This window comes from Lactuca serriola, chromosome 1 (assembly GCF_051521515.1).
Source record: "Lactuca serriola cultivar US96UC23 chromosome 1, Lser_US96UC23_V15, whole genome shotgun sequence".
In the NCBI taxonomy this organism is placed as follows: domain Eukaryota; kingdom Viridiplantae; phylum Streptophyta; class Magnoliopsida; order Asterales; family Asteraceae; genus Lactuca; species Lactuca serriola.
In genome coordinates this window covers 31,552,455-31,624,543 of record NC_136408.1, presented here as the reverse complement: position 1 = coordinate 31,624,543, position 72,089 = coordinate 31,552,455, and the positions used below count along the sequence as shown (strand labels likewise).

Sequence of the window (72,089 nt, the reverse complement as noted above, 5' to 3'; positions counted from 1 at the left end):
GAGGGTCGTATTGAGTTAGCCGCGAGTGGCTAATGTGATGTGTGTCAGTGTGTGGTATTTTGGAGAATTCACTAAGCTTGGTGTTTACCGTATTATGTGTTATGTGTTTCAGATACTTCTCAAGATCACGGGAAGACACTAGCTTGATTGTACACACATCGAAATTATAGTTATGTTTGGGAAGATCCTGGATTTGTGATATATATAGTTTTGGACATGTGTTTTGATGTTTTGATATTTATGGCACGTTTGTGAATTTTGAAATGAGATAAATGTGTTTTAAATTGAAAATTTTGGTTTGAAAATTTACGGTGTTACAATAAACTAAACATCGCAATTAGACATAAACGTCTTTGGCAACTTAACAATCTCTAAAAATATAAACAAGCAACTTAACTTGCATAAAAGTCCTCAAGCATGGCACAAATGAGTCATCAACTCTCTAATCCTCATTGATGAGGTCATCAAGACTTGTACTCCTTATTTGTAAATTTATACCCTTTGTAAACCACTTGAATAGTGGCCTATCGGTGAAACAGTTTAGGGATGTGGATGATATTTCATCTACCCGAGTTTTAATCCGGTTGTTGCTATTTGCTCATGTGGCCATGGAGATTCATTTGGTGTGACTCCATGACATGATGTATATCTTTATGTTCGCATGTGAGATTAGTCGTGGAGTGTGTAAAGCTAATTCGAACACACTCATTAAGGAAACCCTTTTTTCTTAAAAAAAAATTATACCCTTAGTATCAAAACTACTTTTGGGCTTCAATTACTATGATTTTTACCTATTTTGATTGTTAGAGATAAACATATAAGCCAATTCGAATTCTTCATGTGTGGTTCGAAATTGTCACCTTTAGTTAGTACATAATTGCAGATGGGTTAAAGTCGGTTCGTACATTTAAAGTTAACTAACTAAATTAGAATGTTTCGGGGTATTCTAATTTTTCAATTCTTTGTTTGATTATTAGTTGTTGGTGACTTTAATGTCACCTGACATTTAGTGTTATTGGAAGTGACATATGAGCTAATGAGCTTATTATTTGTATACTATATTACATGCTCGGTGAATGTGGAGTACATGCATGTATAAAATCGAATTATAAGCCGATACGATAGAATAGCGGGGGTTAAGGGGGTCATGCCCCCTTGCAAGGTCCTAGGGGCATACCCTTTGGTGGGGTTTGGGGCAGCGCCTCAAAAGATCTTCAGAAATTTGAATTAGTTTCTTTATAGAAAAATCGAATTCAGGTGAGCAATTATGATAAAATTGACAAATCTCATCAATTTGAAAACCATTGATTATGTCATTAAATTCAAGATTCTTTTAACTAATTTAGAAGATTAAATCCTAATCTGTCATGCATATATACGTTCTTTTTTGAGCCATATACATAACCTTCTTCTTAGCTCTTATTTTTCTAAACGAACACAAAACTCTCTGATAATTGGCTTGTGTTTCTGTGTCTAGGGGCAGACGCATGAATACATACTAGGTGTTGCCGAGTTTGAAGTAGATGTTTCCGTTGCAAGAAAAATAGGTAAAAAAATTCGAAATTTTTTCCACCGTACATGAAAAGTAGGTGTTGCCGATGCAACACCAGATACCCTACAAGAACCGCCATTGTTTGTGCCTAGATACACATGTCTCCTTTCGAATTATCTTAGACTGGATTTCCTGTGACCCAGACATTGGGTGAAAATATCAGTTCAAAAAGTTAACTTACACGATCCATAAGAAATCCGGTTTCCACCATCACCATTATATTTCCCCAACATTAATTATTAATAAAAAAATCTAAAACTTGTTTAGCAAGCTGATAAAATTTAGAACGCTTGTAAATTAAAATCGTTGTCATTGGTTCTTGGAACGATTACTGATTACATTTTTTATCTAGACATGTGATGCGTAATCACTTGTTCATTCCATAAGCAGAAACTCCTCAAAGTAAATATATATGTAGAATCTTTGTTCACATAAATTATCTCTGTCACTTTATGTGGATGCTTCCTAGACATTAGTAAATTGACCTTGGTATAGTTTCTTCCTTTTGTTTATCAGAAAGGTTATATATTAGTTTGATATATTCTCATCTACGTATATTTTAATATACTATAAGAAATGAAATTACAATGGGCTTTGGATGCAAGATGTAACATCTAAAATTTCAAAATAAATAAATAAATAATATATATATATATATATATATATATATATATATATATATATATATATATATATATATATATATATATATATAAAAGTATTGAATTTGCTGAATCATAGCAAAATCCAATTGATAAATAATCAATTTGGTAAAAATATAGTCCAAGTGTCTAATGTTGGTGATTTTAGTGTCATCATGTCATTTTAAGTACTCAAACTAACATGTGAGCTAAAGAGTTTCATAATTTGTACTCTGATATATGTACGGGGTTGTGCAGAGTGCACAAATATATAAGATCGAATTAGAAGCCGGTTCGACGACTAGTCAGGGTCCGGGGTTTCCAAAGGGGCAGCGCCCCTAGCAAGGTCCAAGGGGCACCGAATTTTACATATGGGTACATAGAAGTAATTCAAATTCTTGAGGGTAATTATGGTAAACTAACGAAACTCGTTAGTTTTGTTAACCCTAAATCCTCATTAAAATCCGAATTACCTTAACTTGCTACCAAAGGAACTTATAACGGCCCAACCCTAATGAAACCCTAATATTGTTTATTATATAAACGACTCTTCTTTTCATAAGAGAGACACGAATTTTAGCTCTCGTTTTCATCATACTCTTACAGAATCTCTCTAGCAAATTGGCTTACGATTTCTGTGCCTAGAATCGTAAGTGTCCACTTGGATTATTCTAGCCTGAATTTCTTGCAACCCAGGCATAGGGTAGAAATATTAGTTCGGAAAATATACTCACGATCCAAGTTGGTATCCAGATCTTCACCACAAACCCTAGTTTTTCTAACATGTAAAAATTATGTGGTTTGGTTGTGGGACTTGGGAGTGTGCAAACATTGTCATAAGTTGTAGGTACAAAGGGTGAATATATGAGTCAAGTGGAAAATGCTTATTTATTTTATGTGTATTTGTTTTTATGTTGCAAAATAGATTTGTTACTGTTTTGTGCAACCATATTTAATTATATTACTAATTTCTATATGCATAAATTGGTAACGTTTTTTGTAACACCTTCAAACATTTGTAGATAATCATGTCAAAAGCGAACTTGATATATATAAATTGATCAAAAAAAATAAACAAGATTTTATGTTTTATAGAAAACATAACGAACATATTAAGCTAACTGAAAATACGGTTTACAATAATTTAATAACGTGATAAATCGTATCCCAATTTTACAGCTCCAATAAACTTATAAAAACAAGGCATATGATTTTCAGCGCATGGCCCGGACCATGATTAGCAACAATTATATTGAATATGAATCTGAAAATTATATTAATATAATTATAATATTTTTTTAATAAAAAAATACTGTTTAAATGTTTATAAATCTTTTAAAATATAACTGAACCAGTATTTGGAGTGTCGTAGGAAATAGACATTTTTCCGTGCTTAAATTGTCATTCACTCGTTCTCACTCCTCCCTTCACTTTCTACAATCCCGAACAAACCGCGTTTGCATAGTCACACACCTCCACACATACACGCACAAACACCATGAAACCAGCACTTCCATGGCGGATTCCCTCCTCGCTCTCTTCTCTCTAGCCTTCTTTCTTTTTCTCAATTTCCCTTCCATCTCCTCACTTCCAACTGTATCAATTTCCCACATCAATTCCAACCAAACCCTCATTTGTGCGTTAACTAAATCCCCTACCCAACAACGAACCCGCCTCAATTGCACCACTACTAGCTCCCCCGACGGATTTCAACTTCCGATCAACGAAGGAAACAGGTATCCCTTCGTTGGAATCGTGGGTGGAGCTGGATTCCTCTGTGCATTAAGCTCGCCGTTCTCGAATCCATCGACAACACCCACTTCGTTTCTAGTTTGCTGGAGGTTTCTCAACAATGGAAGTACGGTGTATAAGAGGGTTTACCTTGGCCCATCTCTCCAAGACATTGATTCCGGTGACTCTCATGTTTGCGGGATTGTTAGTGCCACCAATCAGCTCCTGTGTTGGCAATGGGATCAATTCAATGACGATTCCAACGTCAATCGATCTCAATTCCGATCCAGTGTTACAGTTGGGGAGAATTACGTTTGTGGGTTCTCTGAATTTGGAGAAATAAGGTGCGTAGGAAGTAGCAGTAATACTTTCAACATCACTAACAGTTCTCCGGTGGGTAATTACAGTGTGATTTCCGCCGGATATAATCGTGTTTGTGCCGTTAATTCCACTGGTGGTTTAGATTGTTGGGGAGACGCTATGATTTCGAAACCAAATGGTGTGTTCAAATCAGTTTCCATGGGAGATAATCGATTTTGTGCAATCAGGGATAATGGAACAGTGATTTGTTGGGGCGGAAATGGTTTCAGTTTGCCGGAAAATCTACGACAGGTTTCTTTCGAAGCATTGCAGGCAAATCGCGGTATTTTTTGTGGGATTTTGACTTCGAATTATTCGCTCTACTGTTGGGGGAATGAATCTTTGAACTCAAATTCTATTATTTTCACAGACGTGATTCCAGGTTTATGCACAACCACATGCAATTGTGGTACAATTCCAAACTACGGATCATTTTGCAGCAGAACATTGATGATTTGCAAGCCGTGTGTTTACAATCAAGACCCGCCGGAATCAGTCCCACCACCTGTCCCGCCACCACTTCCACCACCGCGCAAAAGTGGTTGGAGTACCAAAATGGTTGCCTTCTTGGTGGTTGGAATCATCGGTTGCTCATCAATCCTCGCTGTTCTTATCTTTCTCATCTTCAGGTTCTGCAAATCAAACGAAGGAAGCCGGGTCCACGATTCCGGACCAATGGAAGACATCCAAATCGCATCACAACTTCAAACTTCAAACCGAATTCTCGTAAAGAAATTGTCACATTTAATTAGTACAGGAAACGCAAATCACTTGGAAGAATTCACTTTACAAACAATCATCAATGCAACGGACAATTTCTCCGATGAAAACCGAATCGGGATCGGAAGTTTCGGTTCGGTCTACCGCGCCATATTACCCAACGGTCAAAAAGTTGCCGTCAAACGGGCCGAGTCAACGTCCTCCTCCTCCCTTCCTGGGGGGACAAAAAAGCGCCAAGAAGATACAGACAACGCGTTTGTAAACGAGCTCGAGTTTCTCTCGCGTGTTAACCACAAAAACCTAGTCCAATTACTAGGATTTTGTGAAGAAAACAACGAACTGGTGTTAGTATACGAATTCATGGAAAAAGGTAGCCTTCACGAACATTTACACGAGTTTTTTAGCTCGGATATAATGTCATGGCCCGCCCGGATCAAATTGGCATTAGACGCGGCCCGCGGAGTAGAGTATCTTCATGTTTACGCGGAACCACCGATCATACATCGTGACATTAAGTCCTCCAACATCTTGCTTGATGGTGATTGGACCGGAAAAGTATCGGATTTCGGACTGTCGCTAATGGGCCCACCAGATGACGGGTCGCACCTATCGTTACGGGCAGCGGGTACGGTTGGGTACATGGACCCGGAGTATTATAAGTTTGAGCAGTTGAATGCTAAGAGTGATGTTTATAGTTTTGGAGTTGTTTTGTTGGAACTGTTATCTGGGCTTCGTGCGATTCACAAGAATGAGGCGGGAGAGAGGAGGAATGTAGTTGATGTGGTGGTACCGTATATTGTGCATGAGGAGATGCATCGAATTTTGGATCATAAAGTTCCCCCGCCTACGCCTTTTGAAATTGAGGCGGTGAAATATGTTGGATATTTAGCAGTTGATTGTGTGACTTTGGAGGGTAGAGATCGACCGTGTATGAGTGAAGTTGTTTCGTGTTTGGAGAGGGCGTTAACGGCTTGTTTGACGGTACCGTCTTTTTCTCATAGCTCAAATAGCTCTTCTGCGTGAATTACAGTCCGTTTAATGACATAATTACAGTCCGTCTTTTTCGAATCTTATAATATTTACAATTTAAAGAGGAAAAAAGATAGCAATGGGAATGTGATAAATTGGAGTTGGTTTTCATAAACTTTTAGATAATATTTTTCAAACTTTTTTTTTGTAGCATTTTGTTAAGTTTTTATAGATTCAATTATTGATTGAATTATTTATATGGTTGTATTGATTGATTATTCAACTTCCTATTTTCTTTATTAAAAATTGATTATTTTGATTATTCAACTTCCTATTTTCTTTATTAAAAACTGATTATTGTTACATTATAAATTAGGGTCACAATTAAATTTTATAAATATTACAAACTAAAATTTATTATTGTTACTTTAAGTGAGGACGATGACCATTCTTCTTGTGTTGGAATGTCAAATTCTTAGTGTTGGCATTTTGAGAATTGGAGTGTGAGATAATATATTAAAAGCTCTGAAAATAGCGATGGCTTATATTTTTTTACATCAACAAATTACATGTTATAAACTTATAATAGAAAATATTAATCATAAAAAAAATGAAGACAGTTATATAAAAGGGTGCTGTGACATCCCATCCCATACACATCTTTAGTAAAATAGGGGTGTTTTTTTAACCTAAACATATATAAAAATATGTTATTATGTCCAAGGTTTTACCCACAAACGACTCGAAGTATGATGTGGCGTAGGTTGTATTGGATGTATCGCCCGGATTTGCATGGCAGGTCAAAGATATCAACGTGGATTGAAAAAGAAGATCACCCTCGATCGACTCTTGAGGTCAATGAAATCGAGAAAGTCTAATAATTTGAAATCAAGGGTTGACTTCTCGACGCTCCCCCTCCATTATCACATGCTTTCTAGAACATGGGTTTTGCACAACTATTTGCGTATTATTAGTGCATAATTTATTTATTCTTGATTATATTAAAATTATAATACACGTAGATGCAATTACTTGTGGTATATATACTATATTTCACGCTAATTAGTTATTTTATAATATTAATTCAAATTTTGTTTTATAATAATAGATTCTGCATCGGCAGATATCCAACCAAATTTCATAAAACTCATACCAAAATCAAACCAGTTAGTTTTTAGAATATTGGATAGAACTCGTTGGACCAACAACAATGTTTTTTATTCTTTAAGTTTTAGAACATCCATTAAACCGAATATGCCTTGACTATTCGGTTTAATATGCCTTTAGTAAAACATTGGAAAGAAACTTAAGAAAGTATTCTTTAATATGCCTTGAGAATGTAGAAAAATCTTTGAGATTTGTTTTTCCATTAGGTAATGTAAACAGTTTTCCGTTCTCTTTTTTCTATTCAAAAGAATGAAGTTGTGATTTTTAATAAATAAGACATAAAGTTTCAATACTTTACAAAAAGTCTTTTTTTTAAACAACGACACATTGATTATGAAATTGTTGATCATCTCAAGGATTTTGTTTAGAATTGAGAAATTTTATAATTTTCAGATTTGTAATGCTTTGAATAGACGGATAAATATATTTTGCACGTTTGTTTGTATATATATTTTTGTTTGTTAAGCTAAACTTACTTCGTTTGGTTTGTTTTACAAATATGTAGCCCAAAACACAACTTTGAGATAAAACTCCAAACTTGATATTCAAACTAAATGCAATCTTTCATTCCCGGATAGAAGTGAAACAGAATCTAAATAAAAGTCCAACAAAATTCCACCAAGAAAAACTCAACATTCCCATGGGGTTAAAGCAAATTTAAGGAGGGGCACAATCGTCATAAAATATCTATTGCTGGGTTTCAACTTTCTTCTTCTGCCACAGCCTATCAAGTGCACTATCAGCATCTCCCTACACAAACAAAACAATTAAAAAATGTCAATAAAACATGTTCGCAGAGATTAAGTCATTTGCTATAAAGCCTAAAAGACGAAACTAACCTGGGCACGGACAAAACCACAGAGGGCAAATGTGGAAAACTGACCAGTATATCGGCCACTTTCATCCAAATGCCCTACGTTGATTTGGACTGAAGCATGATCTTTTGAGGTAATTAGCCTGTTTGTAGCAGAGCTGGAAAAGAAAAAAAGAAATTGAGCTGATTTTTCATAATTTGTTACTTTTCTAATGCAAAATATACATGTTAAAAAACATACCATTTCCTTGGGATATAAAGATCCATGTTCTGACCCTCTTCGTTCTGCATCTTTGCAAGTTCTTATGACAACTGTAAAATCAAGAAACAAAAATAAATGACAAAAATAAGAGGCCACAATTAGCTAAAAAGTTAAGGATTATCCCTATATAATTCAGTATAATGACCAAACTCTTGTTATTAACTTTTAAGTTCAAAGTTTATGAAGTAAGTTCACACAACAAACATACAAAAAATCAAACTTTTACAAAGAATAGCAAGCAAAATAAGTTAATGATCCAAGCTAGCTGAACGAAAAACAGATCAAATTTGATATAAAAAAGCTTGCAATTATATGTAATGTGTGAGGCAAAAACCTAGAAATATTGCACAAATAATCCAACAGGATAACATGTACACCGTATGAACTCCATACAAGGAGACTCCGGCATTGCTAAGGAATACGATCTATTAAACAAGAACAATTTTATAATTCCAAACCTATTTCTTAAAAAATAGAAAATCGATGAAACCTATACATTTCTAGTCGGTATTATCAGCAAATTTTTTTCGCTAGCTAAATCAATCATATCAATTATGAACTGAAAATTACAAATCACTTTACACATATTATTGAGAGTGAGGGTCTAATCGGAAAGAAGCCAGTGCTAGAGCGCATTTCGGAAACATAGGTTTTACAAGAAAAATAACAGTTTCGAACGGAATTCAATTGAACAATGTAAAATGGAGAATAACAACAGTATAGTTTTATGATATACATTAGAGGACGATGGAGGAATACAACACAAACCTACGATGAAGATGGTTTAGTCCGGCTGTGAGCTGCGTAACGATGAGGCGTCTGGCTTAAAGGATATGAAAACCCTAATTGCGTTCCTTTATATAGTTGTATGCGGAGGCTAAAATTATCATATCCCTAATCAGTTTGGTCCTTACACTATTTCTTATATTCAATTGGACCCCTTCAAGGATTCTTTTTTGACATTTAAATTCACCAAATATATTTGGAAAAAAAAATGCATGGGTTATTTTTGTAGAATAACAACCATCTTATATGATCTTTAAAGTCATGACTCATGAAGAAACTTTTTATACACAATAGATATTATATCATCAACATTCCACAAACATTTGTTGAATATCAAATCATTGTCAAAAATCGCATCATCAGCAAACATTATATAATCATTAATAATATATCATAATAATATGAACCTTACGTCAATGAATATGCATGTGATATTCTTCCACCCCAAGTTAACCTCACAACTCTACTAATTGCTATCCAAACTCATCAATTACTGCATTAGAGAATAGACATACATACACGTCCATGAGGGATGAATAAACATTAATTGAAACCCAAATGATAAAAATATCGCATGTAATGGTCATGGAAATCTATGATCCTTAAACTTTGACTTGGTATAAAAAGTAGTTAATAAGCTAGCTTTTTAAAAAACTAATTAAATTATCTTTTCAGAAGCCTTTTTAAAAATTTCAAAATATATCCTTAACTAATTATAAAAAATATATTTTCTAAATGTCTTTTTATGTCATTTTATATCTTTCAGTTAGTTTATCAGCTAATTTTTACTAAACGTTATTTTTTGTCAGCTAGCTTATAAGCTAGTAGCTAACTTTTCAGCTATCGGCTACTTTTTCAGCTACTAGCTAGCTTTTCAACTAGTCTGTCAAATATAGCCTAATATTGAGAAGAAGCCCAGTGAAAACTGGTTAAAAATGGCATATTAATAATCACAATCATGTCAGTAAAAAAAATTTACGTAAATGGTGTCGAAGTAAACATAATATGCCACTTATAACTAGTTTCGTCGATTCTCTTGGTTTCGATCTTAAGATTATGATTATTAATATATAAATTTTTGAAAATTAAAGCTAGAAGCAATGCTTGGTTCGCTAACGAAAAAATCAATTGGACTTTGAAATTAGGATTATGTTTTAGTTAAGGTTTTTTTGATCATGTTTTATTTTTACTTTTGTGTTTTTCATTAAAGTTTAACAAAAGAAAAGTAATTTATTAATACAAAACATATATTTATGTTCATAATTTAATTTTTAGTCTCCATGGTTGAAGTACAAATTTTAATACCGAGGATCCAAGGTTTCATGTCTAAAAATATTATTAGTGATCCGTGATTTACTACCATTTTGATGGACAAAGGTGTGTTTGACAGGTACCACTAAAAAAAACTGTATATTAATTACTTTAAATTTTAACAAAATTAATAAAACTTATACATAAAACATTATGCTTTTAGTTGTTCGATTTGGGTTTCAGTTTTTATGTAAAGAACAATGACACCAAACCTCTTGACTTTTGTAACAACCAAAAACCAAATAATGGTTTTTGGTTCCGAATCTTCAATTTTGTTTTTACTCGCACTAAACAAACTTTCCCCCAAATTTGTTATCCCCAATTTACGACCCCCAAAAGCCAGCCACTATAGAATCACAATTATCCCTCATATGGATTTTATGGGACATTAAGGGATTCTCTTTGTAGTAATATTTATTGTTAAAATCAACCTCATACACTTTGGGAATTAAAAAGGGATGCTATATTGATGTTCTTTATAACTGGGCACCTATGAACAAATTAACAACTTAAACTCTAAAACATTTGATAACAATATGAATTATAATAAATACACATAAAAACAAAACATCTCAGTTTCTTTCTATCATATCCCCCACTCGACCCTTATGCAATTTGAGCTATCTCCAGCAAAATTTTGTGCAGTGACTGTGGTTTAGAGAAGAAAGGGCAATGATCACTACCCTTGATCTTGAAAACACCTTCTGGTGGATTTTCTCTTACAAGCTTTTCTTGAATATCTGGTGAAAGGGCATGATCATCAAGTGTTTGAACATAAAACCTACGCCCCTTTCCATATTTCTCTTTTGATAGTGACAGGTTCTGCATTATGGGTCCCAGTGGGATCGGTCTCACTGAAACCATAGCCAGAGCTATATCCTGCAATCACTCATAATCCATCAATTTATAATTCTTATATCAGGTTTCATGAATCATCAAGAATGCATAAATGGGAGTGGAAGATTACTTTTGCAGGTGACTGATTGAAATACAATCCACGCATTTGTTGCTTCTCAAACATGAATCCAGTTGCTGGATTGTCTTTCCCATTTCCATGTATCAAGAACTTGGATTCCTTCATAAACAGCTCTGCAGATCCAAGCTGCGAAAAGAGAATTTATATACTACATGACTTAATCCAATAAGCTGTTTTTAAGTGAATGCATACCTCTTCAGCAAAAACATCAAAGGGTTTTTGTCCATCAGCTACCATTGTCCCACATAAAAAGATTGCTTTAGAAATCTTATCTTGAAAATGCTCTAACGCATACGAAACACAAGCACCTCCACTACTATGTCCCACTAAAATTACCTACATATGTTAACAAATAAACAAACGTATATAAAAAACAATCATGTAATGTAATGATGTTAAAAGTAAAAGAGGTAGAATAGAAATATGTTTTACCTTTTCATCTTCGGGTAAATTTTGCAAATAATCAGTTAGTGGTTTTGAATAGTCCTCAAGTGTAGTGACATTGTTTGTGTCCTTCAAATCAATACCGGATCCAGTAAGATCTAATGCAGTAGGAAGCATTCCAGATTCTTCTAGAAGAGCAATGGTTTTATACCAACACCATGCTCCAAATCCTTCTCCATGTATCAAAACAATTTTTTTCGTTTCAAGATTCTCCAAGAATTCTGGTGACTGAATATAAAAAAGTGTTAATTTCAAGAAATAGCTACATACTTTCACTTATTACACCATTGTAGTTTGAAAGATCTACCTAATTATAGAAATGTAGTTTGGAGAATATTTAAAATACAAATGTCCTGATAAGACACTAAATGAAAGTACAATGTTGTAATTGGGTAGAGTTTTTCAAGTACAATGTTATGGATCATTTACAAACTGATTTCACCATTAGTGCAGAAAATGTACTTAAACAGAAATTTAAGAGCCGATTTACAGTTTTCCTTTTGGAGATATAAATTATTTCATTTATGATTTTGCACCAAAAACTAAAAGGTTATATCAATGCTCATAAACATCAAGCAGTGTCCCATACTTCCAAATCACAAACAACAACAACAGAGAACATATACAATAGATGGAAATTGAATGGTAAATTCAATGAAGTTATGAGCTTATGGTACTAACAAGTCCTATTGTAATCATGTATCTCAGATTCTACTCATCCCTTCTCAACACATCATAAATTTAGCCATTATCTTGAAACAAAATTGTTAGATATATAGAAGTTTCCCTTTGAGAAAAAACACAAAAAGCTTAAAAGTTGCTTCGAAGGCAAAACCGGTATGAATGCATAGCTAAAAGAACAAAGGAGCAACCCAATAGAAATAGTCAACGCTGCAGAAAGGCTATATGATTATCAAGATACTACTAAAGAAAAAGAAAAAGCTCTTTTTTAGGCTATTGAATTCTTCAAACAAATCAAATTAACTTTTTCCCTCACGCCTTTTCAGAAAAATTAAACATATTAAATAAGCAAAGTAAACCCACTAAAGAAAAAAAGCAAAAGGATATAAATGAAGTGACCTGTTTTTGCTGTTTGGGGTTAGTCAAGGTCGGATCCGAGATGGGGTTATTGCGGCGGCGAGAACTGGTGGATCCAATTCGTCTAGACAAAGAACCATCGAATCGCTGAGACGATTGATGGTGTTGAATTGCAAGAGACAAAGCTTGCATGTGTAATAACTCCTCATCTGATTGCAATTTCCTCTGTGATCGATTCCCCCCACCGAATCTCCTACTACCCTTTGACCCGTTACTATTGTTCTTCGTCTTGCAACTAAATCGATTACCCATTTCTTGCCAGTGGAAAATAGGGGAATAACAGAATACAGATTTTGAGATTAGAGGAATTTGGGGATGTCGGTTGCGTATAAAACCAAATTATGAGAGCTGGAGCTCATGTATTACCTGTATAGTTGAGTGTTTTTATCTAGGGTGCACAGAGGCAGAGAGAGATTAGGTGAAAGTACAGTGAGACTTTAATGGGATTATCAATCGAAAAAAAGGCCCACGCAAGGAGCTGAATTTGCGACCCAATTAATTGTTGATTTTCACCGTCTTCTCTGGATTTTAGCTCTTGTGGGGCACGCTCTTTTGTTTTGAACCTGTGAAAACGTGTTCCGCCGAAAAGGAGAATCTCATCGCTACTTTACTTCATTACAATTTGCAACTTACAAAATCAAAGATCAGAGGAAATGAAGTTCTCAAAATTAGAATACAGATCTTTACCAAAATTAGCTGAAACTTGGTAATAAGTTTTGACTTTCCTATCGTAACAAATTCTATTGTAACAAATGAAAATCCTTTTACATTTGTCGTTTTCTCAAAACTTTTGTCATATGTAGAGATTTTGAATTACCTAAATTCTATATATCATGATGTTTTTATTTTTATTAATAAAAAATTAATTAATTCCACTAATTAATATATCTATTATATATATAAAGTATTCATTGTATTAAATATATAAATCAACATTATAATTATTGAAACATTTATTATTGATGCTAAAATAAATTAAATATTTTTCTATATTTTATTCTACTCATCATCTTATCAGAACAAATTTTGATATACGTAACATTTAATGAAATTAATAATAATTTAATCAACTTGTCACCATTTCATATGGGCAGAAAGATAATAAAAAAATGTATAAGAATATTTAATTTCTCTTAAGATAAATATATTTTTCTCCATAAAATAAATATAATGGTAAATAGTTTGTGTTTTCTAACACAAAAAAATATTTATTATAATTTTTTTTGTTACATGAATTAAAATAATGAAATTTTATAAAACATTATTGTCAAAACTAAAATATACTAATAAATTTAGTGGTGTGTTCTAGGATTTTAAATTTTCTATAACTAATTCATTTTTAATATTTAAACTTTGAGATGATTTAGATAATCTATGAAGTAAAAAATGGGGTAAATAATGTTTCATTTCCAACTCTACTTTATTTTTTACCCAAAAAAATCATATTCCTAGTATATTTAATTCTTTTAACTTACATAGATTGTCATACATACCCTTTCTACTAATTTGGTTTTAACAGATATATAATCTATATTTTTTTCATTACAATAATATTAAATAAATAAGATTATATTTATAACACTTATAAACTTTTGTAAAATACGTTATTGTTTTTTTTTAAATTTTAATATGTATTTAGCTTTTTATATGAATTTGATGAGCAAAAAATAAACTATATATTTATAATTAATTAATATAATTTAATATATAACAAAATATTCTAAGTATTAAATATTACATTTAAATTATATTTAGTAAGTAAAAATAAACTAAAAATGTATAAATATATAAACATAGGGATTAAAACCGACAACGCAAAGTTCATTGTCATTTTGGGAGAAATGAATAATATAACACCATGTTTTGTGTAGTACTATTCATATCCCCCAAATGGGGGAATACATGGGAGGGGGGGGGGGGGGGAAATTTCGGAAATAGCCAAAAAAATATGAAGTATTTTCAAAATTTAGACATGAAAATGGACATTCCCGGGTATAGACATGCATTCCGCGGAGGTAGCTCTGTGGAGCTCCGCGGAATGGCAAAATCGTAATTAAATCAACATATAAAAAAAACTTAAGATCCATTCCGCGGAGCTACAGTAGATTCCGCGGAGGTAGCTCCGAGGAATCGATCTTGAGTTTTTTTTTTTTTTCTGGATCGATTCTTCGGGGTTTATATTTATTCACCAACTAATTATTTTCAAGAAAAAATTATGATAGTATGATAATCTTTTTTTGAAAATAATTAGTTGGGTAATGAATATAAACTCCGAAGAATCGATGCGGAAAAAAAAATAAAAAACCTCGAGATCCATTCCTCGAAGTTACCTCCACGGAGCTCCGCATAATCTACTATAGCTCCGCGGAATGGCTCTTGAGTTTTTTTTATATACATTGATTTAATTACGATTTTGCCATTCCGCGGAGCTACAGTAGATTCCGCGGAGCTTCACGGAGGTAGCTCCGTGGAATGCATGTCTATACCCGGAAATGTCCATTTTCGTGACTGAATTTTGAAATTACCCCCTGTTTTTTTACTATTACCGGTATTTTCCCATACATGGGAGAGGGTTAGAGTAGAATAAAGGAAAAAAATGAAAAATGAAAATGAGTTGGAAATGCTCTTAGGCATGAGTAAAAATCAATGTTTTAAAAACCGGTTTGAACCGGCCGGTCGGACCGGTTGAACTGGGAACCGGAAGAGGGAGCGGTTCAACTATTACCGGTTTTACATTGATTTCTGAACCGGATTGAACCGTCGTTTTTTAGAAAAAACTTGTTGAACCGGTCAAAATAAACCGGTTAAACCGAATAAAAACACATGAAAAAGAACCATTTACATAATAAACTTTGGTGATTTTTTTCAAATCTATTTAGTTTTCTCTAAATAAAAACATATAGTAAATGTTATAGATTTTTTTGATGTGTTTATATTCATCAAAAACTATATTTCGTTTCGGTATTATACTTTATTTTCTTTTTGACGTATCGGGATTGATTTAAAAAACTAAAACTTATGGTTATGTGTTATTTTAATGTATTTGGATTAACCTACAACTTATTTTTATGTGTATTTTTAATGTTTGAACTTGTAAACATCAAATTCATAATTCTTATATGTATGTATGTGTAGGAAAATAGAAAAAAACATGAAAAATATAGAAACTGGTTCACCCGGCGGTCGAACCCGCTAAACCGGTTGAACCGGGAACCGATCATCATATCGGTTCAACTAAAAACCGGTTTTTAAAACATTGGTAAAAATTTATGACTGACTTATGATCATAAGACTTTATTTTATCTAAGTATTTTATTTATCTATAATATATATTATGTTTTATATATGTATTACAGTTACAAACAAAGAAAAAATATGAATTTGCAAATTAGGTTTAGGTCATATAAAAACACATTTTGATATATTAACATTATTTTTATATAGCTATACGTTTAAATTTATAATATTTTTATTTTACTAATCGAACTCTTAAAGTTTTAATATCATTTTTCATTATAGTTTTATTACATGAATTATTGTTGTTTCAAAGATACAAATACAATATTTAATCAAATGACACTAAATATGATAAAGACAAAAGAAAGTTATCTAATTATATTTCCACCAGCTCAAAAGATATTTCTTTTTCTATTATGTATTTTTTTTCATATGTTTTATGTTACAAACTAATGTTAAGTTTATAAATTACTTATGTGCAGATCTTTTGCGACATAATCAATACATATTATTATTATTATTATTATTATTATTATTATTATTGCATACGTAATGGTTGTCATGATCATCATTGCTTTGTATCTATTTTAATTTTAATTTAATTAATCCGTTATATAGTATTTCTGATGATATCACTACACTTATTTTATCTTTTCGTTTTCTTAATATATATATATATATATATATATATATATATATATATATATATATATATATATTAAGTTACATGTATTTTGTTATATTATCTATATTTTTTCTCAGTGCTTTCTGATTTCAAAAGCAATAATCAAACACTCTTATCAAGCAAATATACATATGTTGTCGGTAATAATCCAAATGTCAACCCAAATATATCATGCGGATATCAACGTACACGTTTCCAGTCTACTTCTAAATATAATCTGAAAAGTTCATTAGCAAACAAACCTAAAGACAAGCGAAATCATAGAAAAAATTATTTGGATAATATAAAATCCAATGATATGTCCACTGAAATATACTATGTTGTCTATCATGTAATTTATCCACTTTTATCCATATAACATTATTTTAAATAGTTTATTAATATATTTCTTTATGTCTTCTGTTTGTTTCTTGTGCCATAACTAATACATGTCTATTAACTAATGTTTTTATTTCATAGCTAATATGCGTCATGTCATCAATGTTTCAACTATACTTCCTATTTTACCATAAGAACTCCATTATCATTCTAGTGGTATGATACATTTCTTTGCATCTTAGTTTTTGCTACTATATATGTTAGTTAAAATAGTATGATTGTATATCTTTCAAGTTATAGTTTTATCACTTTATTTTCTAAATTCATTACTAACAACCAAACACAGACACATGGAATGGACAAATATTATATATTGCCTGAGGACATAAGAGCCACAAATTCATCAACAATCAAGTTTGCAAGCCACTTCATCTTTGACTGCAAAACAATTTAAAAATACAAATAAATTTAAAACGTTATTATGATTATTTAGAAATTTATTAGTTGTTCTAAATATATACTAATAAATATGTTTGGTATTTTTATAGGCGGATGAAATATAACGTGAACCAAGATTTGGTTGTCATGACATTATTCACGTGAAGACCTATGGATGGGTTAACAACACCGACAAACCCGATTATGTAAGTAATAGTTTGTATTCATATAAATTAGTGCATTCGCAGCTAGTAGTGTTAACCATTCGCATTAAAAAAGATATTGGAGATGATGGTTTCAGTATTTGATGCACAAAGTGACAAAGACATCACGAATAATCCTAATCTTCGTCTTCAGTGGATGGGGTGAAATTCGTAAGCATGTTTGTAATGTCCCAAAAATACCGAGTAAAATTTTCATTTTAATTAAGTCAAAACCATTAATTCATTATTCCAAAAGACGATCAGAGTAAAAGTATTTTCAAAACATTAGAGTAAAATCATAAACAATCATGGCAAAATAATCTCTAGGGGATGAAGTGCGATCAAACCGAGCCCTTCCTTTTGAAACCATAAGTACATGAAACATTTTAAACATAAACCGTAAACACAAAGCTTAGTGAGTTCCCCAAAATAGCACATACCATACATATATAAAAACTCGAAGCTAAACCGAGTCTATTTCACCCCTGAGTCTATTTCAACTCCTTCGGTATCTTTCAACCGATACGGGTGTATTTCACTCCGAGTTAATTTCAACTCCTTCGGTATCTTTCAACCGGTACATGTCTATTTGACCCCTATATCTAAGTAGATCACATCAATAAGAGTCACAAAGACAACAAGCACATACATGCATATCAACAAGCGTCACAAAGACAACTATCATCCTACAAACATAATCTAGTAGGCTGACATTGGTGCCTTTGATCCACGAGTACAGCTACCTCATCATTAGAATAACCAACCCAAACGTCCTAAAACCAAACCGATACCAATCCTTAGTCAAATACTCAATTCTACCCAAGTTTAACCAAAAGTCAAAATGGTCAAAAAGTCAATGACCAAAGTTCACAAGGTCAACGATCAGCTTAGTCAAAATCAACGTCACGTCGTGACCATTCCTTGGTTACGTCGTAAGAATGCAACGACAAAACAATCACAATTTTGGGCATTATCACGTCGTGAAACATCCTATATCACATCGTGACTTCTGGTTAGAAGGCCAAAATCTTGATTAAGAGCTTAATCTATTCAGACCAAGGCCTATAACCTCATATATATTTCTTAACTTCCTAATGGATAAAGTTTCCAACTTTATCCACTAGGATGGTCCAAACAACCAAGATCTAGTCTTTAAATCTCAAAGGGACCAAGAATGCATCTTTATTAGCTAAATCCATTAATTCCAAGTCTCCAACCTTCACGTCGTGTCGCGTCTCCTGGCGATTCGTGTGACATCCTCAAATTCATGGTCATTTTAAAGAAAATTCTTTGTGCTTGTTTTAAAATCAGAGTATCATTTTCAAAGAATAATATTGCGGAACTTGTTCCCAGATAACATGATAATTATATTATCAAAGCATTTCCGAAGAAATGTATTTTATTTATATTAAAAAATTGAGACGTCGTCGTCAATACATAAGCATAAACAGACTTTACATTAATTTACACTAATGATTTACATCTCCTTGAATCTCTCAGCAGAACGTATCTTTAATGTCGCTACCTATGATACAATAAACTGAGTGGGTCGGGTTGGAAAACCTGGTGAGTACATAGGGTTTTCAACCCACAATAATAAAGTTAATTTGTTTCTTCACATACTTCATGTCAAACAATTAACCCGATTACCCATCCCCATTATCTTCTTTATTGTTAAGGATCTACCATAAGAATCATCTATTCTTCAATATTTATTCCTAAGGATTTTCCTAAGGAATAGGCATGAAGTCCATCGCTGTTAGGGTTTATCTGACATGCACTAAGTCCATAGTTGCTGATATTATCTATTAGGCACTAAGTCCATATTTGCCAATGTTCACTTATAAGGCACAAAGTCCATAGCTTACAGTGTTTATCTAACAATCACTAAATCCATAGCTGTTAGGGTTTTTAGAGTATATATGGTGAACATGTAGTTCAAAAACATCTACATGTTGTAGCGCAGCTGCCAAGGTTCATCTACAGGGTACTAAATCCATAGCTGCCAGGGTTTATCTCATTTTATTGACAATATTATTTTACGAAGTCCACCTATAATACTTGTCAATGGGTTTTTAGAGTACATCTGGTGAACACATTGATGTTGCGAGTATGCTAGTGTTCCACTGGACTGTCTAGAATAGGCAGTGGTTGTCATATGTACTCTGCTAGATGATTGGGCCATCGCTTGGGCCATCGATTCTCATCATCTATATCATCTTTTGTCTCTCGTCATTCATCTCATCTTTCATCTCTTATCTCATCTCATATTTCATCTACCCATCTTTACCCATCATAATTATAGGTTTAAAATACATATATAGTTTAAATAAAATAAAACATGTATATTTTGTTCATCCAATATAGATACCAAGAACACAGATAATATACACACATAGAACGTAATTTATATTAAATACTTCATATTTATGTGTAAGATGAATGTAACTATGCACTTACTTGTTAAAGCGATGACTCGAAATTCAGGCAGCGCTTCACTTCTAACAATTGTCTTTTTTTTTACGAAACCTAGTATCATTATCATTAAGTCCTAGTCTATTATTTATTGCGACCAATTATTAGTCTAGATTCATCATTAACTCAAAGTCTACTTCAAGATCTATCACGTAAGGAACAACCAGGTAGGATCATATCGGAGGTAGGATTCGTTTGGTATACGAAGTATACTGTTTGGAAATCCCACTTTAAACACCACACTAAATCACAGCCTAGACATCATCCTCGTAAGTATATCAACCAGTATAACGACTTGGAATCACTGATAAATCTTGTTTATAGGTTCTTAATAACGATAATGAACTTAAACAGAAGTTATACTTAAATTATGGTAAGCATAACTCGCTTACTGGGGGTTTAGCGAGGAGTTGGGCTATTCGTAGGTAGAACTTCTGATCCTATACGGAAGAGGAAGGCCGCTGAGGGGCAGACGATGGGGGCTTCGGGGAAGAAGCCCAAGGGATCTGATGGTAGGCCGAAAGGCCAGTCAGGGCGGGACCGATGTGGGAAATGCGGTCAGTCACATGAGGGAGTTTGTCGCACTGGGTCGGGTTCAGGCTGTTATAAGTGCGGCAAGGTGGGGCATTTTGGCAGAGATTGTACTACCCCTGCTTCTGCGATTCAGACATCAGACCTGATTTGCTTCCATTGCAATCAGAGGGGCCATAAAAAGGCCAATTGTCCCAGGTTGACAACAGCAGCAGCAACAGCGCCGGCAGTGGCGCCAGCGTCGACGACAGCACGGGTTATGGATGGCCGGAAGGTCAAGTCAGAGGCTCCAGTGGTTTGGATCCAAGCATTTCAGTTGACAGCCGAGGAGGCACGCGCTGTACCCGATATGGTGACGGGTATGATTCTTCTCCTCTGATTTATTTGTATGATGTTATGATATTAATATGTGCTCTGTGTATATGCGTTTAGGATTGTTCCATGTGAACGGTATCCCAGTTCAGGTGTTGTTTGATTCAGGTGCTACCCGATCATTTGTCTCTCTTGCGCTTAGCAAGAAGTTTCCTGAGTCTTCGGGCATGTTGGACTGCCCTCTAGAGGTCGAGATTGCAGATGACCGATCAGTGCGAGCATCGGAGGTCTACCGAGATTGTGTTTTGAGGCTGTTCGAGGAACGTTACCTGGTAGACTTGGTTCCCATACTGTTGTGGGGGAACAAGGTTATTATAGGCATGGATTGGTTGAGCCCCAATGGGGCAGTGATAGATTGTGCACATCAGCTGGTACGGATCAGGACCCCAAGTGGGGGAGAGTTAGTAGTTCAGGGCGAGAGGCCACGACGAGGATCAGCTGTATGTTCAGTAGCGAGAGCTATGCGCTACCTTCAGCAGGGTTGCGCAGGGTATATCGCGTATGTTATGGACACCCGGGAGGCGGGTAAGGCGACAGTGGGCGATGTACCCGTGGTGCAGGAGTTTATGGATGTATTCCCCGAGGAGTTTCCTGGGATACCTCCGGAGAGGCAGGTGGAGTTTAGGATCGACCTAGACCCTGGTGCGGCTCCGATAGCCAAGGCGCCGTATCGGTTGGCTCCTCTTGAGATGCAGGAGTTGTCTACACAGCTGCAGGAGATGTTAGACAAGGGATTCATTAGAACGAGCAGTTCACCCTGGGGAGCCCCGATTCTGTTTGTGAAGAAGAAGGACGGGTCGCATCGGATGTGTATAGACTATCAGGAGCTGAATAAGGTAACGGTGAAGAACCGTTGCCCACTCCCGAGGATCGATGACCTCTTCGACCAACTTCAGGGAGCATCTTGGTTCTCCAAGATTGATTTGCGATCAGGGTATCATCAGATGAGGGTCAGAGAGGATGATGTGCAGAAGACTGCTTTTCGGACATGCTATGGTCATTACGATTTTGTGGTGATGCCTTTCAGGCTCACCAATGCTCCTGCCACGTTCATGGATCTCATGAATCGCATGTGCCAGCCGATGTTGGATCGGTCTGTGATTGTTTTCATTGACGATATCTTGGTTTATTCCAAGACGCGAGAGCAGCATGAGGAGCACTTGCGTGAGGTTCTGAGTACTTTGAGGATGGAGAGCTTATATTCTAAGTTCTCAAAGTGTGAGTTCTGGTTGCGCGAGGTGCAGTTTCTGGGGCACCTTGTCAACCAGGACGGGATATCGGTGGATCCGGCCAAGGTAGAGGCCGTGATGAGATGCGAGGTCTCGAGGTCTCCATCCGAGATTCGGAGCTTCCTAGGATTGGCAGGCTACTATCGGAGATTCATTCAAGACTTCTCCAAGATAGTCGTACCCCTGAACAGGCTGACGAGGAAAGTCGTGGTTTTTCGTTGGGGGCCCGAGCAGCAGTCCGCATTCGAGACGTTGAGACAAAGATTGTGCGAGGTGCCAATCTTAGCCCTACCAGAGGGCATGGAGGATTTTGTTGTGTACTGCGATGCGTCCATCTTGGGTTTGGGCGCAGTGTTGATGCAGAGAGGGCATGTTATTGCTTACGCTTCGAGGCAGCTGAAGCCTCACGAGGCGAACTACCCGACGAATGATTTGGAGCTGGGGGCTGTTGTGTTCGCCCTCAAGATTTGGCGTCATTACCTCTATGGGGTTCGTTGTACCATCTACACGGACCACACGAGCCTGAGGTATCTCATGGACCAGTTGAATATGAACATGAGGCAACGTCGGTGGCTTGACGTGGTAAAGGATTATGATTGTGAGATCCTGTACTATCCGGGGAAAGCCAATGTGGTGGTTGACGCGCTTAGCCGCAAGGCAGCGCCGATCCGAGATATTTGCCTAAGGATGACAGTGGTGACTCCGCTGCTGGAGCGGAACATCGGAAGAGTGAGCGGATTGTGGGGCAGGTATCCTCCTTCGACTATGATAGTCGAGGGTTATTGACTATTCACCGTAGGGTGTGGGTCCCTTATCATGGAGGCGTGCGCCAGGTTCTGATGGAGGAGGCGCACAAATCCCGGTTCTTCGTTCATCCCGAGGTGACGAAGATGTATAGGGATATTCGTCTAGACTATTGGTGGCCCTGCATGAAGTGGGATGTGGCATGGTACGTGGAGCGGTGCTTGAGGTGCAGGAAGGTCAAGGCCGAGCATCAGAGACCGAACGACAAGATGCAGCCGTTGGATATTCCGCTATGGAAATGGGAAGACATCATGATGGATTTTATCACCAAGCTTCCCAAGACCGCGCAGGGAGTGGATTCGATCTGGGTCATCGTCGATCGATTGACCAAGAGCACCCACTTTATTCCGATTCAGGAGAGCATCTCGGCCGAGAAATTGGCCAATATTTATATCAGGGAGGTGGTGGCGCGGCACTGAGTGCCATTTTCGGTGATTTCGGATAGGGATGTGCGGTTCACATCCAGGTTTTGGAAGAAATTCCACGACGAGTTGGGTACTCGTTTGCATTTCAGCACCGCCTTTCACCCGCAGACGGATGGCCAGAGCGAGCGGACCATCCAGACTCTGGAGGACATGCTGCGGGCATATGTTTTAGACTTCGGAGGTAGCTGAGATACCTACCCTCCGTTGGCGGAGTTCTCGTATAATAATAGCTATCATGCGAGTATCAACCGTCCTCCCTTCGAGATGTTGTATGGGAGGAGGTGCAGGACCCTGATATGCTGGGGCGAGGTTGGCCAGAAGGTCATGGGGAGCACCGAAGTAGTGCTCAAGACCACAGAGAAGATTCAATAGGTCTGGAGCAGGCTTCGGACTGCTCAGAGTCGTCAGAGAGAGTTATGCCGATAAGCGTCGATCAGACCTGGAGTTCTAGGTCGGGGATATGTTTCTCCTGAAAGTGTCGCCTTGGAAGGGCGTCACCCGATTCAGGAAGCAAGGCAAGTTGGGTCTTAGGTTTATTGGACCGTTTAGGGTTGTAGTCCGTGTGGGCAAGGTGGCGTACCGGCTGGATCTTCCAGCCGAACTCAGTCAGATCCATAACACTTTCCACGTCTCCCAGCTGCGGAAGTGCCTAGTGGACGAGTCAGCGGTGATACCCTTGGAGGACATTCAGGTTGATGACAGTTTGAATTACATTGAGCGGCCTGTAGCGATCCTTGACTGGAAGTCGAAGGATCTGAGGAACAAAAAAGTGGATCTCGTGAAGGTGCAATAGCAGCACCGGAAGGGGTCGGAGTGGACTTGGGAGCCGGTGGACGAGATGATGGAGCATTACCCCGAGCTGTTTCAGGAGTGAGCAGCAGACTTCGAGGACGAAGTCTAAAATAAGTGGGGGAGATTTGTAGCACCTGCTTCTTAGTACGTATTCTTGTATTTAATTCTTTTAATGATTTGCAATTTTGGCCTTGGACTCGGCGAGTCGAAGGACTAACTCGCTGAGTAGAAGCGGGATGAGACGCGGAGTTTAAGTTGTGGACTCGGCGAGTTGGGTCCCGGACTCAGCGAGTAGTCGCTGTCTGGACAAAAATCCTAATCCAGGGGTTTACACCCTATTTAAACGACCTTATGCAACCTCCATCACTCCTTTATGCTACCAAACACCCCCTCACTAAAATCCTAACCGTTTTTGAAGCAATCTAAGCCTTGTTGGTGGATTTTGGTGCTTGTGATCTTAAGAAGGAAGGAGAGAAGATTGAGGAAGCAAGTAGAGATCAAGGGAACCTGAGTTAGTGCACCTTCTTCAGCTCATTGAAGGTAAAAAGTTGTAACCTTGCTCATTCATTTGTTAGATCCTTCTTTGGGGAGGTTTAGGGCTTTTACGAGCCATTTTTGGTGGCCAACCATGTTTGCAAACATGGTTGGGGGTTTAAGCTTCTGAATCACATCATGAAAGGAGTCACTAGGCAAATTTGGGTTGCTTTTGCACCCATGAAAGGTACCATGTGCCATATGAACTTGTTTTATGTCCTTTTGAGCTCAAAGTCCCATGCAAGCACGTAAAGTTTGTAACTTTACGTGCTAGATCGATCGTAGAAGCTTGGATCTATCTTTTGATCAAAGGATGTACATCAAAAAGCAAAGATTTAGGGTATGGGCGTGACCAACTCGGCGAGTCCATTCTTGGACTCGGCGAGTCCATTCTTGGACTCGGCGAGTCTAGGGGGTTATGTCCCATTCTGTTGAGGGTCGAAAGGACCCAGTTGAGTGTGGAAAGGTTTTAAGGGGGTCTCCGGGGAGTGACCCAACGTTATGGACTAAGCCATTGAGTATCAGTTAGGAAGTGAACTCGTCGAGTCAATGCCTAACTCGACGAGTAGAGACGGAAGTAAGGACAATCGACTGGATATGGACTCGGCAAGTTGGCAAGCCAACTCGGCGAGCCGGGTCAACTGGAAGTTGACTTTGACTTTGACTTGCTTTGGTTTGGAATCGGTCAGGGGTAAAATAGTCATTTTACCCTGGAAATAGTATCAATGTCTGATTAAGTGTTTTATGGAAATATAGCCGGGGGATCATTGGAGCAGCTGTCAGACATTTACGGATCAGCTTTTCAGCAGCCAACCTTTTGAGGTGAGTTACCTTCCAGTAGGGGTGGGTCTAAGGCCACAATGCCGGCCCACCAAGTAGGAGTATTTTAGAAGATGATTGTCTTTGTGATAATTGTCCTGGTATGAATACGTGTTTGGTTATGAGATATATCTGTATGATATGTTACGTGTATGATAGGGATAATTTTCCCCTGACAGTGGTCCTTAGGACCGAAGGGTAGTTCAGTACTCGGATATGTCTGATTGTATATATGCTTATACCTTGTTGTTGTATGCTAGTAGTAGGGGTGGAATAGACCCCAGTTACGGGTTGAAAGATACCGATGATGATTACCGGTTGAAAGATACCGATGATGAATACCGGTTGAAAGATACTGATGGTATTGTATGGTATGTGGTATGATAGGGGAACTCACTAAGCTTTGTGCTTACGGTTTCAGTTTCTGGTTTTAGGTACCTCTTCGTCTAAGGGGAAGGAGTCGGCGGCGTAGCATGACATCACACACACATATGATTTTCCGCACGAAGTTTTCTGGGATTGTACTTTTATATGATATGTGTTTATGACGTGGGTTTCGAACATAATACATTGTTTTATGAAATGACGTGTTGGCACAGTATTTTCTAATGAATGCTTTTATGAAATAAATAATTAAAATGAAATTTTTGGGTTTGAATTTTGGGATGTTACTATCAAAGGTTTATTTGAATCGGAAAAATTTAGTCAAACAAAAACTAACTACACATTTTTCTTTGTTGTTCTGGCTGTGTTTTTCCATCACAAACTTCGACTCCATGTAGCGAATTAGGAAATTATAATCCATCAAACTTTTTAGCATTCTTTAGTGTCGAGAAATTTGAAAACTTTTATATTTTGGTTTGATGGAAAGAAAATGGAACCGTAATTTCTTATTCTAACCAACATGACTAGTGATTTACTAACGTTACAAACTTCTACCGTGGTTTCAAATTTTTTTTCTCTTAGTGGCAGGGTAATATTAAAACGAATGATTACCTGGGCAAAGTTGAAAATATACTCATTTGTTTCGCTTACCATCGGTCGAAGAGTATATCATCTCCAACAATTCAAGTAGACGATGATTATTGAAGAGTTATCAGATTACATGAACTTCGATTTAACGAAGAAGATCAATTTCACGACTAAAAATAATTGTATTTTCAAGTTCTCTGTTTATGTTCATGAAATTTTTACATTGTTTTTTTTATTAAACCAAGTATAATACATGTTTTTATTTGGTTGGAGTTAATTTGAGATTTCAAAAAAAAATTGGATTTAAATAGGATTATCCGAGACCGGATTTTGAAAAATAAAATTATCCGAATTCATATTCATATACACCATATTTTCACTAATCCAAATGGAATTTATAAAATGAGCGGTTTCGGTTCTATCCAACCTTTCCGCATCTCTAGGTTGAACAAGGTCTTAAGTTGTTGTTGTTGTTGTTACATCATCATCATCATCATCATCGACAAAGTAATTAATATACTCTTAATTACTACTTATATCTCAGACGTCACAACTTGTACCCATCACCTCTTAATTGAGAGAGTTACTTCTTAAAGCTTGTCCAAAGACTTTTTATTTTAACAAAGTCATGTGGCAGTTGAGGGGGGAGGGGGTAAAGTGGATAGCTGCATAGGCTTCAATTTTTTTGTATTATATATATAACTTATAATAACAATAATTTTTTTTTCTAGCTCGTCCCGAGCATTTGAGGATATTTAAATCCTCAGGACCGGCTCTTAACAAGGTTTAAGTGAATGAAATGATTCCACTCTTAAATAGTTCCTAACAATGTTTATATTTAATAAAGAACTAGGTTATAACCCGTGAACACCACGGGTGAGAAATTTAAAAATAATTTTAATTAAATTATAACTTAAATATTGAATAATCCTAATAAAAATTTAACAAGTAATAAATAATTAAATATATATTTTTTGTTTCATAATGATATATAATGATTGGTTAAAATTATGAAAGCATAGTGGTTTTATTAAATGGGCAATTGTATTTATAGATATCTTAGAAAATTATCATTTTATAAAATAGAATATAGATTTAAATAAAACGAAAACAAAAATTGATATAATTAATAAAGTTGTACAAAGAGGTTTGAAAGGAGAAAAGACATTTATTCACCGAAGCCTAACTTGTTATTCGACTTATTCACCAATTAAAAAATGCAAAATAATAATAATAATAATAATAACAATTGGTTATTGATTTATTTATTTGAGATAGTAAAATAAAAAATAAAAGGAATTAAAATCTTATTACCTCAAGGCCCATAGGCGCAATGAATTAGAACATAAAAGAAAAGTGTGTCGTGTGTGTCATGTGTTTCATATACGATCAGAAGAAAGACAAAGAGGAAGGGGAGCCATAGTCGGTCTCCTTATTGGCAAAGATGGTTGCAAAGTAAATGGGCGAAACCCCTTTTCCCTCCTATTCACGGGGGATTCATGGAGGACTGAAACTAAGAAAAAGAAGCGAGAGCAGTGGTGAGGGTGGTCGACGGGAGTGTTACAGTCGGCCAACAGAGCCGTCGGTGGTCTAAGTGGAGCTGGTGGTGATCAGACTCCTTTATTGTCAACCTTAAGCATCTAATTTTTGTCGTAATTTCAATATTGAAAGGTAATATCGAAACCCTAGAATTGATAATTTTTATTAGGATCCTTAACTTATTTATAAAGAAAGGAACTGGTCATTGAAGGTTAGGCTACCCACTATTAGAAGCTTAATTTCAGAAAAATATTATGAAGTTGTTGTTTGAGATATATGGAACTTCACATCCTATTTCTCTAAATTGTTCAACTAATGTACATTGAAATTGATGTTGGAATCTCGAGATATATAATCTTATAGTTCTCATTATGTATTTGATCTAAGATCCATGATGCCTAAGTAGTGAAAGACTTGTTTTGGTTATTATAGACATAAAAGTCATTATTTATACAAAAGTTTGTCATATTTTTATTATAAGTGATAAAAGTCATTATTCATGTATACACACCTAAAAATGCAGAGCAAGTCAAAGTTAAATGTAGCATGGTCCGAACTACTTTTATGTGTTAAAAGACATCCATCTTTAGTGATCTTGCAAGATACACTGTCAATGCAACATCTATGAAGAAAAAAGCTTTCTGAAAAGGCAACAACATCAAGCTTTTGTTTTTGAATCTATTTAACAACTGTTATTAATTCCTGAAAATACATTTATATATTTATAATCATTTTTTGTTAAATTTTAAATAGGCTGCGGATAAGGACGAAGGAAGATTAGGGTTGATAGTTCCATTGAAGTTGGATGAATAACAGTTAAACAAAGAAAAATTAAAAAATTAAAGAATTACATGTAGGTTTCTATAATGCATGCAAAGTTAGGTGTTGTTAGCAATTGTTGAGAAAGTTGAAAAGTACATTGCTATTATAGACCTAACAATGTGTTCATGTTTCGATATATTAATCTTTTTCTGTTTTGTTTTTGATACAGAATATGGACAAAATAGAGAATGCCAACTGTCCGGTTGTAGTCATACATGTAAGTCAATTTTCTATTTTGTTGTAATGTTGATTACACCGAATACAATTTTAACAGAATGTTTAAGTTTTTCAACTAAAAAGTATGTTAAAAGAGTTTTAAAAAAATTGTTACAATAGAAAAGTATGATTTATGAAATCACAATTACACCAATCATGCTAAAAAAATACAATAAACTGGCATTAGTTTTGTAAGGGAAAAATAAGACAAATATACCCTTTGTGTATTAGTTATGAAAAACAATAAAAAGAAATGCTAACAAAGTCATGTGGCAGTTGAGGGGGGAGGGGGTTAAAGTGGATAGCTGCATAGGCTTCAATTTTTTTATATTATATATATATAACTTATAATAACAATAATTTATTTTTCTAGCTCGTCCCGAGCATTTGAGGATATTTAAATCCTCAAGACCGGCTCTTAACAAGGTTTAAGTGAATGAAATGATTCCACTCTTAAATAGTTCCTAACAATGTTTATATTTAATAAAGAATTTGGTTGTATAGTATGCAAATGCGACATTGTATTTTTATGCCATTGTAACCGGATTCATTGATTTAATCTTTATTAGTAGTACGTATACAGCACTCATTATAATTATTTAAACAAAAAATTAAATTATTGTGGTAACATAAAAGGTCTTTATCGGGAGAATATAGGAAATTTTATTTAATATTTGCGTAGTTATTGATCATTAAACGAGTAGATAATCTATCGAGTATTGGGTAAAGTACATAATTATTTAATATTTTGGGTTACTTAACAGTCATTCTGTACGTTACTAGGCGACACTTCGCCTCGCACATTATTATATATACACACGCTCATCCATCTGGTTTCGTCATAATTCCAGCAAGCAATTTTGTATGTTTATTCATGCTTTAATTTCAATATTAAGAAGTTCAGTTCCATAATCCTTTTCTTTGTAGATATTCTAATTTGTACAATGGGGGGATGTTCGTCCGAGGAAGTTTTCCAGAAACACTTTTCTTGGTTGGAAGGACAGGAAACGGGAAAAGTGCAACCGGAAATAGCATTCTAGGGACAAATGGTTTTGAATCAAGGCGTAGTTCTTCAAGTGTAACAAGTGTTTCTGAGCTCAGGAAAGCTGTACTTGCAGATGGCCGAATACTTAACGTGATTGATACTCCTGGTATCTGCAAGACTTCAATAGTATTGTTTCAATTCTAATAGTTTTGTAGGAGACGCATATATTTCTAACACTGGCTTATATCCTGCAGGACTGTTTGATTCTTCTGTTGATTCTGAAGTTATTTCCAAGGAGTTTGTCGGCTGCATTGATAGTGGCATGGATGGTATTCATGCTGTTCTGGTTGTGTTTTCAGTTTGTTGTCGGTTTTCAGAAGAAGAAAAAGCTGTAAAAAGTAGCTTGCTGGCTTTGTTCGGAAGGGAGGTGTACAATTACATCATCATCGTTTTCACTGGGGGTGATGAACTGGAAAATGATGGCAAAAACTTGGACGATTTCTTATGTGACTCTCCAGAAGCATTGAAGGTTAGTAGACAATAAATTTTGTTAGCTCTGTATCTTGTAGACTTAGTTGGTGAATTGATGGTTAATTAATGAAAGTCAATTCTTGTTATATACAGGAACTCCTTTCTTTATGTGAAGGTCAGTGTGTTTTGTTTGATAACAGGACAAAGAATCCAACCAAGAGAGCTAACCAAGTACAACAGCTTCTTTCTCTTGTAAACATCGTGTTAGAAAAGAATGGTGGACAACCCTTTCATAATGAAATGTTTTCTGAAGTTAAGGTGAAGCTTATTAGTTTTCATTAATTTCTATGATTTTAGCATTAAGCATTATAGACGTACATATGCAGGACTTACACTTGCACTACATATAATACTAACTTGATAGAAAAGTACTAAGGAACTTCAACAACAAACTGAAGAGTTACAAGCCTTGAATGTCCAGGAGGTTTCATTGTTGCGCGATGAGCATTTTAAGCAATTAACTGAGACGATATACTATTAGTTGATTAGGTTTCACTATATTCTTCAATTGACGTGGATATGTAAAAAAGATTTGGAAAATGATGAGTTTTTCTGTCGTATAGCTGTTATCAAAAGTTGAACATCTATTGGAAGAAGAGTGGGCTCTTCGGGTTAAGGCCCAAGAGATTGCAAAGGCTGAACAAAAGAAGTCAGAGGAGGAGATAGAAAAGTTGAGAGAAGTGCTAGAGAGACTTGAGTTTACTGAGGTACAAGAGAAACAAAGGGAGGAGAAGGAGCTGAAACAAGAAAAGAAAGAGGAGAGGAAACAAAAGATGAAGAAGAAACCAAAGATGAAAAAGTTGAGTGAACTGCTTGAGAGACTGGAACCAACTGAAGTGCAAAAGAAAGAAAGCGATTAGAGCTTACATAGGTGCAAGAGAAACAAATAGAGCAGCAGGAGTCGAAACAAGGAAAGAAAGAGGAGACGAAACCAAAGACGAAAAAGAAACAAAAGATGAAAAAAGTTGAGTGAACTGCTGGAGAGAGTGGAGCCTATTAAGATGCCCAATAAACAAATAGAGGAGCAGGAGCCGAAACAGCAAAAGGAAGAGGAGAAGAAACAAAGTGTTACGCGCACCATACATCCCGTGAATCAAAAATCATCTCGTACAAGGAAACCAAATCATGATCCCTCATTTATCTATTAGGATATCCACCATGCATTGAACATATTAGAGTTTAATGGATTAATCACCATCGTTTTACGTTCTATACAATTCTACATTAATTTTCTTACAATGTTTTGAATTCTACAAAGTTCAAGAAAATGTATTATTAGTGATTAAAAGGTTTTTATTTTCTGTTGAAGAGTTTAATGGTCATTAAGTTTCATATCCACTAGATGCAAACATGACATCCCACAATGATAACATTTAATCCATCGAATGTCAATTAGACATGTCACATCTTTCAATTCTCTTATTAAACTATGCTTTGTGGATGCTCTAGATAAAAATCAATTTAAAATATATGTATAAATATAAGATTTCCACCTTAAACTTTTAGTTTCTTTGATTCCTTTACCTTACTATTTTTGGTATATTTCTAGCCCTCCTCACCACTTAGTATCGTGTTGGACTGTAAGAACTTTGTACTTTGAAATGTACTTTTGTGACATAGTAACATGTCAATTGCCTTTTAAGGGTGTTGTTAAAATCCAATTCAATAGATTTGCCCAGAAAGGATTAGTGGTGCAATTTGCCAATTTACTCGTCACATCGATGTAAAACTTTTATTGTTAAATTTAAAAGCTTTTAGTCATGTATGATCCATTTTATAGAATCAACTTCAATGAGGTTTTTCAATTGGCAGAGATGACTAGTGGTACTATCTTTTTTCTTATTGGGTGGTGATAATGGTAGAGTTCAAGCTACAAAACATACACCGTTTTGAAAGTGTTGGTGCAAGCATCATGACTTAACAAACTACAAGTATCATTGTTTTTGTAGGTCCGTTTTGAAAGTGTTGAAGTAGTTTTGATATAAGATGTCTTTGTAAGTAATGCATTGGGTGCATTGTATGAGAAAGTTGGATGTGTTGATGATGCAGTCAAGGTATTCCATCAAATTCCTTAAAGAAACTTGGTCACTTAACTCATCAATTTATGGATTTTCAGACAAGGAATTACCTAAAAAATCAATATAATCTTGGGGTTCTTGATTTGAGAAATAGTTTGACACCTAATGTTGCTATCATAGTAACTTTGCTAGTACTCTTTGGTTGTCAAAAAAAATAATTTATTTATCGTACTTTTAGTTATTTTAAAAAAGTGATTTATCTATATTACTATTAAATTAAAGAAAAATAGAAAATATCATCTAATTAAAAGAAGAGCAAGATTGTAAATTTGTATTTCTTTTAAATTAGGAAAGACAAGATTGTACATTTGCATTACCCCCAACTTGATATTGTCTTATTATGTTGGACAATGGCTTTCCCATTGTTAATAATTATAGCTTAATTGTTCATTTCTTAAGCAAACAAAGTACGTCACCAACTACACACATATATTATCTTTTGTGTTCATTTAAAGAGATACTTGATGAATGAATATAAATGATGATTGTATACGACTGAATGAAAAAACCATTGTTCGTATTTGTTTGCTTAGTTAAACGAACAAAAAACACGTTTTTCATTCGTTTATTAAATAAGAAAAGCTAAATGAATTTTTGTCAAAGAGTTTATGAACATTTGGATATACGTTTGATTTGTTTACCCCTAAATTTTAGTAATAACTTTAAATTTAAAAATATAAATGTTAAATGACATATTAATTCAAACTAGGTGGGAGACCCATGTATTACATGAGTTTATTTAAAAAAAATATATGAAATTTTAACAATTTGAGAAGTTTGAATTTATAAGAAAAATGAAAAAAAAAATTAAATTATTAAAATTAATGAGACTTTAATACATTTAATACATTACTTATATAAATCATTTCTAATAAATACCTTACATATATATAACCTTACATATTAAATATGAAATTTTAATTTAATAAAATGAAAATTACAATAAAATGACAAGTGGAAAATAGTAAATTCAAAAATTCTAGAAAATGTCATGTGTCCAAATGAAAGAGAAGATGACACGTGCCAAAAAAAAACTTTCATTTATTAAGGAGGATGTGAACAAATTACTGAAATCATTCATGTGGTTCGGTAGAAACTACTAGTTTGGTCCCTAAGTTTTGTTTTGCACTCAAACCGTTCTTTAGTTATGATTTTATTGCATTTTACGTCCCTTGTAGAATTGAAAATACTATATTGTCCTTTGTATTTTATTTTTTTATTTTTTATTTATCTATTAATTTAAAAATATAACTTAAATAAAAGATAATATATGATCCCATTGCCAACCCACCTATTCATCCTCATACCCTCACCCTTAACCCTAACACATTTTTAAGACACTATCTTCCTCTCCATCTCTCAGCTCCGACAACACCTCTGACAATATCTTCGACTCTGACGACACCAAAGCCACCGGTAACCACCACCGGTATATCCGGATTTTCCTTTTCCGTCACTAAGATCCTCCTCCCTCTTCAACCCTAAACCTTGGAAGTCAAGCCCTCATTACCGGAACCACCAGACCGTCTGGGAAAGTGGGAAAATAACTGAACCCTATGGATTGCCGACAAAAATCGTGATGTCGCTTCTCTTCACTCTACTCTCTTGGTGGAAACTGTTTCCCTTACCATCTATTCCGATTTGTCCTCTCTTTGCCATACATTTTGTTTTTATCATCTTCCTGAACAAGATATGTTTGGCGATGGTTGATCACAATGGTGGTGGCTTCCGAATGATGGTCGTGGCGGCAGATCTATATTCGATGGTGGAAGATTCATGACATCGTGGCGGTGTTGTCTTCTTGGGAGACAGTGACAACAAATCTGAATCTGGATGTGTTAACTTCATGGTTTTTGTCTCGTCGGATAGGGTGGTCGTGGTGTGTGGTGTTCGTCGATGTTCTAGTCACGTCGGAGTTATTACTGGGCAGAAAGAAAAAGCAGGGGTGAGATCTGGTGTTTGTTGGTGTTCTAATCTCGTCGGAGTTTTGGTCTTACCATAGGGAGGAGATTTTCCGACAGAGTTATTGGTGGTGTATGGTTGTGTTGGATTAGGTGTCTAAGCCCATAACTATAATTGATATGTACTTGACCCGAGAGTAGCATGGTCCATTTCGGGTTGCATTCACCAAAATAATTTGATAGGATGGATATCTGAGAAAGAAGTTATTTGTGATATTAATATATTATAAGTGTAATATATTAATTGAGAAATCATATTATTTAATTAGTATTGATCAAAAATTATTTTGGAATTAATTTAGTGATCAAAAGAGACTAATTAAATTAACAGGGGCTGATTATGTAAATTAGTGATACATATAGTTTGGGCCAACTGCATTGGAAGTCGCTTTTCAGATGATGAAAAAGTTGTGAAAAGTAGGTTGCTCACTTTATTTGGAAGAAAAATATATGATTACATGATAATAGTTTTCACTGGTGGGGATGAACTTGAAGACGATGATGAGAGCTTAGAAGAGTTTTTACGTGACTCTCCCAAAGCATTACAGGTGATGTATGCCAATAATTAGTGAACAGTCATTGTGTATATATTTATTAAATTTACTCCTACAAGAATTGTTGCCTAAAGTTGTATGCTCTTGACGATTCTATGCTTCTGATCATGTCATTTTTATTTTGTTTTGTTTCCACTAGTATGATTACAATGACAAGTTTATTGACATTTGACAAGCATTTTTTGTTTCAGGAAACTCTTCGTATGTGTGGGATTCCGTGTGTTCTTTTTGATAACAAGACAAAAGATCCAACTAAAAGATCAAATCAAGTACAAAAGCTTCTTTCTCTTGTAAACATGGTGTCGGAGAATAATGGAGAAAAACCATATATCAATGAATTATTTACTGAATTTAAGGTGAAACTTATTATTATCATGATTATATTAATATTTTTGTGTAATTTACTTGACTATTATGATAACTGATATTTGATAAGACCTTGCAATGTCACACGAATACATATCAGTGTCTGACCAATAACTATAAATGATTATCTAAGTAGTCGTCTTGTCGATACCACTTTTAAAAAAGATTAGGAGTATAATGTTATTCGTTGACAAGTTGATTTGAAACTCAATGAGACAACTTAATTTGAAGCTTGAGGAGAGGGATGCTCAACTGATGGCCAACCAGAAGATACTGAAGGTAAAACTTATTGCTCAATACTATATGTTATAGCAAATTCACACTTGACATATTCTGACAAGATCTTGCAATTTTCAAACTTGATGAACCAGTAATGAGATCATATCACTATGTGGCAACTGACAAGCAATTTAAGCTATTCTTTGAAAAGTATTCCGTACATGATTATCTTGGCTTTTATTACTTTTGTATATATTTCAAAGACTATATGCCAAATGGTGTAGCAACTAGCATGTTTTTGCTAGAGTTCTAATTTGTGGTGTTTTCGATTAACAGGTTGAGTTGAAATTCAAGGAGATAATTTTAAAGCTTGAACTAATATACATAAGGTCAAACTTATTATTATGTTATTCCAAATTTATAATTTAACAATTCATTCAGACCCACATTATTTTATTAACAGAAAATGGACAAGGGAAGTTGATGATGAACAAGAGATATTAGCTAGCAACGAGCAACTTAAGCTAATATTAGAAATGTCATTCTTACATGATTATTATAAAGCTGCTATAAAGAAATCAGATGAGTAGATACATAAGGCGAATGTTCATTACTCTGTTATTGCAAATAACATAACACACACCAAATTGGGTATCATGTTTTGGATTTGTACCTTTATATATATATATATATATATATATATATATATATATATATATATGGTTTTACTGGTGGACAAGTTAAGACAAAGCTAAAGGAGAAAACTTTGAAGCTTGAACATCAATTGACAGAAGAGCGGACTGCCCAGATGAAGATTAAAGAAGATGCTAAAGTTGCTCAAAAGACATCAGACAGGGAGATAAGGAAGTTGACAGAACACTACAGAAAGCCAAGCAAAAGGAGAAGCAGTTGAGCTTGGTTTTTGCTTAGTGAGCCTGATAATGAATGTGCAAAATTCTTTGTAGTGTTTGAGGGTTTTGGATGTTTATAAATTGATGATTGGACTTTATGATTGCTAAGAACCAAAATGCAATAACATATATAATGAACTCAAAATATGAAATATATAGATCTAGAAAAATGTTTATTACTGAACAAACTGAAAATAAAACAAATCAGAAAAGATAACAGAATGGTTAACCTTCCGGCCCAAGCTATTACTAGCCGAAATCTTTCTAACCACCGATGACCGCCACTTTTTTTCTCTCAGAAACAACGTCTACAACCATCCTTCTCTTTGAGTTACAAGTCTACTTTGAGAAACACTCTCGGACGGACCAAAATCTCTCTCTCTCTCTCTCACATGAGAGGGAGAGAGAGAGAAGTGGTGGTTTTCTGATGGTAGTCAACGGTGGATGGCGGTTTCTGGGAAGTTCTTGAAAGAGAAATATAGAAGAAAAAGGGTTGTTGGAGTATTTTTTTTATTTCAATAAAATAATAAAAAAAACAAATAAAACCAAAAATAAATCTGAAAATTAAATGAAAAAGATAAAAAAGCAAGATAGTTATTTATAGGGATAATGACATAAAAGGGTAATATATACTTTTCGATTTATAAATATTTGGTCACTGAGTTTTAACAGGAGTAATGTAAACAAAAGTTGTTGTAGACTCAAATATGAACGCGTGGATACAAAGACTGTTAAATTCAAGATCGTATAAAGAAGTTACAATATTCATAACACAAGATCCAATCAAACCACAATACCTAAGCAACCAAGAAGTCGATGTCATGATGGCCGTATGCGCCAGCAGCCTCGAAGACCTCATTAACGATCACCTACGTAGGATGTCGTATGTAAATCTAAAAAAATCGGTCATAAGTACCAAATATGTACATAAACAACGACGTATTTTGCAACAATATATATATATATATATATATATATATATATTAAAGACTAAATGTGTAAAAAAACTATTAAGAACTAATTATGTACAAAGTGATAAATATATTTCCCTATTAAGTCATTTTTTCGGCTTACTTGGAGTAACTGATCATAAGGATTGAATGTGTACAATTTAACAAAATTAAAGAAATAAATATGGATGAAAAAAACTCAATGACCAAATAGATATACAAATCAAAAAATATATTAGCATTTTTAAGTAATTATCTTAATTTTAAAGAGTACATTACAAAACGGTCCTTGCGGTTTGTGCCAATTCACAGGCTTGGTCCAACCTTCGGAATTTTGATAGGACCTATCATTGTGGTTTTAAAAAATTGCACTAATCATCCCTGAAAGATACGGTGTTTATTTAAATACGTTAAACACCATCACATGCCCTTCACATGAAGGGTATTTTTGTTAATTTGTGTTTGTCTTATTCCCAACGTCTATAGACGTTGAGAATATATTTATCATTTTGTGCGTGTATATATATATATATATATATATATATATAATATCAATAGTAATATTTATTAATATATAATAATTAAAAAAAGAATTAATCCAAAATAAAAAAAACAAAAAAAAACTAATATAATGTTTCAATAAAGTTAAAAAGAATATATACAGAAATGGTTCTTATGGTTTGGTAAAAAGGCTCAATTGCATAAATGGTCCCAGAGGATAAAATAGTCATTTTAAAAAGACAAAATTGCAGAAATGGTCCTTGTGGTATGCATTTTTTTAGGGTTTTAGTCCAAACCACGATTTTTTGGATTGGTGGTCCGTTTGAGCTAGTTTCATTGCGGATTTGGTCCCTCGGTAAACTGAAATGACTTTAATGCCCTTGGGTATTTATTTTCTATTTTTAAATTCATTTTTTAAAACTTTAACAGTTATTTATTCATTATAATAATTAAAAAAAATGAGAGAGCCCACCTCTCTCTCTCTCTCTCTCAAAACACACATGGTAATACACTCTTGCACACCTACTCTTAATCTCTCCAGCCTCAAGAACAAGTGCTCAAGAACACACAGTGCTAAAAACAAACACACGCTAATAAATCTAAATCTTTTTCTGAAACTCAAAAGAAAACTCATAAATCCAATCTACAATCGATTTATATATGTATGCATGTGTAAGTTTCGTTCTAGAAACTATTTATGTATGTTCATCCCCAAAAATCGATTTGTATGTGTATGTTTTCATTTTTGAAATCGATATGTGTGTGTATGAATCTGAAATCCACCATCTCCTCTTTCCTCCCCTCTATCTACTCCGATTACTTACGTCACACCCCCGAACCAAGGATGGCTGAAACATCCGGGGTGGAGGAATTCATGTATAGTATCACAACAACGAGTACAATAGTGCTCAAAGTAAATACAACCATCATAAATATAATCGAAAAAGTTACACCATCGTATGTGTTTACATGTTTCAAGTCAATTACACTATGATGACAAAATGAAATGTTTGACGATTTAACGTCCCATTCTCAAAAGCTGTTGATTTCCCGTTTCACTGATTTCATGAGAATACAAGTAGTTTTGAAAGAGTGTCAACAATTAAGTTGGTGAGTTCATAAGCTTTTGGATGTAGAGTTTGAAAACTTTTGTTTGTAATGGTAATGTATGCTTCAAGAAAAATCCTTTATTTTCCTTATAAAAAGTTATGTAGCCTTAAATCCTAAGGCCGAGAGTATGTGTGTGTTTTGTACTTATAATGTTTATAATAGTGATGTGTTTCCAAAGAAAATCCAATATTTTCCTTATAAAAGTCGTGTAGTCTTAAATCCCAAGACCGAGCACATGTGTGTGTTTTGTACTTATAACATGTTTGTAGTTTTAAATAGATAAAACCCCTTTTTAAAGTAGAATCTTCCCCAAACTTGAAAGACTGTTAACTCCCTATGTGAGTCGTTATAATCATACTACAACGAGAATTAACCTGCAACAATGTTTTTCAGACGTCAAGATCCTATGACTCTTGTCACCCGTAGACCTGCAGGTCCGGCTGTAGCTAGCATCGAAGTGTGGGGTGTCAGTCCCAGTATAGATCTATACACGATTATCACACTCTCCCTACAAGAGATTCTGGTTATAACTTACAGGAATTTGAACCCGTACTCTAAGAGTACGATGGTAGAATTGTCTCACAACTTACGTTAACTAGTTTACATATAGTTTGAGTATAAAACCTCTTTTTGTGGTGGAAGTGAAATCACCCTTTGTGTAATAAATTCGTGATGTGAAATCCATAAACTATTACTATTATAGTTTAACATGTAGTATATGAAAAACTTGTTTGTATCGAGAGTAAATCCTTTTTCATGTAGTATGCTTGTATTGTAAAATCCATAAACTATACTTATTGTAGTTTATTGTATGTGTTCGAAATGAATGAAAATCCTTATCATGAACGACTAATTTCTGTTTATGATGATAAACTAACAAGAAATGCATCCAACAATTAGAAACTTATTGTTATGTACTTTGCTCAACATACTACAAAGTGTTGTTAATATTGTAAGCTATGTAAGTAGTCTTTAACCTATCTGCACTGTTTTAGAAAAATCATACGAAGTCGAAAACTAAATACGTAAACTCTGAGAGTTTAGAAAACGTGTCTAGTTTATTCATAATATTTATTATGATTTTTAGAAGTCCCTAACTTGTGTGAAAATTTTCATATTCACAAAGTGGTCCGAATTCGTTTATGAAATGATAGGCAGTTTTGTAAAAATTACCATAAATTGTGGAAAAATCATATGGAGATGTGCAAATAGTCATTTTAAAGGTATGAACCTGAACTATTTTCATATTAAACAGTTTTGAAAGATATTAAGTCTAAGTTGGTCAAAATAGTCCGTGAATAGGACTCAACTTTGCTGATGAAAGTTGTTGTTTGAATTTAGTTAAGTTTTTGGTGTATTAACTTGTATCCCCCCCTTAAAACTTGAAGAAAACATGAAAATGCAGGGGTATGAACTCACATTGAGTGATTTCTTAGGATGAATGTTGAAGAGAAGAAATTTCCAAGTCAAGAACACTTGGGAGAAACTTGAAGATTTGAAGATCTAGTAACAAATATGTTGATTATTGTGTAAGAAATCCATGATTTGGATGAAGGATTGTAGAATATTTAAGTGTAGTATGAAGATAATTACCAAAAGTGGAGGAAAATCTCAAGATCTTCCTGGGAATTTCGAATTCTGGAGAGAGAAAGTGAGACAGAAATGTGTTATCTTTTGGTGTAAGAAAGGGGCTTCTTGAAGGTGAGATAAGAAATTCATAGCCTTTGTTCAAGATAACTTGTTGGGGAAGGGTATGAGGGGACAAGTAAGAGACTAGGGATGATGGGATTGGTGACATAAAGCATGAATAGTGACATGGAGTGGGTATCGGAGGTTGCTTGTGTCATAGATTTATAGAACAGTCAACACTCCACCTTAATATCTTATCCAATAGATTTAATTCTTAGACAAATATTTCCTTCAAAATGTGTTTAAATTATGAATATTTTGGGTCTTATATGTCAAAATATGAGTTTGGGTGAAAATCCCACGTTAAAATCACAAAAAACGAGCTTAAAACGAAGTCGGGGTCGAAACTGGGTCTTAGAAGCGAAACTACGAAGGGTTCGGTTCATGCTGTTGGGTTCGGTCGGAGAGGCTTACAGGCGAAAGTGTCACATGGGAGGCGAAGGCGAAGCGAGCAGATGGAGCTTCGGTCCAAAGGATCCGATCTGAACCAAAGATATGTTCGGTCCGAGGAGACTCGCATGCGAACCCGAAGGTGACTTCGGTCCTTTAAGAGGCTTCGGTTCCTTAAGGACAATTCGGTTCTTGTTAGGGTTTCAGTTCTTATGGGAGGTTTCGGTCCTTAAGGGTTGTTTTTCCAGTTATCTTCCCGTTTTGAGTGATTTTTTGACCAAGTTAAGGGTTGGGATGCCCCGAATGATTATAAAAAGTTGAAGGAGGTTATGAGAGAGATTTGAGAGAGATTTGAGATAGAGAGAGAGATAGAGCGAGAGAGATCGAGAGAGGCTTTGTTTGTGACCTTTGCGAGTGTTTAACTTCGAAATGCAAGGTTTGTAAACCGCGTTAAGCCTTGTTATGAATGTTATACGCCCTCGGGGGTATGAAATAACATTTTATCGAGTAGTTCCATCACTTACCCCAATTAGGGTTTAGATTTTCTGAACACGTGAAGGCTCGAAGTGATACTTTGCATAAAGATAGTGTGTTGCACTATAGTAAACACGATGTAAACCCTAATATACAAGGGTTAATTGAGTTGACCGGTTTGACTAGTTGACTTTATTTGACTTTGACTTGACGGGAAATTTATGGTTGTCACATCATCCCCCCGTTAGAAGGAATTTTGTCCCGAAATTATCACTTTAACCGGGACTGCGAGAGTTGGGGAAAGATGGGGGTATTTTTGTTTCATCTGATCTTCGCGTTTCCTGGTGAAATCCGGTCCTCGTTTTACGTTCCAACGGACCTTCACAACAGGGATACGAATTTGATTTCATTCTTTTGATCTTTCGATCCATGATTCCTATCGGTTTTTCCACGAAGTGGAGACTCTCGTCGATTTCAATCTCATCAAGAGGGATAACGAGAGTCTTGTCGAACAAGCACTTCTTTAGTTGGACACATGGAAGGTAGGGTGTACATTTTTGAGTTCTTGTGGTAATCGAAGTCCGTATGCTACCGGAACCATCTTATCGAGGATCTCGAACGACCTGATACACCTTGGATTCAATTTCCTACGTTTACCGAAACGTATCAAACCTTTCCAGGGCGAGACTTTTAAAAGTACTCGATCTCCGACCTGGGATTTCAAAGGCTTTTGTCAGTTGGCTGCATAACGCTTTTGTCTATCTCTGGAAGCCTTTAGTTGCCCTCGGATTTGGACAACCTTCTTTGTAGTTTCTCTTTTGATCTTCGGGCCCGTGGAGGTGCTGTTAGGGACTTGTCCCGTAGCTAACTGCGTGACACCCACTTCGGCCTAGCGTAGAGGGGATTTGTACTTGCGGCTGTAGGAGCTTCAAATGGAGCGTCCTCAACGTTAGGGTGATAGTTGTTGTTGAATGAACATTCAATGAACGGTGAGTGGGTATTCCACTCTTTTACCGAAGTCAATCGCACAAGCTCTTGGCACATCCCCAAAGTGTGAACAACTATTTCCCTATGTCTGTCGGTTTGTAGATGGTAGGTCGCACTCCTGTCAGCCTAGTCCCTGTAAGGACTGTCAGACTCGCGAAATGAATCTAATATCTATGCCATATATATTGGATATTAACGCGCCATTCAGTCGTACAACCTCTTTGGTGTACGTTCTAGTCAATTTCTCCATCTTGTCAGTTACTTTGTTTGGTAGGAAATGCGTAGTAACTTGGTTTTGAAGTCCATGGCTAACCGCTCACATTTCCTTTTGGGTATCCTAGATTGTTGTAGGAAACTCAAAGGCTCCTGTCATTCTACCCTGACCTTGGCACAAGTCGGGTACTTGCCCACACATGTAGCGATGTCAGATTTCCTATACAGCCACCAATATTATCCTTTGAGTTCCAAATACCTCTTGTCTGAGCCTGGATGAATGGAGTGGCGAGTTCTTGTGTGCTTCATTTGTGACGACGTCTTGGAATCTACCAACTTCGGCGTGCAAATCTGGTTCATGGAATAACGGGCCCTGCCGCTCTTGCTTTCTAGGTCCTTATGGTCGGTGAAGATTGTACATTTCGTGTCATAGAGATAGTGCCATCCAGATCTCTAGGATGACTACTACTGCTCTTAATTCGAGTTTATGAGTGACGTAGCCAGCCCCGTACGTCCTTAACTGTCCCATGGCGTAGACGATGATCTTTACTCGTTGTATTAACACGTATCCCGAGCCCTGGTTTGATGCGTCGCTGCAGGCCACAAAGTCTTCGGTTCCTTCCGGTATGTTCATCCCCAAAAATCGATTTATATGTGTATGTTTTCGTTTTTGAAATCGATATGTGTGCGTATGAATCTAAAATCCACCATCGCCTCTTTCCTCCTCTCTGTTTACTCCGATTACTTAACTTTCACCCACCGCTCAGGTGGATTACGTTCTCGGAGATAACCCTAGAAGGGCGACTACATTAGGGTTTTTGTAAAGGATGTCGTCGGAGAAAGGAGAGGAAGTCGTTGTGGGCGAACCTCCATAAAGAGAAAAGGTTTCTCTGGCATCACCTTCGTCGCCTTTTGTCGAGTCACATATGGAGTGTATGTGTCTGCTCAGAGATCTGAAGAAGAAACGAGATGTTGCAAACCTTAGCAACTCGAAAACACTGCCACTCTGATCTTCAACTCGTCATTTGGGAGGGACGTATATCTGAGAAAGGGTGCGAACAGTGAAGGACGAATTGAGAAAGAGGGAAGAAATGAGTCGGGTTTGTTGTCGTGTTCGTCAATGTAGGGTTTGCAGAGGGGAAGTCATCGAAGAAGAAGAGGAGACAGAGGACGACGGTGACAGTGATGGATTGTGGAAGGGCGATTTCCGGTTGGCACAATTGGCACAATCGATGCACATATCTAGAAGGTGGGTTTCACACACACACACACATAGAGAGAGAGAGAGAAAGAGAGAGAGAGAGAGAGAGAGAGAGAGAGAGGTTCTCTGTTATTTTTTTAATTGTTAAAATGAATAAAAAGATACTAAATTTTAAAAAAATTAAAGAAAAATGAAAAATAAACACCCCAAGGATATTATAGTCATTTCAATTTTTGTATATGTACTGTAAGGCTTTACATGGTGAATTGGCCATTAAAATTGTTGAAGAGTTTGCTCATGAGTATGTCAGCTTGCCTTTTGATGATGGGAAAACCCCTAATGTTGTTAGTGTTGTCCCAGCTTGATGAATGATGATCGAGGTTAGTGGATTATACTCCACAAATGATATAAACAACGTACAACACTCGTTGAGTTTCACTGGATTGGGTTCTGCACAAAGTGAATATTGGTTGATTATGTCGGATACTGGATTCCTCATTGCTAATAAGTATGGTGTAATTGTCTATTTTTTAGACAAACAAGGTTCGTCGACCTGTTTTCCGCTTTGATATGACTCACAAGACATCTCACATCATAGATCTATTGTTATCGTCTTCATTTATAATGGTCATTACGTAAAAGTTGATTTACAAGAATCACATCCAATGCCTACAGTTTCGTCACTTTAGTGTCACCATAGATCAGAACGTGCTGTTGGATGGGAAATATTGTATAATGCTCGACTTAATGCATATATTCCATCGAATGCACCACGTAATAATTGTATTATTCATTTAGTTGATGTCCCTGATAATTAATAAAATTAAAATATGAGAGTGTTTGACAAAACGATGGTAAATAAAAATGATAATTTTATTTATTATAGTTGTGAAAAAAAATCATATTATATTTTTTTATTGTTTGTTTAATTGTTCGTGATCGTTATTTATCGTTTAAGGTTAAATGAACTAATATGAACAAATCTATACTCATGTTCGTTAGGTTCGTTGTCCGATTGATATCATTAAAATTAAAACTTAAATAAAATTTTAAAGTTAGAAATATTATATGAAAATCCCTATAATAAAGTTGAGATATTATATAAAATAAAATTGATTATGTAATGATAAAAAATAAATTGGATTATATAAGTATATAAAATAAAATTGATATATTATATAATAAAAAATTAAATATATGTTAAAGGGTCATAAATATAAATTTTAATAAGCTCATGAAAGAAACGTAAAGTAAATTAAGATATTTTATTTATTCATTTTCTTTATTTTAGTATCTAACGGTAAATTAAAGATGAAGACATCTATTGCATATCTTTATTATATGAATTAATTAATCAGCATTTGTCCCATCAAATTGGGTTACTATGAGTCAAAACCATTTTGACTTTTAAAGATGGTTTTAATCGGGTGTAACGACCAAATTTTCACGTCCAAAAATTTCGTTTTAAAACATTATTTTAGAAAACTTTAATAATTAAAACATTGTTTGATCAAACCATGATACAACGTAAACCGTGTCTAAAAGTCAAATCATACAACCAATCAAAATATCAGAGTATAAACCCCAGAGAATCTCGTAAATGCGGAAACCAGAGAGTGTGTGTGTGACATGCTGCTACCGCGTCGACTCCTTTCCCCTAGCTGAGGAGGTACCTGAAACCAAAACTGAAAACTGTAAGCACAAAGCTTAGTGAGTTCCCCCACCGTACCACATACCAAATAATCTCATAACATACATATATTGTCAGGCATATCTGGGTGCCCGACCTTCCCCTTCAGCCCTCTCGACCGGACATTGCCTAGCATATCTGGGTGCTGGCCTCCCCTTCGGTCCTTTCGACCGGATACTGCCTAGCATATATGGGTGCTGGCCTCCCCTTCGGTCCTACCGCCCGGATACTGCCTAGCATATCTGGGTGTTGGCCTCCCCTTCGGTCCTACCGACCGGATACTGCCTAGCATATCTGGATGATGGCCTCCCCTTCGGTCCTACCGACCGGATACTTCGGGGACTATCTCCCCCTACTGTCACTAGCACATAACATCATATCATACTAGCACATAACATAACGCAGGCAATACCTAGATGAATATCACAGAGACAAACATCTACAAATAACTCCTACTGGTGGGTCGGCATTGTGGCCGTAGACCCACCGCTACTGGAAGGTAACTCGCCTCGAAGTAGCTGTTGATCTGATCGGGAACTGACTGCCTACTGCTGCTGCTGCTGCTCCGGAAATCCTCCGGCTGCAATTCCCACAACATACTCAATCAAACACTGCTCACTGACCTTTGGGTAAAATGACCATTTTACCCCTGACCACGCCCTAAGTCAAAGTTAGGGTCAACTTTCAGTTGACCCGACTCGCCGAGTTGGCTTTCCAACTCGCCGAGTCCCTACCCAAACGACTGCCCTGAATCCCGATCCTACTCGTCGAGTTAGGCGACGACTCGACGAGTTCACCTTCTAAACCAATATTCAAGTCCTTCATCCTACTCGCCGAGTTGTATGAACAACTCGTCGAGTTCATCTTCATCCGACGGACACTTATGCTAAGACTCGCCGAGTTGTATGAACAACTCGCCGAGTCCATCTTCGTCCGAAGAACACTTATGCTGCGACTCGCCGAGTTGTATGAACAACTCGCCGAGTCTGTTCTTGATCTAAGGAGATTGCCTTGAACTCGCCGAGTCAGGGCATTGACTCGCCGAGTACCTCCATAGATGAGTTCATCTTCCGACTCACTGAGCCACACCCCGTGACTCACTGTTCACTCGACACTACGAAAAGGGGACAAACTCGGAGACTCGCGAACAGACTCGCCAAGTCATATGAACGACTCGCCGAGTCGTTGCCATGCACCCACTAAATACACAGATTTGCTCGATTCTAGTCCATGCCATTCACAGATCTGGACTTCTAGGACACGAATCACACGTAAAGTTTCCAACTTTACGTGTGGATATTCACCAATATGGATTTTAGGGCTCAAAATGTCTCAAAAGGGTAGATCTAGGGTGAACAAGCAACATGGGGCCATAAAGCTAACAGATCTGAGCTCCTGGAGCTCAATCTTGCCTAGATCCAGAGGCCAAACATCTTATTACGACATATAATGCACATACAAGCTTGGGGATTTGTCCAAGAAAGACCTAAATGAAGTACTAAGCAAAGAATCATGGGGAAAACGGGTTATACCTCAAAGGAACTGCTGGAAGAACACAATAATGCCTGGATGGCTTCCCTTCTTCTGGATCTACTTCCTTCCTCCTTCAAAACCTTCAAAAGCACACAACAAAGCTTCAATTCTTCAAAGAACAAGCATAAACGAGGGTTGGGAGCTCTGGGGAGAGAATGGGGGCTGGCCTGGGGCGGATAAGTCGCTTAAATAGGGTGCAAACCCCTGAAACTTAGGGTTTCATCCAACAGTTGTGACTCGCCGAGTCCAGGATATGGACTCGCCGAGTCGCCAACTTAAACGTGTCCCGGGTCCCGCATCCACTCGGCGAGTCGGACCTATGACTCGCCGAGTCCAAGGCTAAAAGAAAGGAAATACTCAAATAACATTTACGTACCAGGAACCGGGTGCTACATCGGGTGCATATAGAATCCCCCGTGATTCTTAGAGGAACAATGTCGTCAATTAGTGCAAGGAGATCAACACGTGCATGTGCTGCAACATGGAAATTGAAGAAATGGTTACAATCGATTTATCAAAGCAGATATGAAACATGATGAAATGAAGTGATAGATTTTAATTTCGTTAAACCTAACAATTGATGGGTTTTGGCCATATGAACATTCCTATGTGCACATACAAACCCTAATGCTTGGATCTAGGTTTCTCTAATTAAACATGCATTGGATCCAAGACTTCTAATGACTAATGGAGTATAAGAACAATACAAAATCAGAGTTAGAAGTATACCTTGAAACACTTGTTTGATCTTCTAGTTCTTGGAGCTTTAGAGTCACAAATGTCACTCCTCTAATGGCTTACAAACACTAACTAGCAAGAGGATGATTTGAGAGAGAGGAGAGGGAATAGAAATCGGCCAGGGTTTCTTTGCTTTAGCAGAGGTGCCGATTTCCCTTGCCCCAAGGGTCTATTTATACTTGTAAGGCTCCTAAGGTTTCACCCTTAAATCCTAGTTGGATAATCTTTACTCAAAGCAATCCAAATCCTTTCCAAGTTAAGCCCTTGGACGATTTGTGGCTTATCCCAAGCCCTAGAAATCGTCCAACCCTATCCAAGAAGGATTTACAGCCCAAAGTGTAACTATCAAACAATTGACAGTTTATACCCTCTTATTTAATTAATCTCTTTAAGTCACCAAATTAATTCTAATTAATTTATGACTTATATTAATCAAATAACAATATTATTATTCCTTATATTATTCTCATAATATATTAATAATATTTATTCTCTCATAATAAATCATCCTGCCAAGTTGCTATGGTGAAGGCAACCCAAAAGCACCATGCACAATCGGGTCAAATACGTGCCTAATATAGTTGCAGCCTTAGACACTATTCCAACAGTTTCCCACTTGGATAAGTCTAGTAACTATATGCACAAGTACAATTCGATTTGCAATCGTAGCTCTCAAAGACGCTGTCAAACTCTACTCTAATCAATCTTGTCCTTTAGATAAGAGATCGTACAGTCATCTGTTAGATATCATACTGACAATTCTATGGAATAATTAGTCTAGCATTTGGTTTCTCGATCTCCGATTCATTTGACATAGAACTTAATCGAACACATCAATTCAGTTCTGACCGGGCCCGACACATAAGTCAAATCAAATCATCGAGCGGCTAACATATCGCTTTTACCCTCTTGGGATAAAAGTTACAGATAAACTTCGACTTATATGCATTTACTTATTCATTAATCAACTATACACAACAATGTGTTTTATAACACCGAGTTACTGATGCGTTTTCGCATCATCAATGTACAACCAATTAACAAATAACAAACCATATATCTAGGTTTTAAGACTATATGATATTATCGTCTTGCGATCACCCTTTTATATCATATTCCATAAGGTGATTCCAACAAGCGCGGGTTTGTTCCAATGCTCAAAACCAGTTCATAAGCACTCATGAACGTTGCAGCAACCCTTTGCTATGTCTAATACCATTTAGACAATCTACACACCGATTCATGACAATCTTCATTCATATCTACTTCCAACATATGAACGATTGTGGACAATTTGAATAATGCGATTATTCTTAATAAATTCAATTATTCTGGAAGTCAAAACATGCAAAAATGAAACAATAGTTAAATAATTAACACAAGACAGTAACATTACTCATAAATAATACTCCTTTATTTAATCATCAAATGTTAAGGATATTCTTAACCGCAATCCAATGGGCTCTGCCAGGATTCCCTTGATATCTGCTAACCATGCTCAAAGCAAAGGCTACATCAGGGCGAGTACAAGTCATAACATACATGATTGAGCCAACTGTGGAAGCGTATGGTACTCGGCTCATTTATGATATTTCAGCTTCGGTACTCGGACTTTGAGTCTTACTCAACTTGGCATTACTTTGTATCGGTAATTCTCCCTTCTTCGAGTTTTCCATACTAAAACGTTTTAGTACCTTCTCTAAGTAACTGACTAAGTCCTATTAGTCTCTTACTTCCTTCTCTTACTATCCTTATTCCCAAAATATAAGAAGCCTTTTCCGAGGTCCTTCATAGCGAAGCATTTCCCGAGCCAGGACTTAACTTTCTGCAGAGTCGGGATGTCGTTTCCTATGAGTAATATGTCATCGACATATAGAACGAGGAAGCTTACTATACTCCCACTGTCTTTGACATATACACACGATTCATCTTCGCTTCGTACAAATCCAAACTCTTTGACTTTCTCATCGAAACAAAGATTCCATCTGCGAGATGCTTGCTTAAGTCCATAAATGGACTTCTCAAGCTTACACACTCTATTCGGATGCTTCGGATCCACAAACCCCTCTGGCTGAGCCATGTGTACATCCTTAGCCAACTTTCCGTTAAGGAAAGCGGTCTTGACATCCATTTGCCAAATCTCATAATCATGAAATGCGGCAATAGCTAGCATCACTCTAATAGACTTTATCTTCGCAACTGGTGAGAATGTCTCATCATAGTCAACTCCGGGAGTTTGAGTAAAGCCCTTTCGCAACCAATCGTGCCTTATACGTGTGTACGTTTCCATCCACGTCGGTCTTCTTCTTGAAGACCCATTTGCACCCAACGGTCTTACGTCCGGGCACATTATCAACCAAATTCCAAACTTGGTTATCATACATGGATTAGATCTCGCTATCCATTGCCTCTTTCCATTTCGCAGACTCCGGGCCTGCCTTGGCTTCCTTATAGCTATTAGGTTCATCAAGGTTTAGTAGTGTACCATCACTAATATACGTGTCCCCTTCGGTAGTAATATGAAAACCATAAAACTGGGGTTGAACTCTAACTCTTTCGGAACGTCTAAGAGGTAAGGATTCGTCAATCGGTTCAACCGGAGTTTCCTCCTCGGGTTGAGTGCCAGCGGTAGAGGTTCCTTCATCTATCGATTCTTGAATCTCTTCAAGCTCGATCTGCCTCCCACTGTCTCCTTGTCTTATGAGTTCTCGCTCTCGGAAAACTCCTCTCCTCGCAACAAAGACAACATTGTCCTTCGGTCTATATAAGAGATATCCAAAGGATTTCTGCGGGTAGCCGATGAAAATACATCGCTCACTACGAGGTTCGAGCTTGTCGTGAGTATCTCGTCTTACGAAAGCCTCGCAACCCCAAACCTTGATATGTGCCAACGAGGGAGCTTTCCCTGTCCACATCTCGTGAGGTGTTTTGGCAACCTTTTTAGTAGGGACTCGGTTAAGGATATGGGTGGCAGTCTCTAAGGCATACCCCTAAAAAGAGATTGATAGTGAAGCACGACTCATCATAGAGCGAACCATGTCCAAAAAGGTTCGATTACGCCTTTCTGTCACACCATTCAATTGTGGTGTCCTAGGTGGCGTCAATTGTGAAACTATTCCACACTCCTTGAGATAATCGTGGAACTCAAGACTAAGGTACTCTCCTCCTCGATCGGATCGAAGCATCTTGATTTTCCTGCCCAATTGATTCTCCACTTCATTCTTGAACTCTTTGAACTTTTCAAAAGTTTTTGACTTTTGCTTGATTAAGTAGATATACCCATATCTACTATAGTCATCGGTAAAAGTCACATAGAAGCGGTTCCCATCCTTCGTGGTTGATCTAAACGGTCCACATACATTGGTATGTATTAGGTCCAATAGACCCTCACCCCTTTCACACGTACTTGTGAAGGGTGACTTAGTCATCTTTCCAAGTAAACAAGACTCGCATGTGTCATCTTCCCTAAGGTCGAATGACTCCAACACTCCATCCTTTTGGAGTTGGGTTATGCGCTTCTTGTTGACATGTCCAAGACGACAATGCCACAAGGATGCTCTATCCATACTATTGGAAGAATCCATGCATAAAACATCATTTCCTAAGTTATCTACAATCATAACGGTTTCATAAATTCCATTACATGGTATAGATTCAAAATAAAATACACCATTTAGATAAGCCAAAATAGAACCATTCTCATTATTAAAAGAAAATCTAAAACCTTGTCTAAACAAACCATGAAATGAAATGATGTTTCTAGCCATTTCTGGCGAATAACAACAATTGTTCAAATCTAAAGATAAACCATTCCTAAGCACTAAAGAATACACTCCAATCTTGGTCACAGGCGACGGTCTTCTGTTCCCCATGATTAGATTTATTCTTCCATGCTCCACGTCTCTATTTCTTCTTAGTCTCTGCACATTAGAACAAATGTGGTAACCACAACCGGTATCAAGAACCCAAGAAATAACATGAGATGAATCGTTAGATTTAATTGTGTATATACCTGCGAAAGATGGCTTGATCTTTCCTTCCTTGATGGCTTGCAGGTACTCTGGGCAGCTTCTCTTCCAATGTCCTATATTGTGGCAGTGGTGGCACTCTGCCTCCTTTGGGTTAGGGCAGGGTTTAGCAGGATCAACTTTGGTCCCACTAGAAGAGGCACCATCTCGTGACTTAACCTTGCGATGGTTCTTAGATGAAGCCTTCCTCTTCTTTCCCCTTCCTTGTCCAATAGCCAAAACAGGAGCAGCGGGTGGATTGGGAGTTGGTGCAACAGACTTGTCCTTGAAGTTGCTCTCAGCGACCCTCAACAGACCTTGGAGCTTGCTTAGGGTGACCTCTTCTTTGTTCATATGGTAGGTCATCCTAAATTGATTGTAACTTGGAGGCAAAGAGTGAAGCACCATGTCGATCGCCAAGTCTTCCCCAAAGTCAACATTCAACTTGCGAAGACGGTCGACATACCTTTGCATCTTTTGCAGGTGCACGGTAAGAGACTCTCCATGACCCATTTTAGCGGAAATCATGTTAGTGAAAATCTCATAACGCTCTTGTCTCGCGTTTTGGTGGTATCTCTCCAACAAGTCTTGGTGCATCTCGTACGGGTACATGTCCTCATAGGACTTTTGGAATTCGGAGTTCATAGTGGCTATCATGATGCAATGTACCTTCGTTGCATCACGCTCATGAGTTTCAAAAGCGGTCATTTCAGCCGGAGTAGCGATTTCAGGGTTGATTTTCTCGAGCTTCTCGTCGAGGACATACTCCTTGTCCTCATAGCGAGCAATAGTGCGAATGTATCTTATCCATTCGCTAAAGTTTGTCCCATCAAAAGTGACCTTTTGACAAAGGCTCATCAATGTGAATGAACTAGCAACAGCGTTGTTTGCGTTCGACATCTACAAATAGAAAGGACAAAGATATATTAGAATATGAATCCCTAATTATCACCCAATAAGAAAATTAGGGCTAGGATCCAACAATAATATTTACATATTAGAAAAGGGATGCCGTAATCTAACATGCAAACAATTTGAAGGTAAGTGAATGACGATTCACTAATTCTCCACCACAAAACATAACTTTAAGTTCTAAATGTATTGAGAATTCCTAGGTTTAGATGAGATTCATTGAAACTTTTCAATGGCATGTTTAAATCTCGATATGCCCCTCTTGTTTGTGACTAGGATACCGAGGATCACAAAGCGGGTGTGAATTACCATGCAAATTTACATGATGCCTTCATTATAACGATCACCTATTCGATGTGCCGGTAAACCACACACGCTCCATCGAACTATGATAAACAATGAAACACCCTTTGCCACCTTTTCTTAGAACCAATTAGTGTGCCGGTAAACCACACACGCTCCACTAACTTCTTAGCAAGGTGCAAAGTGTAATTTCATGGGATTGCATCAATTCACTTTTCCTAAAGTAACTAGGATTGGGAAATTTTGAAAAACATGTAGTTACTTTGTATTTCATATTATACTTTTAATGAGAGGATGAGGTTGCCCTATCCTACCCGTTCGGCTAACGACCCTCCACCGATCAAGCAAGCGGTGGGTGTGAGTGTAGACCCATTAAGCGCCATTTTATAGGCAGCAACCTTATACCCACCTTATAGACCGACTTCGTGAATGAGGCCTACTAACGGTAAGACTAGCATTTTAATTATACACACACACTCACACACACATATATATATATATATATATATATATATATATATTAATCTTGTAATATTATATTAGTATAGGGTTGGATTTTAAACTTGTAAAATTCTAGGGTTTGAAATTTAAATGGTCTAAATTAAACTTTTAATCACAAAACATAAATTTCAAAACTTGAGGGCAAGTTTTAAACATTTAAAACATGGAGGATCAAATAGCAAATAATCTTAATTAACAATTAATTCCATAATTATCCATATTTGATTTATTTAATGATTTCTTGCAAAATAATTTACCAATTTAATCAAAATAATTAATTAATTATCACATAAGGAAATTAAATATTTTATTAATTGATAAATATCTTTAATTAGATCAAGATTATAGTCATATATATCAAAAAATCGGATTTGGGTTGATCTAATATGATAAAGGCAAGTTTCCATAAGATAAATATCAAAAAAATCCCGATTTTGGCCCTTCCTGACGCTCAGACTCGCCGAGTTAGGCCAACTCGCCGAGTCCACCATGGGACTCGTTGAGTTCATGACTTAGAATCACAAAATTCGAATTTTGCAAGCAAGAAACAAACAATCATGCATCAATTTAATAGAAACCAATCTAGGCTCTGATACCACTGATGGGTTTTGGCCATATGAACATTCCTATGTGCACATACAAACCCTAATGCTTGGATCTAGGTTTCTCTAATTAAACATGCATTAGATCCAAGACTTCTAATGACTAATGGAGTATAAGAACAATACAAAATCAGAGTTAGAAGTATACCTTGAAACACTTGTTTGATCTTCTAGTTCTTGGAGCTTTAGAGTCACAAATGTCACTCTTCTAATGGCTTACAAACACCAACTAGCAAGAGGATGATTTGAGAGAGAGGAGAGGAAATAGAAATCAGCCAGGGTTTTTTGCTTTAGCAGAGGTGCCGATTTCCTTTGCCCCAAGTGTCTATTTATACTTGTAAGGCTCCTAGGGTTTCACCCTTAAACCCTAGTTGGATAACCTTTACTCAAAGCAATCCAAATCCTTTCCAAGATAAGCCCTTGGACGATTTGTGGCTTATCCCAAGCCCTAGAAATCGTCCACCCTATCCAAGAAGGATTTACAGTCCAAAGTGTAACTATCAAACAATTGACAGTTTATACCCTCTTATTTAATTAATCTCTTTAAGTCACCAAATTAATTCTAATTAATTTATGACTTATATTAATCAAATAACAATATTATTATTCTCATAATATATTAATAATATTTATTCTCTCATAATAAATCATCCTACCAAGTTGCTATGGTGAAGGCAACCCAAAAGGACCATGCACAATCGGGTCAAATACTTGCCTAATATAGTTGCAGCCTTAGACGCTATTCCAACAATACCTTCCCTTAAAAAACTGCGACTATATAGGGTTTAGCAATATAAACAACAATAATATCGTGATTACCTTTGGATGGCTGGTTTTATGGGACACAATTACCTTAGACGGGGTAGTAATGAGAAAGAGCTATGATGGTCATCATCACCATCTTCATCCGACACTGACATGCGAGATGACAAACATTAATATACTAACCACAAGAACTGTTGATGCAATTTGCAGTATCACCTAAATCTCTAGTACCTCTGATTCGGTATTGAGAGAGAGAGAGAGAGAGAGAGAGAGAGAGAGAGAGAGAGAGAGAGAGAGAGAGAGAGGGCAGCCAATATTAATTGGTTTGATTAGGAGAGCAAGAGAGAAGAATAGGCGAAAAATGGTTATGCCATAGGCGACAGTATAGGAGAGATGATGACATTTAATTTCAAAATTGAAATTCACGGTTTCAATATAGAATTTTTGGGAAGATTGAATATAATAAGTAATCAAGTCTTTGCAGACGTAAATATTAACATTAAAATAGGAGATCTGTTACATAAATCATATGAGTTGGAGATGTAATCGAGACTATTATAAGAATAAGGGGCAAAAAAGGAATTTAACATTTGCTGAAAATCAAAGATTGAAATGACACGTGGCAGAGAGGATTCGTTTATTAGAGAAGTAGAAGTAGAAGTAGAAGTGTATCATTGTTAATAAATTTTAATCTATCATTTTGGTGTTAGTCACATTGTTGTTAAAAGAAAAACTCGAATTTAAAACCAAAAAACCGAAAAATACCTATGGAAAGACCGTGAGATCAGTGCGAAAAAGGTCGATACTAGTTCTAGAAATGCCAAACAAAGAAAACCAGACTGTTTCTATTCTTATTCCGATCCCTAAAAACAAATGAGCGCCGATGTGGACTTCTATTGGGCTTTAAATTTTTTCAAAAGAATAAATAAACCCAATAGAAATGACCACCAACTAGATCCCAAATAAACTAGCGGATTTTATTAGATGCACTCATGGGCCGACTAGGGTTTCAAAAGAACAACCATATAAAACCTTTCTACGTTGCAGAAAGAAGCAAGAGAGCAGCAGACGCCGGCATCCTTGTCGACGGGGGAAACCGCTAAAGGATCTTGGCAATATGGTCTGTTATTTGCCTGAATTTAGTTTTCACGATTAACGAATCCTAATAATCTTATAATTCAAGTGAACTGATTTTGTTAAAATTTGGATTTATCTGTGTAGACTTTCAAACGAAGGAATGGCGGACGCAACAAGCATGGTCGTGGCCATGTCAAGTTCATTCGCTGCTCTAACTGCGGCAAGTGTTGCCCTAAGGTCTCTTCTCGCTCTTTGCCTTGCTTATAATATTCAATTAATTTGAACACATGGCGATTGTTCTAATTGCAACGACATTGATCTCTATGTATGCATTTGTAGTCTAGAGATCATATGATATAGTTTCTGCAGTTTTTCGAATATAATGTTACGATTGGATCCCAATAATTTGTAGGATCCCCTTATTATCTCTTTGTTAGCTAAAGCATCTGAAGCACATTAGATCGTAGATTTCTATCAGACCGGTTAAGAATTCTTTGATGGAACGAATGAGAAATGACCTGCAACTGGTTTGAGCGATCTGCTGAAATGTTTACATAGTCGATTAGGTTTCGATTTTTTGAAGGAATGAGTGATAAAATACCTGGAATAGAAGTTAGCTTAAGGTTTATTCAAATCCATAATTAAGAATTGTAATGGTGATTAACAGGACAAGGCTATCAAGAGATTCCTTGTGAGGAACATAGTGGAGCAAGCTGCTGTGAGAGATGTTCAAGAAGCTTGTGCATTTGAACGTAAGGACTTTTGACATTGAGTTTTTAAAATGTTATAGATAATTAGATATTATCAAACGATGTGACTACAATTTTGTTATTTTGTTGTTATAGAGTATACACTTCCCAAGTTATACGTGAAGATGCAGTACTGTGTTTCATGTGCAATTCACTCGAAGGTCGTTAGGGTCCGATCCCGTGTTGATAGGAGGAACCGTGAGCCTCCAAAGCGATTCAGTCGCCCAAGGGTATATATGTCATATCAATAATAATAATCTTGTTTTATTATCTCAAATGTTTTATGATTATTCAATATCATATAATCACCTCCAAAATGACTTATTAGTTTTTACCCTTTTTGTTTTGTTTCAGGATGATCTTCCTAAGGCAGGTCAGGCACCACGCCCAGGTGGAGGTGCAGGTGGTCCTCCACCTGTTCGTACTTAGGTTGGATGAATTTAGCCTCTGGTTCCAATTTGTTTTTGAATTTTTATTCTGTTATGCTTTTTATACGCTTTCTAGGTTTTGGCCTTCTGAACATCAAGAATGTGTTCTTCTTTTTTTAATTGATAATGAGTATTAAACTTGAATGCTATGAACTGATTTTGTTTGTTTGATTTGTTCTCGGTATGATGCTGGAATGCTATGGGGGTAACTAGTCATTACAGCTTATGTATGGAAAGTCCGTTGATGTGGTATTGGGTTGAAGTATGTAATAATATTATCATCTAATACAACAAATTAACAGTTGAATTATATGCAATTAAAATAAAAATGTGCTTAAAAAAACAAAAATTCACTCGCAAACTTAAGAGTTGCTTTTGAGATTATAATAAATGAGATGGAAAAGATGCAACTTATCATATTTCTGAAACCGTTTGAACCAGGGAAGTGAATTATACATATTTATAAAAGTTTGAACCAGGGAAGCGAATTATACATATTTATAAAACTAGTAATTTTTTTTTGAATCTTATGCATTTGAAATCTTTTTTTTTTAATTTTTTCAAATCACATTCATTTGAAACTTTTTTTTTTTTTTTTTTAACTAAACTCAAAAGTTTTTATAAAAACCCGGTTGAACCAGTTAAATTAAACCAATTTAATAAGTAAAAATCACATGGAAAAATATCATTTTACATAATAAACTTTACAAACTTTATAGATCTTTTCGTGTATATTTAGATTTCTTTAAATAAAAGCATATGAAAAATGTAATATATTTTTTTGTTGTGTTTATATTTATTTAAAACTATATTTTGTTTCTATATATATATATATATATATATATATATATATATATATATATATATATATATATATATATATATATATATATATATATATATATATATATTTTTTTTTTTTTATTATGTATGTTGATTGATATAAACATATGATTATGTATTATTTTAATGTATTTGGATCGATCGACAACTTGTTTTTATGTGTATTTTTAATATTTGTAGTTGTTTGATTTCAAATTCTTGATTTATACACATATGTATGTATGTATAAGAAAATAAGAAAAAAATAGTGAATTTATAGAAATCGGTTGATCGAACTGGTTAAACCGATTGAACCGAAAACCGATCATTATACTAGTTCAACTGAAAAACTGATTTTTAAAACATTGATTTTAATAAGAACATTTCTAAAAGAAGAGAGATTGGGCCTTGGGGTGAAATAAGAGTTGCAAACTACGATAAAAATGATAGATTGGGATATCCAAGATCCAGACCGAATATCGCTAAGTAAATACTATGAACTGTTTAGTTTTTGAAGATCCACAAAACAGAAGGATCTTAAGAAACAAAAGTATCTTCATTTTCCATTGTGAAAAAAATATTTATGCTATGAAATTGCTTTTCAAAAATATCTACAATAAAAAACTTTATTTTTTTTCGTAGTTTTTGAACAATTTAACATTGTAATTTGGTATTGAGAAACTTATTTGGCATTAATGCCAAAGTGCAATTTGCCATTATGAAATTGCAATTTAGTTTCATTGAATTTTTATTGTTATATCTTTTTCTGGAGACTACAAAAAATTAAGTTTGTAACAAATAATCGTTTGAAACAACAATGGATTAAAACTCAGTTTATGATATGCAATAAATACATTAATAAAAAGTTTTAGATCAATAAAAAAGCAATTACTTTAATTATGTTTGAAGCGAGTTGATTTGACTATAGGGGCCACGCAAATTGTCCTTGTGTTACAGAATCTGGATTGTTCATTGGTTTCCTTTTTTGTAGTTGCTCCTTCATTTTACAATATTTATTGAAAGCCATTTTCTCGTAAAAAATTGGTTACGATGTTCTTTCAAAAAACACCTCAATTTTCATAAGAACGTCATCGATGGTGACTGAATAAAGGTTAGTCATACAATATTGTATTTCAAAAAACACGTCAATTTTAATAGATGCGACTTTGCGTAAGCTTCGTTTAAGCTGTTAGTTGAGTGATAAGATACAACCATACTAACAATGATTCTTCAATAAACTACCCTTAATATAAATAACTTAAATAAAAGGCAAATGTAACTTTTAAAATGGTGTCTTTTTTAAGTAACAGAGAAAACAAGCTCGACGCACTGATTGCCAAATTGAATTACATGTGCAATAGGACGGACAAATTGAATGCATGAACAATTGGTTCGTTTGATACAATAAATGATTGATATGCTAACAGTTATTATACATTTTAATAAAGTTAAAAGATATAATTTTATTTTAATAAAGTTAAAAGATATAATTTTCAAGTTTAAAATGTTTAATTTTCTTTCTACTTCTTTTCAACTCGGAAATACCAACCAGAATTTTTTTTCTTTCTTTTCTCTCATTACTTTGCTACAACTCGGGAATGTGTTAAAATACTCTTAAATCCACATTTGTTCCTAACATGACTTCAACTCTCAAGAATTTTTTTTCTTTCTTTTCTCTCATTACTTTGCTACAACTCGGGAATGTGTTAAAGTACTCTTAAATTCACATTTGTTCCTAACATGACTTCAATTCTCAATCTTAAAAAGAGATGACAACATTGAATACCACTTGGCCAAATACAAACATTTTCTAGATGACTTTTTGATGATTAGATCCACTCTTTAAGTTTATTTTGTTCATTTCATTGATTATAGAAAATATAACTTAAAAGACCCTACTCATTTTAATACATTAAAATTGGATGGTTTGCTCTTTATACATTTACTGTAGAATATGTATAATGTATTTAAATAATATTAGAAGAAAAAACATTCCCCATAAAATTAAAAAACACCTAGATATATGTTAAAAGTCAAACCCATCCTCATGTATTTTCTAAGGTTTAGCTATTTCATATTTGTTTTTTTATTTCTTATGATTAAGCTTCTACTTTAATGCAAGGAATAATAATATTCTCTCGTTATTTTTGTATTATATTAACTTATTTTTATTTTTCCTATTATCATATATATTTTCAATTTTTATTCAAACATTATATTTCATTATACATTAAAAAGTTATTGAAACATTAGAACTATTAAAAAATCAATTTAATTAACATCGAATTTTACAAAAGTGTTTGTAATTGAATAACAGTAATACAATAATGTAGATTTTATAAAATATAATACGAAAATAAGAAAAAAAACTAATTAAAATTAAAATATCATAATAAAATCATTCATGTCACGACTTCTGAAGAGAAAAAAAAAACCCTTAACTATGATCAAATATACTCTCATATTAAGCGCCTAAATTCATGATTCTTTCATAAAGAAATTGACATGAGATTTTGAAAAAATAATTTGGTGATAAAATATCAAAGGTAAACAAATAAGCATGAAATCACAATGATACATACCATAACAAATTAGATCTAAAGAGGGCAAAACGGTCTACCAGACCGAGTCCTGTGACTTGGTATTGTGAAACGCCTCAGCCTCCCTTCTTCCTCGCTCAAATACCCTTCGCACAGAAACACCTTCGAAAACTCATCTTCCACCACCCTATTAACGTCGTGCACAAAAACATCCGTCTCCCCCTCCTCCCTGTTCCGCGCCATTAACCCCGCCGTGTAAATCGCCTTCATCCTCCCCGGAGCTTCATCGTGGTACCCAGTTGGAGCATCCACCATTATCAAATCCCATTCCACTTCATACACCTCCTCCGGCAAGTTCCCTTTCATTGCCAGATCGCACCCAGAGACCCTCGGATCTCCGACCATTTTACACTCCTCCCTCTTCCCTATCTCCATCAGCTCCGCTGCACGCGCCACCTTCGTGTCGTACACGACGTGGTACGATTCCAAAGTCGGGAATTTTGACTGGATTTGCTGGATCCATGACTTGTCTTCTTCTAGGAACACCGTCCGGCCGCCGTGGTTGAGCGTGGCCCACATTGGACTGTCGAAACCGAGTCCGAAAACCAAGAAATTACAAGGGGATTTCTTCAATAGAACCCTGAGGCTGACGGAGATTTCTTTGTAGGTTTGTTGTGGGGTTATGTTTGAAGTGACGTAGTGAACGAGTGTCTCGGCAGTGGCCGGAGAAAGCTTGTTGCATGTTTGAGAGGCCGATAATTGGTGTTGCAGAGGAGGGCAAGATGTTGGGTTAGTGGTGGTGGGTAGGTTTGAATCAGAGGTAACAGATGGAGCTTGAAAGGATGTTGGTAAAGATGATGACCGGAGTAATATTACCAAAACAAAAACCAGGAGGAAGAAGACGACGAGTAGGATCGGCTTGAAGGCAATGGGGTACTTGCTTCCTTTGTTTCTCATTTTTCTTTAGAGTTTAGAGAGAGAGAGAGAGAGAGAGAGAGAGAGAGAGAGAGATATACACAGTTACACTTACACACACATACACACACATATATATATATATATATATATATATATATATATATATATATATATTATAGAAAAAAGTGAGAGAGGGAGAAGTGGGTGAGACGTGGTGGAAGAGTGAGATCAATTATTTGGAGTAGGAAGGAAGGGAGAAACACTGGAAAGACAAGACATTACTTTAATCTTCGAGAATATATGGACACAGATGCGTAAATTATACATAAATTATGAGTACTATCGGTCAATCTGGAGCTCATAAAAATGTATTCCACATCGACCCATGTCACCATGTGTTTGATTCGTATAACATTTTTGAGATAATAAAAGTCTAAAACTTAGACTAAAAGGGTTATAGTCTAACTTGTATGTTGATGAAATGAAATATGTCCTGCCCTTAAGTTATTATGCAAGATTACAAGTTGTTTCAATTCCTATGACAACCGGATCCAACAATCTGCTCCAAATTCAGTAATGAATCTACCAAGTCTAATCCTCCATATTTTCAACATCTCTCCAACAAATTTATCTTGGTAATCCAAATCAAAACCAATATTAGACCCAATATGACACCAACTTCCATCAAATGAGATTATGCTAGGAAATTCATTGGTTATAACACCACATAATAATCTAGTTAGCTAAAAGCTCAAGAATAGCAACAAACTTATGCAAAGATGTAGTTTAATTTAAAACAACATCTTAAGTAGTTATCACAATCAAGTTAAATAGTCAATTTAGATACCAAATAGATCCAACTCTCCATGATTTTGATGATCCAACTCTCCATGGTTTTGATAGCTTCTGAATGTAATATCAAGGTTTATTAGAGAGGCGATATTACAAAGCGAATGACACAAGAAATATATAGACTAAGCTTTGAACTAAACCAGGAAGGAGCTTAATTGCCTAGAAGGTTGCTATAGTTTTCATATAAACGCGAACACCCCCACTCCCCTCTTAAACTCAAGGAGGCTGATGAAAGTCCAAATTGAGTTTGGACAAAAGTAAATTAATATGACTGGGTAGGAGAGCTTTGGTGAAGATATTAGTTGTTTGATTAGTAGTGGAAATCGAAAATAGAAAGACAATATTACCAAGAACATGTTGACAAACTCAATTTCAATGTATTTTGTGTGTTCATGAAAGACATAATTACGAGCTATATGAATGACACTTTGGTTGTCACACAAAAGAGTCAGAGACAATGTTTGAACAAGACCAATAGGGTTTCTGTAAATTTTACCTTTTCCGTCCACATCTAATCAATCCTTGCTCGTGCCCGGAACTCTTTTCTTTATTTTGTCAATTAATCATTCTTATTTATGCGTTGTTATCATCAAGAATGATCACTCTACCCAAAACGCAAAACTAAATCAATGCTAAACACCTTTCATGCTTCTAATCCCTAATCTGATATCAAAGGAGATTAGATGACAACAAATAAAACCCAACGATATTATACCCCCACCCTCCGCGTTTTGCAAAAAATTATTGGTAGTGTTGTAAGTCAACGGGAGCATGTTATCAATGAATTCTCAAATTAAGAACTATTTCAACTAATATGACGAGTAGGTGACATATCAATTGAAAATTGATATTACAAATAGTATTATTTTATAACTTTCAGAATAGGATGGGGAAAAACAAGTTACATCCACTCAAAATATTACACTTGTCATAAAAGTAAGTACTTTCCAAATAAGATTCAAAATAATGTTTGTAATATCAATCCAAAAGTGATATTGCAAACATAATTTTGAATCCGAAATAGATACGTACTATCTAAAAATAATATTTGTAAGATTAGAGGGAGTAAAATGTAGTTTGAGCCTATATGGCATGTGAAACCGCGTGAACAATGCCCTCCAATGATGTTTGGGGAGTGTGGTTTGGTTTGTGCGGCCACTAAAGGGAGCGCTCCTCCTTTTCTCTTTTTTCTTTTTCCTCTTTTAAATGTATATCAATATACATCACTCTTTGTGTGTTGTATTGGAGTGTAGCAAAATGAGAGAGTTTGACACCACTCTGTCAGGCTAATATTAAAAAACTAAAACTTTTATGGTTTGTCCACTTTGAAATTGAAAGTATATGTACTTGACATCGTTGGTACATTTAGTCCCACATACCAACACATCATGTGACAAGTAATTTCTCAATGGTTTTATTTACCAAAACCTCTGGCCCAACAATATCGGAGACATTGATAGAGAGTATCGTACTAGAAACCGACTAAATACGAAAAATATGCATGGGGCAATGTTTATAGTATTTTCAAGAAGTCGTTGATTTGTCTACAACAAATAGTTTCAACAATTATTTTTAGTTTTTGTTACTAATAAACTCGATTTTCCACTATTGTATTTGGAAAGATTGCAGAAAAACCACAAATGTTTTTCAGCTTTCATCCATAGATGAAATGTTAAAAAAATAAAATACATATTTTGTAACCACTAAAAAAAATTGTCGTTCAAAGTGCAAGAAAACATGAAATTTTGTGTTTTTCTTCTTATCTTTTTACAAATATTAATTCTTTTATAATAAATAGAGAAATTAAATATCCTTCTACTTTTCTTCTTACCTATCGAAATATTTTTTTCCTACCTATTTAAGATGATAGCAAATATACAAATTTAACACCCAATCAAATTTAAATTAAATTAAATCTATTAAATAATAATTACAATTATTAAGATTGCCCGCTTTGTCTTTATCATTTTCTACATATCATTTTTTCGGTCCATATTTTATTTACAAATGGTTTAAATATATAAAACATGGTTCTGAAAGTAAATGTAAAAACAAAGAATAATAAATCAAATTTGATCAGAAATTGGCTAAATCAATTGGGTTGTTTGTTGTATTCAAAGAATCAACTACCTATTCAATTCTCGACATGTGATTTTAGCACAATACACAAACTTATCTAATCGCTGATGTGATTAGTACTATTTTTTTGATTGCGAAGAGTTTGGATAGTTCGGTGTTTTGAAGGGTTGGTGAATACCCTTTGAGTAAAGTTCAATTTTCAATTTCTTATTAAGCATCAGTTAATAATTGGAGAAATTTTTCAAAATAGATAAAAACACTAATAACTTTTAAAAAAATTTAGCAATTTTCGTAAGATAGCCATCAGAATCGCGGTTGTTAATGTGAAAGGATCGGGCACTAAATCCAAAAACTTGACTTTTACATCTCCTTTTGTGTGGTATTAATTGCTACTTATTTCATACTGAAACAAATGAAAGACGTGATTCCAAAAAGCTTCAACATGAATTTGTGGGAGACAAGTGGAAAATCCCCATCTACAATGATAATCCAATCACGTATCAATGATAATCTACACACGCTCCATTGATCAACGATAATTTACGAACTATCCATTGCCATTCTTCATTAGTCCCATATTAGTGTGCCGGTTAACCACACACACTCCACTAACGACCAATAAGGTGCAATGTGCAATTTAATGGGTTAGCATTAGATTCACATTTTCCTAAAGTAATTAAGATTGAGTATTTATAAAACATTTAGTTACTTTGTATTTTATTATACTTTTAATGAGATTTAATGTCTCATCAAACCCGTTCGGCTAACGACCCTCCACTAGTCAAGGGTACGGTGGGTAAGAGTAGATATCCAATGACGGTCATTTTACATGCTGCTTCCTTAAACACCTCTTATAAATCAGCTTCGTGAATGAGACCTATTATCTGTAAGACTGACTCTTCTTATATATATATAATCTTTTAATCTTATATAGTATAAGGGTGTATTTTATACATTCAAAATACTAAGTGGTTTAATTTTTTAATAAATTAAACTTTTAATTTAATTAAATTAAAGCCTATCTATGGATTTATTAATTGTCTTTTAATTAAACACTTAATTAATTTATTAATAAAATCCATGAGGATGTATTTTTAAACTATTAAAAATATTAGGATTTTCCTATTTAAATTTCCAAAAAATTAAAACTTTTAATTTCAAATTCAAACTATATAACCAAAATGTGTAATTTGAAACTTTTCAAAATCCAGGTTAAATCTTTGAATCAAAATAATCTTATATTTATTCAAAGTTAACCAAATCCTTCAATTTTGATAAGGATGTCACATTATCAATCAGAAAAAACGATTTTAGGCAATAAAAACGAGTTATGATAATTATCCAAATCAAAATCTGATTAGAAAATCGAAAAATCAGGGATCTAACAAGCCAACTCGTCGAGTCCGGGCAGTGCACTCGTCGAGTAGGGCCAACTCGTCAAGTTCTGGGCACTTCACTCGTCGAGTAGGGCCAACTCATCGAGTTCATCTGTCAGACAGCAAAAAACGATTTTTTCCAGCTTTGAACAATTCACTCTTGCATCAATTCAATTGAAAAACATCTTAGGCTCTGATACCACTGATGGGTTTTGAACATAACTACAATCCTATGTGATCATGCAACCCTATTTACTTTAGATCTAAGTTTTTCTCTATTAAACATGCAAATACGAACACCAACGCAATAACCTTATAGACTAGCCTATACAATTCGAAATTCATATGTAAACTAAGGTTAGATGATTACCTCACTTGTTATATTGTAATAACAAGAACAATCCTTCAAGTCTTTAACTCTTGAAAGGTTAGTGCCCCAAGTGTTGCATATCTAATGGAGTCACAAACACTCAGTGCAAAGGATGAGTTGGAGAGATGAGGAAATCGGCCCCTCCAGGGTTTCATAAGCATAGGGCCGAAATTTCGTAGTGTTGAAGGGTTTATATAGGTTGTGGGCTGCTAGGTTTCCAGGAGGAAACCCTAATTCCTGCTTAAGGCTTAAGCAGCCCATGGACTCCTCCATAAGATGCTTTGGATGAAATTTATAGGGCCTCCCTATAGGATTTCATCCACTCCTAATTAAGGAGTCCATTTGCCCGGTTTTACAACTATCAATGATTTGCAAAACAGTCCATCCATTATTAATGAGTTCCTTTAATCCCAAAATTAATATCAAATTATTTTTTGATTAATCACCAATTAATAATATGATTTCCAAATAATATATTAATCTTATAATATATTAAAAAAATCATTCTAAGTACCAATTTATTATTCATATAGTAAATCCTACTCTCTCTCCACTAGTCATCCTATCAAGTTACATGAGTGAAGGCAACCCAAAAGGACCATGCTCATAATCAAATCAAGTACATACCAATTATAGTTATGGGCTTAGGCACCTAATCCAACACAAAGTTCCAATGCTTGTCAATTCTGGTCCATATTCTTCAAGAGTGTCTTTATTGGCTGCAAAATACAATTTAATATAATAATTATCATATATCTTTGCAATTAACCAAATTATTACTTAAAATGTATGAAAATATTGCCTAAAATGTGTATAAATATGGCAATATCAGTATCCTCCAATGGAACCACTACGACATCATCCTTTAAACATTTTCGCAACTAAGAGACGTAGAACGTGCTATGGATCAAACTAAGCTTCTCGGAAAGATCCAAGCGATAATCAACCCATCCCACCTGGACCAAAACCTTGAAATGACCGATGTACCTGGGGCCCAACTTGCCCCTCTTCCTGAATCGGATGACACCTTTCAAAGGTGACATATTCACGAGAACCATATTCCTAATCTGGAACTCTAGATCTGATCGACGCCTGTCGGCATAGCTCTTCTGCCGACTCTGATCTATCTATGTAAATAGTACAACGAACCCCATAGAGGTAATGTCGCCAAATATTGAGGGCGAAAACCACTACCCCTAGCTCTATATCATGCGTTGGATATTTGCCTCATGAGGCTTCAGCTGCCTCGAAGCGTAAGCAATCATGCGACCCCTCTACATCAGAACTGCACCCAAACATGTGATCGACACATCACAATAAACCATAACATCCTCAACACCCTCCGACAGGGTCAAAATCAGCGCATCACACAATCTCTGTCTCAGGGTATTAAAAGTTGCTTGCTGCTCAGGGCCCCAGCGAAAAGTGACAGTCTTCTTTGTCATCCTAGTCAGAGGAACCACTATATTGGAGAAATACTGAATGAACCTATGGTAGTAGCCTGCCAACCCAAGGAAACTCCAAATCTCAGATGGAGACATCGGAACCTCCCACCTCGTCATGGCCTCGACCTTGGCCGGATTGACCAAAATATCGTTTTGGTTGACAATGTGCCTAAAAATTGTACCTTGCTTAACCAAAACTTCACATAAATTATATCCCTCATCAGAGTCTCCAATACCTCCATCAAGTATTCCTCATGCAGCTCCTGGGTCTTGGAATAGACCAGGATGTCATCAATGAATACAATCATAGACTGATCCAACATCGGCATGTATATGAGGTTCATGAGGTCCATGAACATGATTGGAGCATTGGTGAGGCCAAATGGCATCACCACAAACTTGTGATGACCATAACGAGTCTGGAAGGACATCTTCTGCACATCCTCCTCTCTGAATCTCATTTGATGATAACCTGGATGTAGATCAATCATGGAAAACCAAGATACACCATGAAGTTGGTCAAACAAATCATCAATCCTCGGGAGTGGATAACGGTTCTTCATTGTTAGCTTATTCAGCTCCCGATAATCAATACACATATGATGAGACCCATCATTCTTGTTCACAAAAAAGATTGGTTCTCCTCATGGAGAACTGCTCGGTCAAATGAACCCTTGTCTAACAGCTCCTGCTGCTATGTAGACAACTCCTGCATCTCTAGAGGATCTAGCCGATATGGTGCTTTGGCAATCAGATCCGCACCTGTAACATACACGTTTTGAAATCGTGTTTTAAGTAAATAATATTATGTGATATTGAGTATTGAGTTCTAACAGATAGTTTTTACTAGAAATAAGGTAAAACTATGTTTACAATCACTCGGAAAATATTGGAAGTCTTATGAGATTCCAATTAAAAGTTAAAATATCGAAATTTAACGAAAATATAAAATTTGAAATAAGTAAAATTTTATTATTGAAAGTTGTAGATAATCCCGTTAGAAACATTTAGGCGAAAACCTCATCGAAATCTGAGTTATAACGAAAAAGTTATGACTAATCGAAGATCCGCGACAAAACCGGCACGGTGTCGAATGACGTAAAAAGTGAGTTTTTGATAAAATGCTTTTTATCTTTAGTGATCTAAATTAAAGTCCTAGTATTCGTTAAACCGAGAATTTTGATAAAAAGAACGCCAAAATCTGACTTCGTATGAGTAAGTTATGACTTTTATAAGTTTCAGCTTAGCAGTAGACAACTAAAAACTTGAATTTTAGATCGAGTGATTTTTAGCCGACACAACCTAAACGATAATTGAAGGTCTCGTCAATAGTAATACAATGGTAAAAAGTCTGACGAAAACGGATGTCGGATGAAGAACTTATGATTTTTTAACAGATTTTTCTGTCCCGGTCTGTTAAAAATAATAATATTAAAAATAAAGTCAAAATTAGCCGACAAAGTCTAAACAAAAGTCGTAGAGCATAATTTTCCCTACGTGTGCATATAAAGAACGTAAAAAACGGAGCCCATATGCGAAAGTTATGGATTTTAGAAGGATTGGGTGCAATTTTCAAGAAAATTCGCATGGATTGGAGCTGGTCACGTGATCCTCGCATGCTTACCTCGTGCCCGACTCGCGTGTCGCATGCTGATTCGACCGAGGGTGTGGTCCAATGATCTTCCGACGCGCATCACTGTTGACTGCCCCGTGTCCGAAGTGCTAGACCAATCCGAAGCCGGCACGTAGCCTTCTCGCATCCGAGCCTCGCCTAAGCAGACACCTGTTCCGAGCCTCGCAGACACTTGCCCTCTCCCCCTCGCTTCGGATCCGGACCTCGCTACTATAAATAGTAGCTGGGAGATCTCCCGGGTAAACGTTAGAAATTTTCCCTTTTTCACCCTTTTTCCACATTTTCACTACTTTGACATCCCCCAAAGCCTCGGTATTATTTCCAACGCCCGAAACACGCCCCGAAGTTCCTGAGAAGCCCAAAAATTTTATTTTTTTTGGTTTCCAAGCCCAACCCACGCAGGGTCTGGTTTTCAATGAAGAAAGCTAATTATAGTAACGAAGTGCTGCCCAAATTACTATTTTAACCCCCGGTTATTTCACGGTGAGTTTAATATATAGGAACAATTGTATGTTATGTGTTATATGTGCTATGTGCTTTTCCATGTTATCGTCTCATGTTATTATTTATGCTATTTTTATAGCAGGGTTATACCTCTGACCACGAAGTGTATGACATATGCATCACTTGGGTATTGGTATGTACCGTTGACCATGAAGTGTATGACATAGGCATCACTTTGGCTTCGGAAGTATGCTAAGATAAGGCTGAAAGCCTGAATATTCTAGCAAAAATGATATTCCTGAGTATATTTTGTGCCACTTGTGCTGAAACTTATTGATTGTATATCAAGTATGGAAATTGTTATGTCTCATTTATTGATATGGAAAGCTTTTCGCATTATGCCTTTGTTGTTCCTTGTTCCTCTTTGCTTCTGCCATATATATATATATATATATATATATATATATATATATATATATATATATATATATATGGCATAACGTTATATTGTATCTATTATTGAACTCACTAAGCGTCACCGCTTAACCCTCTCAATGTTTAACTAATTTGCAGGAGATAAGCATCCAGTATACTTATATACTGATAGAAGATTTTTGAATAGTTTGAAACTATTGTATTGATAGAAGATTTTCGAATAGTTTGAAACTATTGTATTTTGCACTCCCATATGTATAAAACTATAGAATCCTGGGAAGTTATGTAATATATATCACTTTGAAATAGGTGGTTTGTATCCAGTAGTTTGTAATCACTTTATCAATATAAAATATTGTTTTTATGAATATGCATGTAGCATGTTTCAGAGTAACAATTGTCAAATATGAAAGTGTGGGTCTTTCAATCATGGTATCAGAGCAGTAGTTTGAGTGAACTGAATTCCACGGATTGGTATTTAGATTTAAACTATTGGAAGTTCAATATATGAACGGATTCATTGTAAGTATATGGATACAAACCATAGGAAATATTTAAGTAAAAGTATTAGGTAATAATAAACCCTAATGTTTTAAAATACAATGTTACTCCATATTGCAGAGCAATGGCTGAACAGGTTAGTAGCCATACCCCTAAGGTTGGTAGAGGTCCTCAACCCGAGGAAGTGAATACTCCAGTATCTCCTCATGAGGAGCGACTCTTGGGTAAACTTACCGGTGTTATTCGACAGACTCTCGAAGAACTCAAAAAGAATGGTGATAAAGGTAAAGAGAAAGCCACCGGAGAATCTTCGAAAGGAGAGGTGAAGCGTCCCTTGTTCAAAGATTTCAAGAGTAGTGGTGCTACAGAGTTTTCCGGTGTTCTTAATCCTATTATTGTTCTTACCTGGATCCAGAACACAGAGAAAGTGTTTCGTATTTCTCATGTGGATAATGAAGACAATGCTAATTATGCTTCTGCAATGCTCATCGGAGAAGCCTTGGTCTGGTGGGAAGCCACATACGAAGCTTTCAATGGGTATGACCAGGAGAATTTATCCCGGGAGATGTTTAAAACTCGTTTGCTAGAGAAGTATTGTCCTCTAGACATGAGGAAGAGATTGGAGAAGGAATTCTTCAAGCTTAAACAGGGAGGAATGATTGTGAATGAGTATGAAACTCAGTGTAATCAAAGAGCAAGGTTTGCTACAAAGTATATTCCAACTGAAGATGAGAAGATTCAGTTATTCTTAGAGGGACTACGACACGAAATCCACGACTTCGTTGCCAATCGAGAAGTTTTGTCATTCGATAAAGCCGTTGAGTATGCTCGAAGACTCGAGCATGGCTTAGAAATACGTGGTGCCACTTTTACTGTTCCGAAGCGTCCACGTACTGAAAGAACTATTCATGTTCCTTCTTTGCTACTAGCTCAATCCATTCGGACTGAACCTGGTAATCAAGCGCAAACTCAAAATGCCTCTCGTGGACGCGGTAGATCACAATCTT

The 72,089-nt window shown here is 35.7% G+C and overlaps 5 protein-coding genes and 2 pseudogenes across 7 annotated transcripts; 4 read left to right on the top strand and 3 right to left on the bottom strand.

The window, feature by feature from the left end:
• Window positions 1–3,594: 3,594 nt before the first annotated feature.
• CCR4 (CRINKLY4 related 4) lies at window positions 3,595–6,148 on the top strand. Of its 2 annotated transcripts, XM_079023182.1 has the most exons (2): window positions 3,595–4,567; window positions 4,655–6,148. In XM_079023182.1, exons 1-2 carry the CDS (start codon window positions 3,709–3,711, stop codon window positions 6,025–6,027), a joined length of 2,232 nt encoding a protein of 743 aa, XP_078879308.1. In that variant the 5' UTR covers window positions 3,595–3,708; the 3' UTR covers window positions 6,028–6,148. The 2 variants fall into 2 exon arrangements, with proteins under 2 accessions (XP_078879308.1, XP_078879307.1); XM_079023181.1 differs by having other exon boundaries at window positions 3,596–6,148.
• Window positions 6,149–7,678: 1,530 nt separating this feature from the next.
• On the bottom strand, window positions 7,679–9,133 carry LOC145080600 (small ribosomal subunit protein eS21y-like). 2 transcript variants are annotated; one of them, XM_079023183.1, is made up of 4 exons: window positions 8,985–9,133; window positions 8,196–8,266; window positions 7,980–8,112; window positions 7,679–7,890 (listed from the first exon to the last, which is right to left on the bottom strand). In XM_079023183.1, the coding sequence occupies exons 2-4, from the start codon at window positions 8,243–8,245 to the stop codon at window positions 7,828–7,830; spliced, it is 246 nt and encodes an 81-aa protein (XP_078879309.1). In that variant the 5' UTR covers window positions 8,246–8,266; window positions 8,985–9,133; the 3' UTR covers window positions 7,679–7,827. The 2 variants fall into 2 exon arrangements, with proteins under 2 accessions (XP_078879309.1, XP_078879310.1); XM_079023184.1 differs by having other exon boundaries at window positions 8,989–9,054.
• Window positions 9,134–10,761: 1,628 nt separating this feature from the next.
• Window positions 10,762–13,380, bottom strand: LOC145080558 (putative methylesterase 12, chloroplastic). The gene is made up of 5 exons (XM_079023180.1): window positions 12,814–13,380; window positions 11,722–11,961; window positions 11,482–11,625; window positions 11,281–11,415; window positions 10,762–11,192 (listed from the first exon to the last, which is right to left on the bottom strand). The coding sequence occupies exons 1-5, from the start codon at window positions 13,081–13,083 to the stop codon at window positions 10,920–10,922; spliced, it is 1,062 nt and encodes a 353-aa protein (XP_078879306.1). The 5' UTR covers window positions 13,084–13,380; the 3' UTR covers window positions 10,762–10,919.
• Window positions 13,381–30,194: 16,814 nt separating this feature from the next.
• On the top strand, window positions 30,195–31,618 carry LOC145053172 (immune-associated nucleotide-binding protein 1-like; annotated as a pseudogene).
• A 3,637-nt stretch (window positions 31,619–35,255) lies between these two features.
• On the top strand, window positions 35,256–36,526 carry LOC145053161 (immune-associated nucleotide-binding protein 9-like). Its single transcript, XM_079001175.1, has 4 exons — window positions 35,256–35,345; window positions 35,543–35,707; window positions 36,273–36,325; window positions 36,400–36,526. Exons 1-4 carry the CDS (start codon window positions 35,256–35,258, stop codon window positions 36,524–36,526), a joined length of 435 nt encoding a protein of 144 aa, XP_078857301.1.
• A 19,875-nt stretch (window positions 36,527–56,401) lies between these two features.
• Window positions 56,402–57,816, top strand: LOC145080542 (small ribosomal subunit protein eS26x-like). Its single transcript, XM_079023178.1, has 5 exons — window positions 56,402–56,533; window positions 56,635–56,727; window positions 57,158–57,242; window positions 57,336–57,469; window positions 57,594–57,816. Exons 1-5 carry the CDS (start codon window positions 56,531–56,533, stop codon window positions 57,666–57,668), a joined length of 390 nt encoding a protein of 129 aa, XP_078879304.1. The 5' UTR covers window positions 56,402–56,530; the 3' UTR covers window positions 57,669–57,816.
• A 3,117-nt stretch (window positions 57,817–60,933) lies between these two features.
• LOC145080526 (glucuronoxylan 4-O-methyltransferase 3 pseudogene) lies at window positions 60,934–62,076 on the bottom strand (annotated as a pseudogene).
• Between the last annotated feature and the right edge of the window lie 10,013 nt (window positions 62,077–72,089).

Bases quoted from the DNA above. Each gene is read 5' to 3' on its own strand.
- LOC145080542 (XM_079023178.1), top strand. The intron at 56,728-57,157 runs GTCTCTTCTCGC...GGTGATTAACAG, and splicing joins GCGGCAAGTGTTGCCCTAAG to GACAAGGCTATCAAGAGATT. The intron at 57,470-57,593 runs GTATATATGTCA...GTTTTGTTTCAG, and splicing joins AGCGATTCAGTCGCCCAAGG to GATGATCTTCCTAAGGCAGG.
- LOC145080600 (XM_079023183.1), bottom strand. From the start codon at position 8,245: ATGCAGAACGAAGAGGGTCAGAACATGGATCTTTATATCCCAAGGAAA. The intron at 8,113-8,195 runs GTATGTTTTTTA...TTTCTTTTCCAG, and splicing joins CTTTATATCCCAAGGAAATG to CTCTGCTACAAACAGGCTAA. The intron at 7,891-7,979 runs GTTAGTTTCGTC...TTGTTTGTGTAG, and splicing joins GTGGTTTTGTCCGTGCCCAG to GGAGATGCTGATAGTGCACT.
- LOC145080558 (XM_079023180.1), bottom strand. From the start codon at position 13,083: ATGGGTAATCGATTTAGTTGCAAGACGAAGAACAATAGTAACGGGTCA. The intron at 11,626-11,721 runs GTAAAACATATT...TAACATATGTAG, and splicing joins ATTTACCCGAAGATGAAAAG to GTAATTTTAGTGGGACATAG. The intron at 11,193-11,280 runs GTAATCTTCCAC...GAGTGATTGCAG, and splicing joins TCAATCAGTCACCTGCAAAA to GATATAGCTCTGGCTATGGT.
- LOC145053161 (XM_079001175.1), top strand. From the start codon at position 35,256: ATGATAATAGTTTTCACTGGTGGGGATGAACTTGAAGACGATGATGAG. The intron at 35,346-35,542 runs GTGATGTATGCC...TTTTTGTTTCAG, and splicing joins ACTCTCCCAAAGCATTACAG to GAAACTCTTCGTATGTGTGG. The intron at 36,326-36,399 runs GTCAAACTTATT...TTTTATTAACAG, and splicing joins CTTGAACTAATATACATAAG to AAAATGGACAAGGGAAGTTG.
- CCR4 (XM_079023181.1), top strand. From the start codon at position 3,709: ATGGCGGATTCCCTCCTCGCTCTCTTCTCTCTAGCCTTCTTTCTTTTT.